This window comes from Scomber japonicus, chromosome 5, assembly GCF_027409825.1.
Source record: "Scomber japonicus isolate fScoJap1 chromosome 5, fScoJap1.pri, whole genome shotgun sequence".
In the NCBI taxonomy this organism is placed as follows: domain Eukaryota; kingdom Metazoa; phylum Chordata; class Actinopteri; order Scombriformes; family Scombridae; genus Scomber; species Scomber japonicus.
The window spans coordinates 16,039,446-16,111,141 of NC_070582.1; the positions used below are offsets into that span (position 1 = coordinate 16,039,446).

The following is a 71,696-nucleotide window of genomic DNA, read 5'->3' on the forward strand; positions in this document are numbered from 1 at the left end:
TATATTCCTAATTCTTAGTGTTTTTTCTAAGTGGTCAGTGACGAGCTCTGTAGCTACTAAGCTGTTCTGATCCAATCGTCCTTTTGTGAAAGTGTTGCTCTTCCTACCTAATCTCCTCCACCCAGGAACCCTGCAGAGCTGCTGTAGGGTCCGTTTACAGTCATGACGACTGATCAGCTGCATCAGGATGTCAACTGCTTGAGGTGTGTTTGTGAGTAATCTCACACTTTACTAACAGTTTAGTAAAACATTTTCTCATCGTTCCCTCATCCTGCTCATTTCCTGCAGCTATGACCCTTTAAAATGCTTCAGCATATCCTCATCCCGAAGCAGCCAGCAGAGTTTGATACTCCATACAAGTCCAAAAACAAACACTGACCTGCACATTCACACATGCCGTGCCCTTTTGGCATTGCTTGCCCCATCAGTAATAGGCGATCACTTCATGATTTGCTCGTTCAGTGAGTGACGGACAGATCCCCCCTTGGCACCACAAAAGAAAACACCTGTTAGAATCTGCTTAATCCTAACCAGCAGCCCTGCTCTCTGGGCTCTTGGAGGCCCCCTCTAATCCGCACAAGGGCACCGGGCCAAGGCCAGGGCAGATTAGACCCCCACCACCCATCTAGCCATCCCTGCACACACACCTCCGTGTCGGCCCCCTATAACGACTGTTTGAATCGGCCTCTTAATCCTTGGACTTGGCGGAGCTCTGCACCCAGCACACAACCACCTTCCCCCTCAGCCCACACCTAATCTCCATGCATCCCCTTCATAACCACTCACAGACCTGGCCTAGCCCAACCGAGTGCACACTTGTCCCCTCTCCTCCACCTCCTTTCCCCTCCCCTGGAGAGGCTGAAAGCCCATTGATTTGTTGATTTCTCTTCTTTTGTCTGCGGTCAGCCGAGTGTTAACGGGACATCCAGGGTTCGAGGCCCAGTGCCAGGACTTTTGGCATGGGAGATTAAGGTCCTGATCTGGGCATCTGTCACTGCCCAGTCACTCTTCTCCCTCACAGATTTAGTAGAGGCCTTTTCCTGTGTGTGCTGTGCTGTGTCCTCTTGCTGCCTTACATGCAAGAAGAGCAGACCAGCTGTTTATAAATATGTAATTTTAAAAATAAGTAATGTTTGTATCTTCACATTACACATAATGACACATACACAGAAACTGATCCATGCATGAAATGTATAAACAAATGTGCAAACAAGTTAATATCAGTATTTCAAATAAAGACACACAAATGCGAATATCAAAAACTATATTAGATATTGGGATCCAATCTGTATGCAAGATCAATCTGTCTAAATGCAGATGCAGTGTCCCAAGACCATGTACTTTTTGATTGGGACAGGAGTATCATTATATATTAGTTTTTCTTCTTACTGGCAGGGAGAGAACTGGTTAGTTACAATATTACAGGATTAATCCAAACACTGATGAATTAGAAAAGTATGCATGCTTTACTTATATTTCCCCATTACTGAGAATGTACAAATGTCACTGTTCACTTTAATTATGTTTCTTTTTTCATGTGTCAATCATATCCATATTCCTCCCTCAGGGTCATTGTGGAATAAATAAAACCTAAAGCCTTAATAATCATGTGGTGTTAACATCTGCTCACATATCAGCTTTACATCCAATATTTCACCTTTTACCAAGGTGACAATATAACTTAGTAGTCATTTTGAAATTAATTAATATGAGGTAAACTTAACTTTGCCTTCATGAATTTACATCAGAGAGCAAAAAGGATGTTTATAAACATAAATAAAAATACATCACTGTTTGGAGTACGTGCCTCAAACTCAGGAGTTTACTCATACTATGTCTCCATCTAGTGGTGAAAAATCATACATGCAAGCTTTAATATCTGGATTTTCCACTACTTCTATACTACATACTTCCATTCTACACACTACACACTAAACGACCAGATAGTAAGCAGACCGTTTACACTGTAGTAAACTACACGATAACCCACAATGCATTTCATTCCTACCGGAGCTGAAATTTGCAGGCTGAAGCTGATTTCATTTTAGCTCTGACTCTGTAAATATACCACTTTATCCACATTTCTAACCTTTTTAGGCGAGAAAGTAGCCCTTCAGATCACAATGTGACGCTAATTTGTCCAAACAACACCTGTTTAAAGTTTTGTTCCTGCGAATTTGGAGCCACTCAAGATAGCCGTAGCGAGTAACTGACTTCCGGTCATTTTCATAAAACACCCGTTGCCTTTTATTATTACGAAAAACATAACGATAGCTTTCATTTTGAAAACAGGAAGCGAACATACCCTCGCTGTCGCTAACTTGAAACCACCAAGGTGGTGATCTGTGATGTTTGTATTTTGGGGTTTTTACAGAAGTTAAGTTGCATCTTGAGTAATTTGAGTGTGAGTAGTCAGCTCTTGACGCATACTCCCCATTTCTGGCGAATCTATTATATTATCCGGGAACTTCTCACATACTTTAAATCGCATACTATGCAGTTGAAACATACTACATACTTCAAATGATGTCAGAGTTAGTACGAGTAGTAGGAAAGTATGCCGTTTCAAACAGACCGATGGAGTATGAGTGTTGATTCAATAAATTATAATTTCAAGATTATTAGACACTATTAATATGCAGCAATTTATTGGTTAAAATATATTACTACATATAGTATACGTTTTCTGTTTTCCAGAAACCACTTTATTAATTGAATTATTTCTTGAACAGCAGTATTCATATTAGACCTGTCACAAGAGGAGCGACATTACAACAGCTTACATCGCCCCCTGGTGGGTGAAAACAGCATGCATTTAAATAATGAAAAAAGAAAATACTCAAAAATGTGTTATTCTAAATTTGAAAAAGAGAAACAAAGTTTCTGTTAAATGACTTTATTCTGAATAAGGCACTTAAGACTTTGGTTAATGCAATGACCTTTGACCTAACTTTATAAAACTAGTAAAGCATTCTTATGATCAATTTGAAATAATTTCAAGCATTTAAACAAATTATATATCATACAGAAGCGATTAAAATGGCTAACTAACAGGCAAATGACCATCTGTCAGGTGAATTGTAACACACCACAATGCATTTACAGTCCCATGCAGCCACAAGGCTATAGTTAACAACTTCAGACAATTTATGCGTATTTGCTGTCAGACAGCATATCAAGAATCTTCAATGAGTCCCTTAAAAGGAAAAATATTTGATATTTTCCATTTTGGTCACAGATTTTAAGGTTATCAAAATATTTTAATCAAAACTATACATATGTTAAAATACCTGGTTTAAGTCATTAAAAAATAACTGTCAGCTTATATGATGTGCATTCACTAGTTGGTCAATGTGAACTTCAAGCTGAGGAGAAATGTTAGATTTCCAAAGATTTTTATTGGGCAGACTAATTGGGGATGAGTTTGTCACATGGCAGAAGACTGCTGACTCCAATGCTCTTAGCACATTCGTTCTGAAAAAAAGAAAATGCAAATTAGTTCAATGTTAGAGTTTCTTAAAACACATTTTACATCTACATCTATTCACACATATTCTTATTAATAATAGGCATAATATTCTATTACTGTACAGTAGCACATCAGTCAGTTAAAATTCTGTGGACTCACTGACAATATTGTATGGTCTGAGCACTCCTGTCTTTTATTTCCAGCTCTTACCATGTAATTGACGACTTTGAGGTGGTAGGAGATCCCACCTATCTTCTTACATTCATCCATGTGCATCCTTTCTGGATCTCCAGCAGTCAAAACAGGACAGCCAGGGTCAGCCTACAGCAGAAAAGAACATTCATTAAAGCACTAAACTAGCACTCAACTTTGTTTTTTGCTTTGTTTTCATTTCAAATCATAAAAATTAGTGGCCAAGACTGAAATATTACAACAAAGTTTGGATGGATTGCAGTGAAATACTGACATTCATAGTCACCATAGAATGAATCCTACTGACTGTAGTGATTCCCTAACTTTTCCTCTGTCCCACCATAAGGTTGACATTTATGGCTTTGAAGGAAATGTAATGTGTTAACATGCACTCATGTCTCCATTTGGCAAATTGTCAATTTGCCCAATACTTTGCTTTTTGGCCAAATAGTTCCACAACTAATGAAATTCCCATCAGTTTTAGCTGTACTTTGCATTTGGTGCTAATTAGCAATAGTTAGCATACTTGTACACTGCACTACAGTAAGCACAACAGCACAACATTGCTCGGTACGATATGATTTGTTACACTTAAAGTTTTTGTAATTTCAAATCATAATATGTCTTCACTATATCCATCCGACTTATGTAGTTCTGTTCAGCCACAGAGGAGATTCCCAGTGTCAACATTGGAATCTACTCACAGGGTCCAATCCTCTTTGGATGGAGAGCAGGTCTGACATCCTGTCGCTGAACCCAGGAGCAAAGTTTTCTGGGTTGATTGCTACAAAACACTGACCCTGTGAACACAAAACAGCCAGGTCATGACGAGACTGTGAACTGACCCAATATAAACAGTGAAGATCGTCATGAGGTGATGAAACAGTACGTAGCCTATTTGTGACTCACAGATAACAGATAACAGTAGCTATCAAAGATTTTTTTAACACGTGAAACTTTGCTCTTCATGTTTGTATCACCATTGTTATGGGATGTTTTATTTATCATCCTGCTGCTTAGTTACGTCATAATCCATCACAACAAATATTGCATTGTTTGAGCAACTGCTCAATGACAAGCTATAACTTGAAGTAAATACTTTGAAAAGATGTGCAAACCGGTTACACCTCCTTCTTATGTGGAAACATATGTACATTATCCTCACGGTGCCAGGAGTTTTATGCTACATGGAAACAAAACACATATGTTTTGTCCAAAACTCTGCTCTACACAACATTTTAAAAGCATATTTGCAATTAATTTTTATTACTTGGAAACTTTTTTGCTTTTAATTTTAACTATAACAGCTGTGGGACCTAGCCACTGATTTTATTTCCCAACAAGAGTACAACGAAGCTCACTTTTAGCATGTTGTAATGTTGTAATGTCGTAATCTTGAGACTACTGGGGGGAAAAAGGCCAACAGGGTTAGGATGTCCTCATACAAGCAAATAAACAAATAAATAAATAAACGTACCAGGTTGGCAACACGATCAGTTACTTTCCACGTGCGGACATGTTTGCTATACTGGGCACCAGCCAGGATGCCGCAGAACACTTCTACCATCATTCCCAGACCATAGCCTTTGTACCCTCCTGAAGAAACCAACAGAGATATATCAATACTCCAGTTCAATTCAGTTATGTAATGTATGTAATGTAGTGAGCGGGCAAATGCAAAAAATGTTATATGACAATTTGTCTCCTACTATTACTTGAAAAGTCATCATTCCACAAAACACTATATTTATCCCCTCCCTGTGTTCCTCCTTTCACTCCTATAGGCTATGTTCCTACTGAGCTTCACTGAGGTCATATCATGGAAGAAAAGAATTTTTGATTTGTAATGGTTTTTGAATAAATGAAAGCAATAATTGAAAGCACAGATTAATAGTTTGCGTCAGAAAAACTAATAAAACTAAATATTGTCTTTTTTTAACTGTAGATGCTGCAAATAATGGATAGTGTGAGCTGAATGTCTAAAAGTGTCTAACAAAAAGCAGGATAACTTCTTTATATTTCTACAATATGCTAACAATACAGACATAATCCCTGAGCCAACTGCTGTCAGCTGTTTTTAGTTGCTACCGACCTGTAGCTTCGCTGCCGCCAATCGGCACCAGCCCTCCTCCCTGCAGGACTCTCTTGGGGTCTGTGCTGAGCTTGCCCTGAGCATCACAACCCCATCCCTCGGGGATGCTGTCTCCACGTCGCTCATGGAGCTCCACCTGTGCACATTAAACAATGAGAAATTTAAGAGGAGAGTGTTTATACTTACACTGCTGCTCACCAAGATGTATGGGTCTGGTTTCCTCTACATCCCACTACTAACCTGTTTTTCATTCAGTGGCTGCAACAGGATATACAACACGCCTACTGAGATATTAGACACTTTTAAAGTATTTCAATAGACAATAATTATGATGCTGTGAGGCCTTTCAACTCACATCAATTCAATGGCCAATAAGACTGTGCTTCTACCACTCTACCGACAGTGGTTTCAGGACACAAAAAAACTTGGATAATGTTAAATGTATCAATATAAAAGTTGTATGATTTTTGTAGTCAAAGCTGTTCCTAATTTAAAATTAAAACACTTTTAAATTGTGATAAAAACACATTTTAAGATATTTGGCAACCGCATAAACAAACTTTCAAGCTTAAAATAAAACCACCAGATAATATCTGTTGGCATTGAGGAAGGTGTTTTCTGTATGTAAGGAATGTCAGATGGCTTATCAAAATAAACCTGTTTTACCTTTCCAAGTGCCACTGCTGATGTGGCCATATCCAGGACAAAGCTGTCTCCGCCATTAGCAGGTGCAGCCACACTGATGGGGTTCGTTCCCAAAGTGCACTGGAAACAGCAGACACACATTATTTAAACAACTGGAACATTCTGGGTAAATAGGTCATACAGTATTTTAATATGAATTGACTAACTACATCTTATAATACTGTGAACTTGATTAAAATATTCATTTTAAATCAGTTTCTCACATCTTTACCACGTGTGGGGACCACCAGAGGGGACGTGTTGGTATATGACATGCCCTGTGATGGATCAGATAACAAATGAATAAGAAAACCATTTTGGGAAACAGTACATTCACTTCTATTAAAATCAAAAAGGACATCTATTACGGTTCGAACAAAATAACACAAACTGGTGGAGGAATAGACAATTTTGTGTTAACTTTTCACTTACAATCATGTTTTCTTTCAGAGCTTGCATTGCATAGTATCCAGCAATACCATAGTGGTTGGAGCCTAAAATAGAAAAGAACAACAAACATGTCATGCTTTTATAGCAATGGCTGTGTTTTCATTGTTTTATTTGTTAATATTTGTCCACCGCTTGCTGTATTTAGCCACTGCAGTAGATTAAAATGTTCCCTTTGATTGACTCGCAAGAGACAAAAATGAATAAATAGGTAAATTAATTGAAATCCAACTCTTGGGCCGTTTCTGTAGTCGTCAGTCTGGCTTAGTGGCTTTTGGTTTGTCTCCCCCCACACTTAATTGCCAGTTATGTGAGCCAAACACTCAACTAATCTCTCAACAGTGAAAATAATGCCCTTTATGAACGTTGAACATTCTGTCCTTTCAAATGCAGACATGTCTCTCACGCCTGAGCATGTTATTGTGAATCATGAGTAATAACACATATGTTATCTTTACCGCAAGATGTCAAAACACATGAAATAAGCAGAGTGGTGTAGCACTTTAACTCTTGCCCGTGACATCCCTGTTAATTAACATTCTTCCCACACTATAGCGAAATGTGAAAGTCAATAATTCCTCTGTCAAATTAAAACCTGTTGTGCCAAAGATGCTGCAGTACAATGTTGCATTTGAAGTGCAGAAGAGGAGATGTTTTAGTTGATCAGGGTCTCAAAGGCCTGTGTAGTTGCATCTAACTTGTCCTTTGGTATTTGGAGAAAATGGGACTCACCGTGTGCCACAACCCAGCCAATGCCGGCCTCTTTGGCTTTCTTTATGGCCAGTTTCATGCAGAAGTTTCCCACCACAGGACCCAGGAGGTTCTTCCCATCCACAAGCGCTGTGCCTGCACTCTCCTTCTCTACCACCGGCTCACCATCTTTGGCACAGATTCCTGATTTGATGTCTTTCACATACATGTCTGTCGAAATGTAAAGAGAAGACGACACAAACAAAACCATATTTAAAGATACAAAAACACCTCAGTCAAGGAGTTCAATGGTAACTGATGACAAGTAAGTGGAAAAGTTGAAAGTGTTTTAATGTTTAGATTTCACACTGCCTCTAATTTTTACTTTAAATTCCTGTTATATGCATATTGACAATATATTTACATTTGGCTTATTAGCTTATAAGTCACAGTTGTTTTTTCTCCTCTACCACCACAACTGTGTTATTTTTTATCTTTAAATTAAATGAGGAAGCGCAATGGTAAACTTAAGCATCCCACTGACCCATCCTGTTCAGTCCATGGCTGTAGTGACCCCTGTGGTCTCCTTCCACCAGCACCTCAGCTAGGCTGCGAGCATGATGCTGCTTGGTACCCACAGCTGTCATACACCTCTCAATGAAGCCTTGCACCTCTGAATGGCTAATCAGACATCTGCAAAGAGGAAATCACATGATTATATCCTGAAATACACATCTTATTTAAAGCAATGAAGTTATAGCAATGCCAGAGTAAATATTAAAATAACAATGTGAATGATAAATAACTTTTCTAATGTTTGATGATTCTTCTTTTTTTTCTTCAAATGAGGCACAATGTTTAAAAATAGTGTTTAGATATTTACATTGATTCAAGTAGGCTATTGTACTTAAGCACAGTTTTGAGGTACTGGGACTTTGCTTGAGTATTTTCATTTTTTGCTACTTTATCAACACTCTACTTCATACTAGTCTTAAAGTAGAAATATTGTACTCTCTACTACACTACATGTATTTGACAGCTTTAGTAACATTTCAGATGGAGATATGACACAATGGAGAAATTCTCAAGTTTTTAAAATACACATTGTTAAAGATGAAACCAGTGGTTTCCAACCTTTTTGGTTTCTTATGTCTTACAAAAAGCAGTGTGTGGTTGCGATCACATTTTTTCACACAGTAATAACACGGTATTACTTGATTGAATGGGCATTAACAATGTTTATCAGCATCATAAATCCACCAGATTGATCCAGATTGATTAATTGATCCACCAGATGTCTATGGGATGTTAACAGCTCCACCAAATAGTGATTTTTCCCTGTAAACTTCTCACTGGTTTAATTTCAAATGATCCAATATTTCACCAAAAATCAAAGATTAGAGAAAAATAGTATCAGAGCTTTGCTTTTTCTTCTTTACTCTGACTGAATCATCTCGCAACCTCTCACATTTACCTGGTGACCCTTTGGAAAAGCCCTACTCCTTTAAAAGGGAACCACTTGACTAAATTAGCTAACTGTATATAAAGCAGTTCAAACTAGCTCCACCTCCAGCACCTACAACAGTAACATGCTGCTTACACACTGATACTTCAGTATTAATCGTTTAATAATTTTCAAATATAATAATATGACAGTCAGGGACAGGAACCAAACCACTACTTTCACTACATTTTGCTGCTAAAGCCTATGTATGTAGGATTATTATGTCAGATTTTTTTATGCAGGACTTTTACTTCTAATGGTGTATTCTCACATTGAAGTATTGGTACTTTTACTTAAGTAAATTATCTAAATATTTCTTCCACTATTTTCCTTAGTTAATGTTGCTTTCAACTGCTATAGCAGATGGTAACTTTAAGTCTCTTGGAACAGTGGACTCTCAGATGAATATTTATGAAGTATTTTAAGTATTTTATCCCAAGTGCAATTCATATTTTAAACATTTCCAAATGATCAATACACAGGAACTGATATGCACTTATACTTTATACTTTACATATTTTTATGTATTTATGGGTTTTTTTGTATTTTAGGAATGATTTTATGGATTTTATGGATTATATGGACCTTATATAATTTCTGTCTGTTGTATGTCTGTTATTGATGAGCCAAAGACAATTTTCCAGTATGGTGGACAATCAAGTTCTATTCTATTCTATTCGTTTTGTTTTGTTTTGTTTTGTTTTGTATTGTTTTGTTTTGTTTTGTAAATAAACACTAGCCTTTTTGTATATTGTATGCCTGCAGTGCTGAAACACATTCAAAAGTTGAGAAAGACTTGAGAAAAATATTTGTTTTGTTTCATCTAATCGAATTTATTTGCAAAGTAAATATGACTTTGCCAACTCAGAGCAAGGTAAAAAAAAAAAAAAAAAAAAAAAAAAGATGACACAATCATCTTTTGGCTGGTTCTCAAATAAACTACAGTTTAAAGATCAGATCAGAGTGTCTGACTTTTGGCCTAAAAAGCAAAGGTAAACCTAACCAACTACAGGGCAGTCTAGTTACGTCCTAGACCAAACACCAGCAGGGGTGAACTCTTCTGTCCCCATTCTGTGACATTTGACAGAGGGGAGAGCCCCATCCTAATTCAAGGTTTGAAGTCCATCTTTGGAATTGCACAACCTGTAACCATATAGATGAAGTAGGACATGACAGTAACGCTCTGCTTGTAGTACATTGTGACCTTGAGTGCTTTGAAAGGCGCCTTTAAATAAAATGCATTATTATTATTATTATTATTACATTCATTTGTTATAGAAAACTGAGCTAATCAGTGATATTCTGATGCTCTGGAGACCAACTGCAACCTTTTTGTTAAAATTACAAAGCAACGTATATCTATGTGAATATAAGAAGGCAGACACACACTCTCTCTATCCCACTATAAATTAAAAAGTGTCCCTGTATGAACCTCTCTGTCACATGCTCCCTCAAATAGAACCAGATGGATATAGTTGGACCTCGACTGTAGAAGAATAATGATTATTGAAGAAAAAACATTAAACATTTAAAACAACAAGAACGACAGTAACTGTGCTAAACTACAACTTTTTAGCACAGTTTTTAGGACAGGTCACAATGTCAAATCAGCTTAGAAAATGTTTAAATGTTTTTAAAAAAAAATTGTTTTCTCTTCTAATTTAATGCCAATTAAGTGATAATAGCATAAAAATATGCAAAATACAGATTAAGAGAAACTGCTTTCAGTTCGTACAAAATGTTCTTCAAAAATATTAATTAAAGTTTAATCTTTTCAGAAGTTGCTCATTAAATGCCTTGATGTGATGAAACTTGTTTTGACCCCTAATGGGAACCAGATTAACTAAATAAATCATGCTGATAGAACTAAAAACAATAATTAAAATAAAGTCTCTGGGTGTTTTATAGCTTGTTGTTGACTCTGTAATGTTCGTCCTCCCTTCTTCCTTCCTTCGTCATTCCTTCCCATGTTTACTCCATTGTTTTTATGGTATGCAGTGGTTACAGTGTGAAAGAGTGTGTGTGTAAAAATTTGGACTGCATCGTAATTGTATACAGATATGGGATGGCTGTGGCTGGTAATTGTCTGCATGATTCTTAGTTCCTCTCCAAAATAACATTTTGTTCTTTACGACCAGCTTTGCTCTGAAAAGCTGATGCAAGTCATTTACGCTCATGCGCCTCAGGCTGTTGTACCTGGGTGTTACACAACCATTCATTTACTGCTAAAATATTTGGTTCTAGTTTCTAGCTATCTGACGGTCCTGAGAGCTATACATTTATGTTCTTGCAATGACAAATTGTCCTGTTGCAGTAGCTTCCTAAAACTAAAATAATGTTTTAAATGATGACCAACCATTTTGAGACTTTTAAATGTTTCAGTCCACCCCAATTGAACTTTGTTGTGAGGACGACATGCTATTCAGCTGTTTTTCATCGAGAAAATCTAACCATATGTTTTGTTTAAATGCAGTGCCTTTTCCAGAAGTCATTAATAGTGTTGCACGCAACTTATGTCAGGAATTTAAAAAGATAGCTGAGACACAGGTTAAACTCTTGTCTCCTTTCTCACCTTTGCACAGCCAGCCAATCACTGTTAAGTGGGCATGCATTGTCCATTTTGGAAAGTTACAGATATGGCCCCACACTAATGTTAAAGATGCAACGTGTCGAATTTGGTGACATCTAGAAGACGAGACTTGGCAGAAATGGAATATAATGTTAAGTATGTCAATAAGTATGTTTTAATTAGTGTATAATCGTCTAAAAATAAGAATGATTGTGTTTGTGTTACCTTAGAAATAACCCTTTATATTTACACATGTTGCACCTCCATATTTCAGAATCCCACAATGGACAAAACAAAGTTGACTGTGTTTCTATTCAGTACACTGTCAAGCTTTGATCTTAAGTCTCACAGAGAAAACATGTTGGGCTATCAACAAAACTTAATAGGTACTGTTTTCATATGACCAACACCCAATAACCCAATTTCCCAATGCAAATGGTCGCTTTCAGGGTCAAATATAAGAAGCTTCTATAAAATCCAGTACGGAGCATACTTAGAGTCTGAGGGTGTGGAGCTGGTCCCCGTGGAAACTAAAGACCCAGAGGTAAAAGAGGTAAAACCCAATGGTACCTTATACAATTTTATATAGGAGACGGCTTCGATAAATGCTTCTCTAAATATGCAATAACAGACAGACAGTGAATTTTAGTTGGATGAACTGCATTTTCTGTTCTAAATCTTGGACATACATGCCAAGTTTCATTCACAGTACACAGTTCAATAATAGAGTTTAAGTCTCTTACGCAAAGGACAAACACATGCATACAGACAGACAGAGACCCTAACCCTTTATATAGAGAAAACTATAAAATCTTCATCCCCATCATGAAGAAGTTACATCACAAATGTCACATCAAAGAAGAACTGACTTTGAAGATCCTCTTAAATATTTGCAGGAGGGGTGTATGTGTGTGCCAACTTAAACTGTATGGGATCTATTAGATGTGTTAGACATGTCTACAGGGAACAAACTACTCCGTGAAAAGGCGCACAAATGTTGATCAACAGACAGAGTTTTACTAGTGTTTTAAATGTTTTACTGCTTGTTTTTGATATATCTACCCAAGATTCCCCAGGCAAAAGTAATTCTATTGAGTGGATTATCCAGATTAAGTAAATCAATCGATCAATCAATCAATCAATCTTTATTTGTATAGCGCCAAATTACAACAGAGTTATCTCAAGGCACTTTACACATAGAGCAGGTAAAGTCAGTTGAATAGAAGTAAAGTGTGGTGGGAAGAAATATGACCTGTCAATAGTGTTAGGTATCGATTGGAATCAAATATCTCATCAGATTTAAGTTTAAAACCTTCACATAAATGCATATCACTCGATGTACCAATGTCTTTAAATAGGTTTCATTGGTCACAGTCTGTACATGTAACAATACAAATGGTACAAGGAAAATGAGGATAGCAGAGCAGAGCAGCATAAAAAACAGACAAGCAGGGTACTTTACATTTTGCCAAGAACATGCTTTGCTTTAGGCACAGACAGGCAAAGGTAATGAGCAGAACATTCTCGTTAACTCTGTGGGGGTTTAAAGTTGAAAGAGGGGGCGGTTAAAGTTACCTTCCAAATTGTTTTACAGACAACAAAATACAACTGCACTAAATTCCTTGGCTTCACTGTTTTATTTTAATTGCTGAAAATCATATTCTTGTATTTACTGAATGAATTAATGATAGAATGATAAAGGAGTGACACATTAAGTTTATTCAAGATGAATTTAGGATAATGTTTCCTTATTGCATTTTAGATACAAAGAGCAGCACACTGACTTTTGTTAAATGTAAATAATGTCAGTTTAAATACATCATAGCAAACGATGTAAAAATAGTGGGTTGCGAAATGCTGTAGTGGTGTGTGTGACAGTTTCATTATGTGACCAGGAGCTATAGACAAGTCTTATCATTTCTATCTTGAAGATAACTTTTTGGTTTCAGTTGCCATGCAGTCCATCTATACATTAATGTTTACTTTTATCATTGATCTCCTTTAATTAAATAGCAGGTTACATTCTTACCTGCTCATGTTGACTCTTCTGTTGTGTGCTCTTTCAGGGCGATGGTTTGTCACTCTTGGCTCTGCTGCTGATGACCTGTCAGCCTCGATGATCACACTGGCTACACCGGCTTGCTCTTCAGACCAAGCAGCGTTTTGGTAACGCCTACTTTTGTCAAGTCAGGTATCCTGTCTGTATCTCTCTGGGCGTGTGGGAGGAGGGGCTATTGTAGAGGGAGTCTGTGCAACTTCTCCCAGACCTGTTCTTGCATGGCAAGGTTGTGGGTCTCCAGGTTATGCAAACTTTAGCTTTGTCTGTTTGACACTATAGGATGTCTACATTTGAAGAACATGTAGTGTGCTGGAGGGTAATGCCCCTTGACACAAAGAAGTATCTCTGTAATATTAACACACTCTATGACCCATTGCGACTGCTAATGGTTTATTTTACTGCCATGCATTTTAACAGTTTTAAGGGAACAAATTTTGCATAAGATTGCTTTAAAGCCTATTTTAGATGGGTTTTTTCTTATTCTTTGTGGGATGTAGTACAACTACATTAGTTAGACATTTCAATTTTATTTAGCTCTACCTAAAAATAACAAGGCTTTATCTAAATTAAAATGGCTTACTTTGTACTTGCCGAAACCAAATGACTGAAAAAAATAAATGGCTAGGTTAACATAAAATACATAATACTTTCTATTTTCTATTTTTTCTTTTCTTCTACTTTTCTATTTAAATTTGAGAACCGAGTAACTTGCTTTTGAAGTTATGGCTTTGGGCTAAGGCGTAGCCACTTGAGCAAGGGACAATGAGGAAGCTGATGTGAAGAGAAAAAAAGTTTCAACTCATAACTCATTGCTCCATCTGGTGGATCTGTATTTGATTAAGTGTTCTAAAGTACTCTGTGTACTGATGGTGAATTCAGGAGATGCCTTTTTTATTCTCTGTGACAAACTGGGGGCAGAGGAAACACAAAATAGAAGGTGGAATGAAGCCTGAAACTAAGCACCTTATGTATATATATGTATATATATATATATATGTATGTATTCTTAATCATATTTAAAATTATTCTGTTTTTAATGGGTTTTTTTTGTTGTTTTGTCAATTGATAATTGTATTTAACTTACCATTATTGAATGGTTATGTAACAAAAATAGGCTCTTTTGCAGAGAAGCCACCGTGGCTACGCTTTTAAAATCCAATGACATTTGCTATTTTCATACTAAACCCCTTAATCTAAAACAAATGAGTTTGGTATGTTGTCAGGGGTAAATGAAGGAGTAATTGTTTTTATAATGGATTCTTGTTTCATAGCGTGAAACTTTACATTTCAGTTGTTGTTCACACTGTGTTGCTTCACTTTGTAAACTGGAATAAGTTGTGACTTGGTTGCATTATATTTTAAGGGATATTACAAACATGTTTCCAAGGTATAAATTCACTTTGACATGTATCTATCATATAATGTTATACTAAATGAAACCATTATATTTTCCCAATTAGCACATGGTGAGTTTTTTAAGTCAGTCCAGTCCAGCAGGCCACAAGGGGTCAGGCCATACATCAGCAGCTTGTGTGAATAAGATGTGAGTGGTTTAGATACACGCCATATGAAACTTATTTTGTCCACATGGCAGCATAAACATAACGAATCTCAGATTTTCGTGCTCACACCAAAGCTACTATACATTAGTGGTGAATGAACTGACTTAATGCTTGTTCTGGTATTTATGAGAGAAATTAGCAAATAAGATATTTTTATTGGTTATTGAACACTTAACTTCCTTTTAGTCAATAAGTAAAGCTTTGAAATCACTCAACTTGACCACAAAGTGAGGAATAGATAGTAGGCTGCAATTGAGCTTATAGTGTGTGGTGTATTTGCAGAGTGATGGGGCTGTTTTTGATTCATGATATGGACTTAACTTGTTGTGAATGAAGACAGACAATAGCATGAAAACGAAGTATATGAAAACCATCTTCTATTGCACTAACCCAAGACCAGAATACATTTAATTCCACAAAAGCTTTTGCTCTCATATTTTACATAGTAGTAGGAACCTTCCTGTTATCCTCAAATTTACTAACAGAGGTTTAAACACATTAAGAATACCTATTATACAACAAGGGAAAATATGCAAATAACCAAACATCAAAACTAGAAAAAACAAAAAAAATGTGGTGCTTAATGGCTTTATTGTCATGGTCATGTCACAGTCCTGTCCTGTTTGCACTGTGTTTCTCTCCTGTGTTCCTTCCCCAACCTGCTTCCACACCTGCACTGCATCAAACCCAACCCCGCTCTCAGTGTTTTCCCCAGCCAATCAGCTTCTACCTGCTCTTTCTCCCCATTCATCTGTCCCCCATCAGCTCCTTGGTACATTTACCAGTCTCAGTCATTCATTCCCTGCCAGTTCGTCTTTGTTACAGTGTTGTTCCTGTAGTCAGTCATTTTGTATTCCTGTCTGTTATCTGCTCCTGCTGTTGCTTATGGTTTGGACCTTTATCATATGCAGTCTATGGTTTGGACCCATGTCTGTTTGGACCTGCCAGCTTTTGGACATCTAAGCCACTTTGATTTCTTAAAGCCTTTTTTGGTTCAATCTGTGCTGCCCAGTGTCTGCATCTGGTATGTATTATTTTAAGCATTAAGAAGTATTTAAGTAGTATTTTTTTAATATATATATATATAGAAAGTATAAGTAGTATTTATTTAGTACAGGTTTTTATTATTTTAACGTTTGGAAATGAAAACAATATCTGTATTTGTGTCAATCAAGGATAACATGTAACATTTATTAAAAAAACTTCATCACTCAATCCTGGATTCTTTTTCCAGGTATATCGTGGAAATTATGTGCTCTTGGTGAAGAATGAAATAGAGACTTCCGTCGGTCGACAAGGTTTTAATTTCTTTGCAAAGAAAAGGTCAATCAACATAACATGCGAGCGGTTTGACATGAAGAAAGACCCAGAGCATGGGGAAACTTAAACATTTATACCTGAGGGAAAGGCCCACCCCTGGGGTGTGTTTTACGTCCTTTGTCTGCTGTGGGGTCGGCCTCTTGTCTTTTGCAGGTATTGACACCGACCCGAGTGTGAAATTAAGAGGTCTAGACAACACAATTTAAAATACACAAGGGTTTGAATGGGTGTCTCAGGTAGTAGAAATGCAAAGGAATTGAATTTACAATTACATTTAAAAGTCTGATATCTTGGTGAGAAGGTGGGAGGTTTGGTATTTTACAAAGGAGTTGAAATTATAATTACAGGTACTACCCAGGAGGTTCACCAGCATACACCTACATATTACAGGCATAGCTGGACTATGCATCATATTCTCCCAATTTATTGATATCATATTTGGCCAGTTTGCTTGGTATGTATTGTGTGAAGGGACAGTGCCCACAAAATGCAATCAGACATCAATTAGCAGTCATGCGAGGGCCTGGATTGTAAAAAAAGGCTAATCACTAAAGTTAATCACTGAAGTAAATACTTAAATCAAGATAGAAAGAGTGGAGTTTGAAACGAAAATAACACTAGTCTATACAAATGAATAAAGGTCCCAAAAACAAAAACATAGTGTGGAAAAAGTCAGAGAGAAAAAAGACATAAATCTCCTGCCTGATGCTGCAAAACATTAACAGTCGCCTGCCAATATAGAGCACACAGAGCACTAACATGTTGTGTGAACTATAAATGTCTACACAGGAACCACATTTCCTCCGCCCCTGTAGTGTGAGAAGTTGGTGGGAATTCTGTTTTCTCCTTCCTTCATGTTGTGTAAACTATCAGTGGTTCATACACTACTATAGGTATGCTTATGTTGGTGCCTTTCTAGTACACAGCTAAAAAAGCCTGGGACCAAATTGACCTCAAAGAACACAACTGCACTAAAAATGTATACAGTACATTGGAAACATGTTCGTTTTGTTTACCAGTTGTCCCTATTAAATTAGGAAAGGTCATTAAATATGAAGCCAAAAATTGTATTTAGAGACATTATATATCAATAAAATTGACCACAAAAAGAGAGTTCAATTATGTAATCATACAATACATTTTTCTGACCCGCCGACGATGCAGAAATACAAATCCAGTAATTGTTGCAGAATGCCTCAACAACCGTATGAGTGATTGTACTGCTGCAATAAATCTTGTTGTACAATTTTGCATCTATCAAAAGGCCAATCAAGATAACGTGGTCTTCTGTGTAACTCTAAAGTAATTCAACCTGTTTTCAATTTGATATGAAGAGAAGAGAAAACAGTGTATGTGACAGAACATCCCTGAGGCAAATATGCTGGAAACCGATATTTGCATGGGACTAGTTTAGACACGAAAAGTTGAACAGTGGGTTTTTATGCTTAAATTAGTTTTTTGTAGCTAAGTTGTTGAGGCAGAAGATAATTAGCTTGCCTTAATGTGGCAGTTAACACATTTAAATAACGGCTGTGAAAGGCAACGTCTACCTGACAATATACTATGTTTAATCCAGTTTTGTACATATCTGTACATCTTTACTGTTCAATCAAGAACTTTTGAATCAAAGTTTACAAATGATCTTTCAGTTATAGGATTAAAAAGTTAAAAACTGCCTAGATGTTAATTAATGTTTTTGTCTATGTATGCTTGTATGATATAATCAATGCCCATCGAGGGAAGGGTGTTTGAAGCTAGCTTTGACTATATGTTTTTTGGGGGTTTTTTTGGCTATATATGTATACAGTACACCGTTTCCTGCAACTGACAGTGTTCTCTGAACATATTTACAATTGTTGCCATAACATTTTGAATAAAAATCTAATGAGTAGATTGTGCATATCAATAATTCCCTGAAGATTAACTCTCTCAGATTGGCCAGTTTGTAAGCTTTGTGCCAAATGTTCTGTTAAGCATTTATGCATTGTGGTGTGCAATAAAAATGTCAACCTCTAGGGGCTGCTAGGCCCTCTATTGGGCTTTAGACAGTAAAATGGATGACAGGTACATGTAAAAGAATAACACATTTAAACTGTGTCCACTGTGTTGAAAATCTGTTGATGTGTTAATATACACCATAAACATGTCAGTTAGTTTAAGTTTAACTAAAAGTGAACTGCCCTTTTTTTCAGAGAACACTTTTCATGACTGAAGTTTGGTTAGATCTGTGAGGAATGCATGTTCAAGTTAAGGTTTAATGGTAAGATATGTTTGATGGCCCTGACCGATACAATATCACAAATTTGTGTACTGTATGTATCCTTTCTACACATGTACTCCAGGCATCAACTGCTGCCAACAGCTCCCAGAAAGAGAAGTTAGCGCCACCTCCCTCTGCAACGCAGTCTCCTAGCCTGTAATTCTCCACGACACAGACATCTGTAACCATTTCTCCCAGACCACAGGAGGAAAATAGAAAGTTGGAAACTAGAGGCAGTGATTTAGGTGCATATAAATAAAGTTGTGAGCACAGGAGAGCCTGCAAGTATAATGGGAGTCTGACCAGTGGGAGGTAAGGAGGAGCAGGACACCCAAGTCATCAAAGATAGGTACAAGAAGCCGAAGGGCAAATGAAACCTCAAAGGGTATTTACATAGCACATTCAGATTTTGTCTCTGACTTGCTCAAGGGCATCTGGGTTATTTTCACATACCATATGTATGCCTGGACTTGATTCTCTCTCTGTTGGCACCTTGATGTGCATGTATTAATCAACTTTCCTTACCACAGCATACTTTATACCTCCATATTTCTCTCCAAAGCCAAATAATAAAATCATAAGATAAGAGAATCCATACCCCTATATAACATGATTTGTACATGACAGTAATGTGTGTCAAAATTGCTGTATATATGTAATCAAGCACTGCATGTTTGCTTCAAAATATTGGAATATAATATACAAATATGTGATTTGGCAGCACAACATATGATGAATGGTGACCCTAAAAGTGGGATCAAGCAGTGTTAGAAAGGTTTAGCAAAAATTTGATAAATATACATTGGCTGCAGATCCTAGGACTTTCTTAGGGACTCCAGCCAGCCAGCAAAGGAAAATCATCCAAGAAATGTGTGCCATTCAGTCTGTGATCATTCCTCTGTCTAAGAGCAGATTGAGTGGAAATGAGACATCTACTCATGCTGCATGCCTCCTCATAGCTACTGACTCCTCTGTAGTGGTCTGCTTGGGCGGCCCTGCCTTACAACTGAGGGGACATTTATACAGTTTCCTAAAATGGGATGTTCTGTATATAGTTGGTACAGCAGCAGGCACACAGCTGGGATGAAAACAACCATGCCTTGCCTGTTTCCTCAGACCCGCCCAAGAATCAAACGTATGAAGCCCAAAATGATTACTTTAAAGTTGGGTGTAGGTGCAGCAGCAGAACCGCAAGAGCCATTAGATCTTCTCTTCATCAGTCTTGTTCATTAGAAAAAAGGACCTGAAAAAGACGTGAAAATTGTTGATGTGTACTATTATGGCTCCCTTTGCAGCACCAAAGGAGAAAAGATTAAAACATCATGTGAAGGAAAAATTTAATGCTCATGTTTTTCAATGCAATACTGAATTAACAGTATTGGGTTTATTTAACTCACTCACAATAAATTGCCACCAAGATTATGTAAAAAAACAAACAAACAAAAACAAAAAACAAAACCTTAAAACAACAAAATACTAAAATTACGTACATGTATAATGACAAAATATATGTATGTTGTAACAGTAAAAAGTTTAAAACATTTGAAAAAAAAAGTGATGGGAGGTGAATGTTGATTGTCCTTTGCCAAGGGGCTTCTCATTATTATTGGCATTCAGAGTTTGGCTCCACAGTCCTCTCCACTCCTCCTTCTCTTTCTATCCTGATTAGAGATACTGTTAATTCAGCTGTCATTTCCATTGAACATAAATACAATAAATAACAACAAAAATGACAGATATTAGCCGCTTTCTCAATCTCTCCTCCTGGATTAATCTTTTTGTCTTAACGCTGCTTGTTTGTTTCTTTTCTTTTCTATTTCACACTTCAGTCAGTTTTCTCTCTACTGACCATTTCTGACAGACTGGCAAGTATAAACTGAACTCACTTAATACTAACTTTACAATTAGGGGTGCACTGATACTAATGTTTCTCTCACAATATCAATTCTGATTGATGCTGTACTAAACCTGTGTATTGCTTTTTCTGTACAACAAACTTTTGTTACATCGTTTTAGGTCACTGGTTCAAAAACTGTATGATTATATCTGTTGTTTTCCACACACATATCCACAATCCTTTTCTAGAATTGTGTTTGTGTATAAAAGTAGCAAAGAAAAAAATTACTTTTATTGGATTTGAGAATCTCAGCACGATGTTTGACTTCCAGGTAGAATAGGAGAACTAAAACCGTTTTCGCCTGGCTAGGTATGTTATTATGTCCATTTTCATGTGCTGAATCAAATGTAATGCTCTCTCTGAACAGTTGGTGTAAATGGGTTGACTTATGTGTTTTATTCTTCTCTCTCTTCGTCTCAATCTACCAGGTGAACAGTTTCATGAAGTTTTGGAAGCCATCCTCTCCTAAGAAGTCGAAGGAGCCCTGGGACGAGCCCAGGTGGACCAGCAGGAGGACGAGGAGGACGACAGCCAGAAGAGGAATCAGCAGGTTCCATCCAGCTGCCAGAATGTTGTACCATTTGGCCTTGTCTGAACATTCCTGGGCCAATTGCAGGTTGCCCTGAGTCTTCTGGTCCCTAGCCTATACACACACACACACACACACACACACACACACATTATTGCATGCATCAACTGAAGTAAATTTAAATGACAACAGAAATCAAGAATCACAGTTTTCTAAAAGTGCACAGCCTAGCCAAATATTTCTAAAGACAAAAGGAACATAAAGAACAAAAAATGCTTAGTTGGCATCTCCACTCATGTATACTGTAAATAGTGAGGGGAGGAGGGCCAAAAAAGTTTTTTCAGTTAATCACAGATTTCATTTTAACAACACAGTTTTTCTAGGTTCCAAATTAAGCAAGGCTGAAGTGATACTGTATGAAATCCTTGAGCTGCTTCTAAGCCTATCTGTATATTTTGGAACAGACCAAGCTGAGTCTTTCCCTAGCACTCTCTAATTTCCCATGAGTACTTGCCCATTAGGAAGATGCCAATTACGCCATTTTTAACTCCCCAGACAAGCAGCCAGTCCCTGTCTTTAATTTGAGCTCTTGGCCAATACTGTGCTTGTAATTCAGAGTTGTACCCTATGCAGGAAGATATATACACACCCTTTTGTGGTATAGAGTTTTTAGAGACCTTTTATTCAGGTAGTCATACATTTTGTCCAATCCTACATTTCAAGGAACTTTTGGCTGTCTCTTGGTGAACAAACATTTTGGTTTACATTCCTGTTATTCCACAGACCCATTCCTGTGGTAAAGAACACACCAACTGTCCACTGTGTGTACCATCTGACCAGTAAAATAAACACTGTAAGAAGTCTCTATAATGTTGGAAATATAGTACTTTTATCCATTTAAAACAGAGGTTTTCTTGACAGAAATGCATGTTGAATGTACCCTACTTTTCATTGTCCTATCAGTTGTATCATCTGGCATCATAAATCTAGATATTCCAAAATTAAGTTTGGCTGAAAAGTAATGGCTGGGTGCTTTTTGTTATTTCAGAAATTACATTGTAATGTCGACATTCGTCTGTGACATTTGCCACTACATGTCCCCTGTCCTTGCCAGCTCAAGCCACCTTTTACATGTTTCTTGCATTTGCATGACAGGAGGCGGTACATATTAATCATTGGTAACTAATTGCCACTCTCAGATCAAATGTCCTATTGCAGAATTGCAACTATTTTCCAAATTGTTCTCCTTTTTCACAAAGAATACATCAATGTTTGAGAGTCTGAGATATGTTCAAAGACACTAATGTCATTTTAATTGTACTCCTTTTGAGTTTAAATTACAGTTGCCTATGTCTGACATTAAAAAAGGCAATATAACAATGTCAAATATTGTGAATAAAAAAAAGAACAATAGTTTGGACTTTGTGTTGTATGGATTATGCTGGAAATCATCACCCTCCAATCATTGTTTGAGTCATCCTTCTGATATCTCATTTAATTTCCTGGATATTACGTGATCCATTAAAATGGTCAAAACTGAAAGTTACATGCTAAAAGTTGCACAAAAGTAACACACAACACCTCACCTTGATGGAGTAGACAAGAGCCATGAATCCCAGGCAGCAGAAGTTGACATACAAGGTGTTGCACAGGGACCATACTAGATAGTCCCGGGGAGGGTTCTTCCCAGTGTTGCCCATGTTCACCACGGTGGATCCAGCTGGCTTACGGGCAGATTTGCAGTTGGTCAGCGGGGTGCAGTCAGAGGGGAAGTTGTACGAATGGTTGTCCATAGCTAGGCTTATTCAGAGGATCCAATTTGCAAACTAGCTAGCCTTCCAAATACTTGTGCACGATCCTTCCTTGGAAAGTGGTGCCCCCCTTGAGTAAGAGGCTTATATGGGCCCATGAAGAGGGAGGTGACTGGGAGAGGACGCATGGGCAGGGTACCTTAATATACAGCAGGTCTGTCATTATGTGGCCAGCCCTTAGGGAGACTGAAATAGAGATACAGAGAGACAGACTGACAGACATGTAGCTCTGTATGACAAAGAAGGCAAAATGTTGCATGACAACTTCCACCAAATTACCCATCACCTCAGCTTTCTTACAGGTCCTAGTAGTGGAGGTCATGTGGTTGAGTTGAGTGGTGGTTGCAGAGGAGAGTTAAGGCAAGTTTATACTGTTCAAAAGCTTGAAAGGTGATGGGGAGGAGTTCATGTAAGTTCATCTGATTTTTGTTTGTGTGTTTTGGGCTGTTGGTTGTACAATATAAGGATGTCTCATGTCGGTCTCTGGGAAATTTCTAACAGACTTTTTTCACTGTTTTCCAACATTTTATACACAAATATAAAAAATGTATTAATCAAGAAAACTATTAGGCACATCTCTGTGGTAAGAAAAAAAATTAAGTACTGTCTTAGAGAGTGATGGGTGTAACACATCAAGGTTACAATCTGCTCTATTTTTTAAACCTTTCTTTTGGCAGCGCAGGGATGCCTGATTATTCTATTACTCCACTTCAAAGTCATACAGGTACTCACATTGGACTTCCAAGTATAAGCATAATCTGCCTTAGGTGACAACCAGCACCACTAATAGTTTAACAGATGTACCCAGTCGGGGTAGTGGAGATTGACTCTGGCAAGATGCCTGCTTCTCTAGCTTTATAGTTTGGGAATGTTTTGCGACCCAGCAAACTCCAGGGCTTAAAAATTAAGCCAAAGTCTTGCAATCCAGCTTTAAGTGTAATGTTTTGGTCATCTAAAACTGTTTTGTTCAGTGTTTGGTTGTATTAAAACTCCCTCCAAGTAGTCAAATGTACATTTTGTTATAATGGGTTTAAACCAGTTTTTTGCTAGCGAAATTGTAATGGGGACAGTTGTAAAACACACTTACTCTGCATATACTCAGTAGGATTCTCTCTCAGGAAAAGGCACAGGATAATTTCAACTCAGCAAAATTGTTTCGCAAAAACATTGTTTCAAAGTTACTTTTTGGATGCACGGTAATTTTCATCTGCTGTTAAAGGTTTAGATGACTGCAAATTTAAATGCATATCAATTTTATCTCCAGATGAGTGGTTACAAATGAATATGAACATTCTATACTAATGTAGGTGTTGCTAGCTAGGAGATTTTATCATAGTTACAAAATTGCAGGGTGTAATGATTGCCTCCAGGCTGCAAGAACCATTGTCAGCATATTGTTTGACTGTTTTAACAGACTTCCCTGTTAGAAAATGATCATATTTCACTTAATTTGAAGGTAAACTTACATTTAAAAAGTGTTCATTTAAATACATTTGTGCTCTAGTATAACAGCACATAAATACACATATTTTTGTGTTTTATATGTGTTCAAAACTATCATGTACTATGTCATTAAATTTTGTTTAAAGACTATTCTTGAGTCATCCCCTGATCAATGTATTTGAGTAAAACATACTTTTAACTCAATTCAAATAATTAAAATCTAGTTACCACTAAAATAGTTGCCTAATTTTCTGTAAAAATAGAAATAGACTTTTGTTTTGAATGCATAAAATGCCTGATAGAATTTGAACCATATAAAAAAGAAACATATTACGTATTTCGAACCACAAAAGGTTCGAAATACTTGGTTAATATCACTTATTTTGTCAATGTTATAATTATCCCCAACCACTGTTACACTGTGACTTATTGCATTAAATTTAATATTATAGTCTTGCCATAAGTAAGTAAAAATACAACAACTGTATTATTAATTAGTGCACATATCTCTCTTATATCAAAGGTTGGCTAGTATATTTCAAGTTCAATAACTCAATGTGTAATTTTTTAGTATCCTAATCACATAACGCTATGTGAATGTATAGAAGAATAAAAAACACATAAAACATTTTTTTAATGCAGTGGACAAATTATGTAATGAAGTTTAAAATTAGTACTGTATTTTATCTTTCTATTATTACTGTAATGTACTGTTTATACTGTGCAATATTTTTAAAACTCTACTTTACTGTTAATATATTATTTATACGTTTTTTGGTCATATAAATATGATTTATGATCACCTGAATTTTATGTCACTTGTACTCTATCACCTTCTATTTCTAGGTAACGTACAACAAAAATAAATAAATAAATAAAATGAAAAAAGTCTGATTATGATTTGAACATGCCCAAATGAAATGTGACACAACATTGCCCTCTGTTGGCTGGTTGGAGCAATCTAAATAATGGCTGACATGTTCAGTAATAGTAGCTAATATGTAGCCCTAATGTTGTGATAAAAGTACAATATATATACAAAGATGTTATTATTTTGAGGAAGCATAAACACATTGCGTGCAGAGTAGACATGATGTAAGTAGGGTTAGGGTTAGCTACATAGCAAAGTGCTGAAACCCTGGACATAAGTGATGTAAAAATTAAATGTTTTTTATTTAAAACCTTGAACAGGGTGCTAATTTTACACAGAGCCAATGTTAATTTGCTATTGCATTGAGGAGTTGATAGAATCGCAGATTTGTCCTTGACAGTTTTTATTTGTGTGTGTGCATCATTATAGAGCCCTGATAGTAAAATAAACCGTTTTAACAAAATGTAACAAAAATTTAATATTTTTATTGAACAGCTAGTAGTTACTCTAAAGTAACGTGTGATAGCGGGAACAGAGCAGTGAAAATCATATCAAAAAGAAAACACTTAGCAGAGGATGGTTTCGATCCATCGACCTCTGGGTTATGGGCCCAGCACGCTTCCGCTGCGCCACTCTGCTGACTGAAAACCCTCCCATAACAAACTTTATTTAAAGTGAAGTGGCAGTCGTGACTAAACAATGAATGTTGATATAAATACTTCTTACATTACAGATTACTGCCCTTCTGCTCAGAACATATGGAGTCGTCGTCAAGGAAGCCGTTTAAAATGAGTAGCGAATGGCAATTAATGTTGTTGCAGCCGCGGCGGGGTGTTCCTGTAGAGCAAACACAAACACATGGCTATAGGTCTAATATTTTTGTGCGCATTTGCATTGGCAATAAAATGAATGATTAGTGTAAACTGTTGATGTGGCAAAGGTTTTGAACACTTCTATTAACACTGGCAGTATGTTCATAATCTAGTCTTGGTCCATGACAGATCAGGGGCGTAGCTAGGATTACAGAAGTACAGCATGAGACGCCCCTCGACCAGACGGGTTTTGAATAGATAGACATGTTACTTACATATTTTGTGACCTTGTTTTTTTCCAGATTATACAGGAAAAACAAACTAAGATACTGTCATGCTATAAATAACTATACAATATTTATCTGCAGGTTTTGAGTGGGGCCAAGGAGCTAAATAACATTTTGATGAATGGGGTTTGAAAAACTTAAACATCTAACATGCTACAATGCAATAATATAGGTGGCACAACTTAAATAGGTTTATTAAGTTGCACAGCTTTTTAGAGTTTGTTCATAGACTGTATAAAAGAGGTTTGTTTTGTGTTAAATTTGACATTGCCGTATAGTTGACACAAATTGTGTAACACAATGTGCATCCAGTTCAAAATGCAGACCGTGGAAAGTGAATTCAGACATTTTCTTCGAAACACATTAAATATGTCATGAATGTATTTCTACAAAATGTGTAAAAAGCATTTCAACCATTTAGATTTGAATTGTGGAGCTAGGCTTCACAAACTGTGTTTCAAGATTTCTGTGTTCAGGATTTAGTGGGCTGGTCTGAAAACGCAGCATAAACCCGCCCCTTCTGTTTTAAGTAAATACATTCAGCGCACACTACTACTACTACATCTAAACCAAATATTTTACTCTTTCGACAAAAACTGTACCGTTATGCTGTCACAATCAAGGACATTAGAAATAAGAAACTGCTAAAACATACGATATTATGGAGAACTAACATTACATTACATCCATTTTACATTCATAGAGCTTTATTTTGAAATAGTTTTGTTAATGAAAAAGAGGCCAAGATTTATCTGACGTTTGATGTGCACTCTTTCATACTTTTTTAAAGACACAGGTATCACCCTTTCTAGTTCTGTCCCAGCCCCTCCACTCCCTTCCTCTTCTATTTCTCCAAACCGTTTCCTGTACTGTGAAAAAACACATTATTATTTACCCGACTCAATCAATATGAACTTTTGAGTGCTTTTCTCTAAGGTTATAGTTTATTTTGTATTTTAAATATTGATTTGTCAGTTGCAGCACTGTGATAAGTGGAAGCGTAACTGCACCTTTATTCAAATGAAAATGCATATTAAAAATTGGCAATTCAATCTTCAATTTTGTTATGCAATTTGAAAATGCATTTGGCAATTCACAATTCAATATGCAAAATGATAATGAAATCTTCAATATAGTTTCAATTATCTCAATGAAAATTAGGAATTAAAATTAAATTATGTGAATTACATATCAACATGGTATTCTTGCACCTTTATTCAAATGGCAATTCATTTGCAAATTGAATTGTGAATTGCCAAATAAATTTTAAAATTGGCACAAATTTTACAATTGGTACAAATAAATTTTAAAATTGCATTACAAAATTGAAGATTGAATTGACATTTTGCAAAATACATTGCCATTTGAATAAAGGTGCAGATACGCTTCCATAGAGAAGAGTTATTTCTGTGTTCCTCATGTTTTATGTGTATAATGTTAATCTAACAGCAGCAGTAGTGTTTTGTAGTTACTGCAGGACTCCAGCAGAGGGAGTGTAGAACTGTCAGTCAATACATATATACAGTCTATGGGGTCTATGGTCATTACACACGTGACCCGAAGAAAGTGTGTCTGTGTATTTTTCATAGATTGTATGTTATTTTTCACATTAATACTCATTAATATTTCCTTTAAAGGCTTTTAAAAAATATATAGAGTCTAAGTAAAAAGAAAAAAGTCTCAGTCACATTAGCCGCTAACTCAGATCAGGATATATCAATAAAGTTTATATATTTTTTTAAATAATGAACACTGCGCATGCGCGACACATATTGGCTGTTTGGTCCATAGTTTGGTCGGTGTCACTACCCGATGTGAGTCGCCTACCCGATGTGAGTCTGACATGCGCAGTAGCGTTCTCGATCGTCCACCATCTTGGACGGTTATGTACGGCAACTCTGCTTGGAAAAAACGCCCCCAGACTCAAAACGCGATACGCGAAATAAATCAGTTGTATAAACATATAAATATAAATAAAATAAATCAATCGTATGAATGTATAAATATGAATAAATATAAATAGTTTGGTTGTAAATAGTTGTCAGAGGTTAAGAGTAAGTATACATATCATGGAAATATCTGGAAATCAGACATGTATAAATATAAATAAAATAAATCAATAGTATAAATACATAAATATGAATGAATATAAATAGTTTGGTTATAAATAGTTGTCAGAGGTTAAGAGTAAGTATAGCCTACATATCATTGAACTATCTGGAAATCAGACATGGAAATAAAATAATACGAGGTAATAGTAATAATAATTATATCTATCTATCCACTATCTTATCTATCTATATTTTTATTGATATACCGTATTTATATTATATTATTTTATTATATACATATATAAAATAGATAGATAAGATAGTATATATATACACAATATATATCTATATATAGCTATAAAATAGATAGTTAAGATAGTATATATATCTTTATATAATATATAAATATATATAGATAGATACACACTATCTTATGTATCTATCTGTTTTATTTATATATTTATATCATATTATTTTATTATATATATGTATATGTATATATAGATATATTGTACTATAAACATATTATATATTTTATATTTTTTCAATTGAGAATGGTATAAACTAACAGAAGTTTTTAACATTACATTACATCCATTTCACATTCATAGAGCTTTGATTTTGGAACAGTTTTGTTAACGAAAAAAAGGCCAAGATTTATCTGATGTGTGATGTGCACTCTTTTATACTTTGTTATAGACACAGGTACCACCCTTTCTAGTTCTGTCACAGCTCCTCCACTCACCTGATGGACTTCCTCAGCTGTTGTTTTGATGCAGACAGATATTTAAACTGTGGTATGCATGCCTCTGTTTGACACACTATCACAAGACCATTTCAAATGAATGAATGCTCAAGCCAGTACTGAAAGTTTGTTAACTTTTAGTTTATAACTTTGAAGGACCAAAGAATTCCATTGAACATGAACCAAACATTTTAATCTAAAAATACAAAAATGTGTTTCCATCAAATTAATGTCAGAGATGGAAAAAACAAAAGACAGAGCTTAAACAGTACTGTCAAAGAATTTAAATCTTGAATTTTAACCACATGCTTTAAAAAATGAATATAAACAATGGAGGAAACTAAAGACACATGTATGTACATAGCTATATGAAAAAAAAATTGTGCACATATTCAAGTAAAGACAATTTTATGTAATCACATAAGAAGATATGACTATACTCTTTAATTTAAAGAGACCCAACATTCCCCCATGAGCAACACTTGGCGACTCCGTAATGGGAAGAAACCTCAGGCAGAACCAGGCTCTAGGTGGGCAGCCATCTGCCTTAACCGGTTGGGGTTGATACAGAAAGAGAGAGAAAGACTGAAGCAATCTGAATCTGGAGCATACAGGTATGTAGTTGATTAAGGCAGAAGGATGATTGTCAACAGTGCAGTCTCCCGATCATCTTCATCTTTTCCTGAAATTGCACAAAAATAACGATATTAGTACAACAGATATTATAGTAAACTTGAAGCTATATGGCACTGTCTTTTAAACATGTGTCCACACACTCAGTAGATATTACAGTTAATAAAACAAATTAAGCACCAGTTCTACCTCATACTAGTTAACTTTACCTCAGTGTCTTGTGTTGGGATGCTGTACTCTCCTCTCAAGAGCTTCCTTCCCTGGAACTGCACCTCTTGTCATTGATGCCGTCAGTGTTGAAGAAATTGAAGTTAGGCAGACAAAGTACAAACTACCAAATCAGCTTCTTACTGAGAGTGGAGACTGGAAGCATGTCATTTAAACACAATTGACGTAGATGTCCAGCTCTGATTTGATCACCCTCTCCTACTGTTAATCTGAAGTAAGACAACAAGAAATTGAAAATAAGATAAGTTAGGCATTGCTCCCACAGAGAAAGTACAAACTACCTAATCAGCTTCTTACCGAGAACAGGTGTCATTTAAACACAATTGGCTTCATTGTGTTTGCCATAGATGTCCAGCTCAGACTTGATCACTCTCTCCTAGTCTTTTAGACTGTCAATCTGAATTAAGACAACAAGAAGATGGAAATAAGTTAAGTATTGTGTTGATCCTACAGACAAAGTACAAACTACTGACATCAGGCTCTTACCGAGAGTGGAGACCGAAAGGGTGTCATTTAAATTGACGTAGATGGGGAGGCAGGTACTTCAGGAGGATGATGAGGATGACTTTACTGTATTTGGCGTAGATGTCCAGCTCAGATTTGATCACTCTCTCCTAGACAGTCCTCTAGACTGTCGATCTGAAGTAAGACAAGTTGGGCATTGATCCCATAGACAAAGTACAAACTACCAAATCTGGTTGTTACCAAGAGTGGAGAATGGAACAATGGCCACACAAACAGTTTAGCAGTACACTAAAAACACTTACGTTTCTGTCTGTAGTACGGCCTCAGGCGATCGACATTCACCTTCTGCAAGGACCCAGTGTTCTTTTGGATGGTGGCCACGCCATTTTCTGACATATCAAGGACTTTGTAGGGGCCTTGATGCATATGTTTCAGGCCATGCCCCAGCCGCTGCCTCTTTGGCTCAGAAGACAGGAGAATGTCATCACCTGTGTTAATTTCTACTGTTTTGCAGCGCTTCCTTTTGCGTGCTGCATAACAGCTCTTTTGCTTCTCCTGGGCCTTTTCTATGTTGGCAAGAACCTATTGGCCAAAGCCACAAATAAAGTAAATAACATGAAACACATAAATACAACAACTTCAATATATGAGCTTTGTGCCTCACTACTGGCCATTGGTTTGTGGATGGTAGGCACTTGATACTGCATGTTTTATGTTTAGCAGTGTACCGTACCGTACCGTCCTCTTTCGCTTATCCGGGGTTGGGTCGCGGGGGCAGCAGCCTAAGCAGGGAAGCCCAGACTTCCCTCTCCCCAGCCACTTCATCCAGCTCTTCCCGGTGGATCCCGAGGCGTTCCCAGGCCAGCCGAGAGACATAGTCTCTCCAGCGTGTCCTGGGTCTTCCTAGGGGTCTCCTACCGGTGGGACGTGCCCTGAACACCTCACCAGGGAGGCGTCCGGGAGGCATCCTAATCAGATGCCCGAGCCACCTCATCTGGCTCCTCTCAACGCGGAGGAGCAGCAGGTCTACTCCGAGCTCCCTCCGGATAACTGAGCTTCTCACCCTATCTCTAAGGGAGAACCCAGCCACCCTACGGAGGAAGCTCATTTCGGCCGCTTGTACCCACGATCTAGTTCTTTGGGTCACTCCCCAAAGCTCATGACCATAGGTGAGGGTAGGAACTCTCTGGTAAATCCAGAGCTTTGCCTTTCGGCTCAGCTCTCTCTTCACCACGACGGATCTGTGCAGAGTCTGCATTACTGCAGACGCCGCACCAATCCGCCTGTCGATCTCATGTTCCATCCTTCCCTCACTCGTGAACAAGACCCTGAGGTACTTGAACTCCTCCACTTGGGGCAGGATCTCATCCCCGACTCGAAGAGTGCACTCCACCCTTTTCCGGTTGAGGACCATGGACTCGGATTTGGATGTGCTGATTCTCATCCCGGCCGTTTCACACTCGGCTGCGAACCGATCCAGTGAGAGTTGGAGGTCACGATCTGATGAAGCCAACAGGACCACATCATCATGTTTAGCAGTGTGAAGATCTCTTTGTTGAGCTGTAAATATGTATACAAGAGCAATACAACAAAGTCTGTAAGAATGATCTGCAGCTATGAAGATGATCATGGTTTATCTAATATTGTATTTATCATACCTCATTCACAAACACAAACTTTAACTTGGTGACAGCGCCTGACCTGAAACAGAGGTCAATGCACTTGAATAGATATCTCATGTTAGTTAGTTTTTCTTGAATCGAAGCTTGATAAGCGCAGTTTCAGGAGCGGGAACACACACCAATTACACCCCTTCCGGCTCCTATATAAACAGACCTAACAGCTTCCCCCTCGTTCACTCTCGCTTTCGAGTTTCACGTGCAGGCAGTCTCAGTCAAGCTTTCATGGTCATCACAGAAACAGATCGTACTTCCCGCATTGCATCAACAAAACTTGAACAAATGCTACGATTACTACTCCAAGAGTGAACTCACCACGGATTACGAACTGCAGATCAACCCGTCCGACTTGACTAAAGATTCGTGGGAAACCGGCTCTCCTCTCGTCACACAGCAGCAGACCGCAGCCGAGCGCCCCGTGGGGCACATGCCGGCCTCGCAGGCACATGCCGGCCCCGCAGGCGCACGCCGGCCTCGCAGGCTCTTCAACCCACACTCCCCTGATGCAGTGTTTCCCACACATAGACTAATTCGTGGCGGTGCGCCACAGATTCAACACCGGCCGCCACATATTGCGTTTCGTTATTAATTTTTTTTTAACGCTATTTAAAAAATACGCATCGTATTCGTTAAGCTGCATTTCCTCTCCCTGCTCTCCCTGCGTCTCTCTGTCACTCACGCGTCTCTCTCACATAGCCCACACACCCACCCACACACACCCACACACACACACACACACACACACACACACACACACACACACACACACACACACACACACACAGCCCCTCCCCTCCGTGCACACCGCGTGTCTCCATCAGCGAGATCATCCCTAGAAGCGTGGAAGCTGTGCCTTAGTGCAGAGAAGACGGCTGGTGAAATTCAAGAAAGATTGGTATCACGTGCACCTTTATAAAATCACACATTAAAAAGTCTTATAAAATATTTTATATTTTGAATACAATATTGTCCCGTCCCGACCCGACCCTTACACCTTCTTTATAAAGTTAATTAGTCGCAAGTTTGCGGTAAAATGTTGTTGGGTTGTCGAGGTCAAAACACTAGCAGCTGTGAATTAAATAAAGTTGTTATAAGTACTGTTATGTAGTTTTTTTACCCTTACACTGAATGTTTGCTGCTTAAATCCAGATGAGTATTGAAAAATATTTCCCGCGATTGAAAAAGAGACGTGTTGAGGATGAGGACCAGCCTGAACCGGAGGTATCAGTCTGAAACAGAGCTGAACAGTCCGACCAGTGTAATTAGCTATGTTATTAATTTGTTTACAATATTTTCAGGCTTCAACCAGTGCTGCTCAAGCAGAAAGACAGGGTCAGGGAGAGAAAGAGATAGATTCGTTAGGCATAGGAGAGGAGGACAGCATCCAACATGCTGCTGTGACAGAGCCAGCTGAAACAACAGGTGAGGTGGACAAACAGATGTAGAAACAGGCAGGTAAGAAAGCAGGTCTCAGTTCAAGGGAACTAATTTCTATTGTTCGGTTTCTGTTTAGTTGGGACTTTGGCAACATCCAAAAGTTTTTGATTAATATGATAAAGTTGTGTATGACCAAAGAGCCAGAGGGGCGGCCAATTGAAAAAAATTGCAGGGCCGGTAGTGTCGAAAAAGTCAAAAATAGGAAGGGTGGGGGATTGTCCCAAAACTTGCTACAAGGGGCCAGAGGGGCGGGCTGAAAGAAAAATGTGTAAAATCAAGCACCGTGAATGCATTGTGTGAAAATTGTCAAGGATTTTCCAAAGCGGGCAAAAATTGAAAAAAATGACAGGGCCGGTAGTGTCGAAAAAGTCAAAAATGGGAAGGGTGGGGGATTGTCCCAAAACTTGCTACAAGGGGCCAGAGGGGCGGCCTGAATGAAAAATGTGTAAAATCAAGCACCGTGAAGGCATTGTGTGAAAATTGTCAAGGATTTTCCAAAGCGGGCAAAAATTGAAAAAGATGACAGGGCCGGTAGTGTCGAAAAAGTCAAAAATAGGAAGGGTGGGGGATTGTCCCAAAACTTGCTACAAGGGGCCAGAGGGGCGGCCTGAATGAAAAATGTGTAAAATCAAGCACCGTGAAGGCATTGTGTGAAAATTGTCAAGGATTTTCCAAAGCGGGCAAAAATTGAAAAAAATGACAGGGCCGGTAGTGTCGAAAAAGTCAAAAATGGGAAGGGTGGGGGATTGTCCCAAAACTTGCTACAAGGGGCCAGAGGGGCGGCCTGAATGAAAAATGTGTAAAATCAAGCACCGTGAAGGCATTGTGTGAAAATTGTCAAGGATTTTCCAAAGCGGGCAAAAATTGAAAAAGATGACAGGGCCGGTAGTGTCGAAAAAGTCAAAAATAGGAAGGGTGGGGGATTGTCCCAAAACTTGCTACAAGGGGCCAGAGGGGCGGCCTGAATGAAAAATGTGTAAAATCAAGCACCGTGAAGGCATTGTGTGAAAATTGTCAAGGATTTTCCAAAGCGGGCAAAAATTGAAAAAAATGACAGGGCCGGTAGTGTCGAAAAAGTCAAAAATGGGAAGGGTGGGGGATTGTCCCAAAACTTGCTACAAGGGGCCAGAGGGGCGGCCTGAATGAAAAATGTGTAAAATCAAGCACCGTGAAGGCATTGTGTGAAAATTGTCAAGGATTTTCCAAAGCGGGCAAAAATTGAAAAAAATGACAGGGTCGGTAGTGTCGAAAAAGTCAAAAATGGGAAGGGTGGGGGATTGTCCCAAAACTTGCTACAAGGGGCCAGAGGGGCGGCCTGAATGAAAAGTGTGTAAAATCAAGCACTGTGAAGGCATTGTGTGAAAACTGTGAAGGATTTTCCAAAGCGGCCAAAAATTGAAAAAGATGACTGGGCCGGTAGTGTCGAAAAAGCCAAAAATGGGAAGGGTGGGGGATTGTCCCAAAACTTGCTACAAGGGGCCAGAGGGGCGGCCTGAATGAAAAATGTGTAAAATCAAGCACTGTGAAGGCATTGTGTGAAAATTGTCAAGGATTTTCCAAAGCGGGCAAAAATTTTAAAGAATGACAGGGCCGGTAGTGTCGAAAAAGTCAAAAATAGGGAAGGGTAGGGGATTGTCCCAAAACTTGCTACAAGGGGCCAGAGGGGCGGCCTGAATGAAAAATGTGTAAAATCAAGCACCGTGAGGGCATTGTGTGAAAATTGTCAAGGATTTTCCAAAGCGGCCAAAAATTGAAAAAAATGACAGGGCTGGTAGTGTCGAAAAAGTCAAAAATGGGAAGGGTGGGGGATTGTCCCAAAACTTGCTACAAGGGGCCAGAGGGGCGGCCTGAATGAAAAATGTGTAAAATCAAGCACCGTGAAGGCATTGTGTGAAAATTGTCAAGGATTTTCCAAAGCGGGCAAAAATTGAAAAAAATGACAGGGTCGGTAGTGTCGAAAAAGTCAAAAATGGGAAGGGTGGGGGATTGTCCCAAAACTTGCTACAAGGGGCCAGAGGGGCGGCCTGAATGAAAAATGTGTAAAATCAAGCACCGTGAAGGCATTGTGTGAAAATTGTCAAGGATTTTCCAAAGCGGGCAAAAATTTTAAAAAATTACAGTGCCGGTAGTGTCGAAAAAGTCAAAAATAGGGAAGGGTGGGGGATTGTCCCAAAACTTGCTACAAGGGGCCAGAGGGGCGGCCTGAATGAAAAATGTGTAAAATCAAGCACCGTGAGGGCATTGTGTGAAAATTGTGAAGGATTTTCCAAAGCGGCCAAAAATGGAAAAAAATGACAGGGCCGGTAGTGTCGAAAAAGTCAAAAATGGGAAGGGTGGGGGATTGTCCCAAAACTTGCTACAAGGGGCCAGAGGGGCGGCCTGAATGAAAAATGTGTAAAATCAAGCACCGTGAGGGCATTGTGTGAAAATTGTGAAGGATTTTCCAAAGCGGGCAAAAATTGAAAAAAACGACAGGGCCGATAGTGTCGAAAAAGTCAAAAATAGGGAAGGGTGGGGGATTGTCCCAAAACTTGCTACAAGGGGCCAGAGGGGCGGCCTGAATGAAAAATGTGTAAAATCAAGCACCGTGAAGACATTGTGTGAAAATTGTGAAGGATTTTCCATAGGGGGCAAAAATTGAAAAAAATGACAGGGCCGGTAGTGTCGAAAAAGTCATAAATGGGAAGGGTGGGGGATTGTCCCAAAACTTGCTACATGGGGCCAGAGGGGCGGCCTGAATGAAAAATGTGTAAAATCAAGCACCGTGAAGGCATTGTGTGAAAATTGTCAAGGATTTTCCAAAGCGGGCAAAAATTTTAAAGAATGACAGGGCCGGTAGTGTCGAAAAAGTCAAAAATAGGGAAGGGTAGGGGATTGTCCCAAAACTTGCTACAAGGGGCCAGAGGGGCGGCCTGAATGAAAAATGTGTAAAATCAAGCACCGTGAAGGCATTGTGTGAAAATTGTCAAGGATTTTCCAAAGCGGGCAAAAATTTTAAAGAATGACAGGGCCGGTAGTGTCGAAAAAGTCAAAAATAGGGAAGGGTAGGGGATTGTCCCAAAACTTGCTACAAGGGGCCAGAGGGGCGGCCTGAAAGAAAAATGTGTAAAATCAAGCACCGTGAGGGCATTGTGTGAAAATTGTCAAGGATTTTCCAAAGCGGCCAAAAATTGAAAAAAATGACAGGGCTGGTAGTGTCGAAAAAGTCAAAAATGGGAAGGGTGGGGGATTGTCCCAAAACTTGCTACAAGGGGCCAGAGGGGCAGCCTGAATGAAAAATGTGTAAAATCAAGCACCGTGAAGGCATTGTGTGAAAATTGTCAAGGATTTTCCAAAGCGGGCAAAAATTGAAAAAAATGACAGGGTCGGTAGTGTCGAAAAAGTCAAAAATGGGAAGGGTGGGGGATTGTCCCAAAACTTGTTACAAGGGGCCAGAGGGGCGGCCTGAATGAAAAATGTGTAAAATCAAGCACCGTGAAGGCATTGTGTGAAAATTGTCAAGGATTTTCCAAAGCGGGCAAAAATTTTAAAAAATGACAGTGCCGGTAGTGTCGAAAAAGTCAAAAATAGGGAAGGGTGGGGGATTGTCCCAAAACTTGCTACAAGGGGCCAGAGGGGCGGCCTGAATGAAAAATGTGTAAAATCAAGCACCGTGAGGGCATTGTGTGAAAATTGTGAAGGATTCTCCAAAGCGGCCAAAAATGGAAAAAAATGACAGGGCCGGTAGTGTCGAAAAAGTCAAAAATGGGAAGGGTGGGGGATTGTCCCAAAACTTGCTACAAGGGGCCAGAGGGGCGGCCTGAATGAAAAATGTGTAAAATCAAGCACCGTGAGGGCATTGTGTGAAAATTGTGAAGGATTTTCCAAAGCGGGCAAAAATTGAAAAAAACGACAGGGCCGGTAGTGTCGAAAAAGTCAAAAATGGGAAGGGTGGGGGATTGTCCCAAAACTTGCTACAAGGGGCCAGAGGGGCGGCCTGAATGAAAAATGTGTAAAATCAAGCACCGTGAAGACATTGTGTGAAAATTGTGAAGGATTTTCCATAGGGGGCAAAAATTGAAAAAAATGACAGGGCCGGTAGTGTCGAAAAAGTCAAAAATAGGAAGGGTGGGGGATTGTCCCAAAACTTGCTACAAGGGGCCAGAGGGGCGGCCTGAATGAAAAATGTGTAAAATCAAGCACTGTGAAGGCATTGTGTGAAAATTGTCAAGGATTTTCCAAAGCGGGCAAAAATTGAAAAAAATGACAGGGTCGGTAGTGTCGAAAAAGTCATAAATGGGAAGGGTGGGGGATTGTCCCAAAACTTGCTACATGGGGCCAGAGGGGCGGCCTGAATGAAAAATGTGTAAAATCAAGCACCGTGAAGGCATTGTGTGAAAATTGTCAAGGATTTTCCAAAGCGGGCAAAAATTTTAAAGAATGACAGGGCCGGTAGTGTCGAAAAAGTCAAAAATAGGGAAGGGTAGGGGATTGTCCCAAAACTTGCTACAAGGGGCCAGAGGGGCGGCCTGAATGAAAAATGTGTAAAATCAAGCACCGTGAAGGCATTGTGTGAAAATTGTCAAGGATTTTCCAAAGCGGGCAAAAATTTTAAAGAATGACAGGGCCGGTAGTGTCGAAAAAGTCAAAAATAGGGAAGGGTAGGGGATTGTCCCAAAACTTGCTACAAGGGGCCAGAGGGGCGGCCTGAATGAAAAATGTGTAAAATCAAGCACCGTGAGGGCATTGTGTGAAAATTGTCAAGGATTTTTCAAAGCGGCCAAAAATTGAAAAAAATGACAGGGTCGGTAGTGTCGAAAAAGTCAAAAATGGGAAGGGTGGGGGATTGTCCCAAAACTTGCTACAAGGGGCCAGAGGGGCGGCCTGAATGAAAAATGTGTAAAATCAAGCACCGTGAAGGCATTGTGTGAAAATTGTCAAGGATTTTCCAAAGCGGGCAAAAATTTTAAAAAATGACAGTGCCGGTAGTGTCGAAAAAGTCAAAAATAGGAAGGGTGGGGGATTGTCCCAAAACTTGCTACAAGGGGCCAGAGGGGCGGCCTGAATGAAAAATGTGTAAAATCAAGCACCGTGAGGGCATTGTGTGAAAATTGTGAAGGATTTTCCAAAGCGGCCAAAAATGGAAAAAAATGACAGGGCCGGTAGTGTCGAAAAAGTCAAAAATGGGAAGGGTGGGGGATTGTCCCAAAACTTGCTACAAGGGGCCAGAGGGGCGGCCTGAATGAAAAATGTGTAAAATCAAGCACCGTGAGGGCATTGTGTGAAAATTGTGAAGGATTTTCCAAAGCGGGCAAAAATTGAAAAAAACGACAGGGCCGGTAGTGTCGAAAAAGTCAAAAATGGGAAGGGTGGGGGATTGTCCCAAAACTTGCTACAAGGGGCCAGAGGGGCGGCCTGAATGAAAAATTTGTAAAATCAAGCACCGTGAAGACATTGTGTGAAAATTGTGAAGGATTTTCCATAGGGGGCAAAAATTGAAAAAAATGACAGGGCCGGTAGTGTCGAAAAAGTCATTAATGGGAAGGGTGGGGGATTGTCCCAAAACTTGCTACATGGGGCCAGAGGGGCGGCCTGAATGAAAAATGTGTAAAATCAAGCACCGTGAAGGCATTGTGTGAAAATTGTCAAGGATTTTCCAAAGCGGGCAAAAATTTTAAAGAATGACAGGGCCGGTAGTGTCGAAAAAGTCAAAAATGGGAAGGGTGGGGGATTGTCCCAAAACTTGCTACAAGGGGCCAGAGGGGCGGCCTGAATGAAAAATGTGTAAAATCAAGCACCGTGAGGGCATTGTGTGAAAATTGTGAAGGATTTTCCAAAGCGGCCAAAAATTGAAAAAAACGACAGGGCCGGTAGTGTCGAAAAAGTCAAAAATGGGAAGGGTGGGGGATTGTCCCAAAACTTGCTACAAGGGGCCAGAGGGGCGGCCTGAATGAAAAATTTGTAAAATCAAGCACCGTGAGGGCATTGTGTGAAAATTATGAAGGATTTTCCAAAGCGGGCAAAAATTGAAAAAAACGACAGGGCCGGTAGTGTCGAAAAATTCAAAAATGGGAAGGGTGGGGGATTGTCCCAAAACTTGCTACAAGGGGCCAGAGGGGCGGCCTGAATGAAAAATGTGTAAAATCAAGCACCGTGAGGGCATTGTGTGAAAATTGTGAAGGATTTTCCAAAGCGGCCAAAAATTGAAAAAAACGACAGGGCCGGTAGTGTCGAAAAATTCAAAAATGGGAAGGGTGGGGGATTGTCCCAAAACTTGCTACAAGGGGCCAGAGGGGCGGCCTGAATGAAAAATTTGTAAAATCAAGCACCGTGAGGGCATTGTGTGAAAATTATGAAGGATTTTCCAAAGCGGGCAAAAATTGAAAAAAACGACAGGGCCGGTAGTGTCGAAAAATTCAAAAATGGGAAGGGTGGGGGATTGTCCCAAAACTTGCTACAAGGGGCCAGAGGGGCGGCCTGAATGAAAAATGTGTAAAATCAAGCACCGTGAGGGCATTGTGTGAAAATTGTGAAGGATTTTCCAAAGCGGCCAAAAATTGAAAAAAACGACAGGGCCGGTAGTGTCGAAAAATTCAAAAATGGGAAGGGTGGGGGATTGTCCCAAAACTTGCTACAAGGGGCCAGAGGGGCGGCCTGAATGAAAAATTTGTAAAATCAAGCACCGTGAGGGCATTGTGTGAAAATTATGAAGGATTTTCCAAAGCGGGCAAAAATTGAAAAAAACGACAGGGCCGGTAGTGTCGAAAAATTCAAAAATGGGAAGGGTGGGGGATTGTCCCAAAACTTGCTACAAGGGGCCAGAGGGGCGGCCTGAATGAAAAATGTGTAAAATCAAGCACCGTGAGGGCATTGTGTGAAAATTGTGAAGGATTTTCCAAAGCGGCCAAAAATTGAAAAAAACGACAGGGCCGGTAGTGTCGAAAAATTCAAAAATGGGAAGGGTGGGGGATTGTCCCAAAACTTGCTACAAGGGGCCAGAGGGGCGGCCTGAATGAAAAATTTGTAAAATCAAGCACCGTGAGGGCATTGTGTGAAAATTATGAAGGATTTTCCAAAGCGGGCAAAAATTGAAAAAAACGACAGGGCCGGTAGTGTCGAAAAATTCAAAAATGGGAAGGGTGGGGGATTGTCCCAAAACTTGCTACAAGGGGCCAGAGGGGCGGCCTGAATGAAAAATGTGTAAAATCAAGCACCGTGAGGGCATTGTGTGAAAATTGTGAAGGATTTTCCAAAGCGGCCAAAAATTGAAAAAAACGACAGGGCCGGTAGTGTCGAAAAAGTCAAAAATGGGAAGGGTGGGGGATTGTCCCAAAACTTGCTACAAGGGGCCAGAGGGGCGGCCTGAATGAAAAATTTGTAAAATCAAGCACCGTGAGGGCATTGTGTGAAAATTATGAAGGATTTTCCAAAGCGGCCAAAAATTGAAAAAAACGACAGGGCCGGTAGTGTCGAAAAATTCAAAAATGGTAAGGGTGGGGGATTGTCCCAAAACTTGCTACAAGGGGCCAGAGGGGCGGCCTGAATGAAAAATTTGTAAAATCAAGCACCGTGAGGGCATTGTGTGAAAATTATGAAGGATTTTCCAAAGCGGCCAAAAATTGAAAAAAACGACAGGGCCGGTAGTGTCGAAAAAGTCAAAAATGGGAAGGGTGGGGGATTGTCCCAAAACTTGCTACAAGGGGCCAGAGGGGCGGGCTGATTGAAAAATGTGTAAAATCAAGCACCGTGAGGGCATTGTGTGAAAATTGTGAAGGATTTTCCAAAGCGGCCAAAAATTGAAAAAAACGACAGGGCCGGTAGTGTCGAAAAAGTCAAAAATGGGAAGGGTGGGGGATTGTCCCAAAACTTGCTACAAGGGGCCAGAGGGGCGGGCTGATTGAAAAATGTGTAAAATCAAGCACCGTGAAGGCATTGTGTGGAAATTGTGAAGGATTTTCCATAGGGGTAAAAATTGAAAAAAATGACAGGGTCGGTAGTGTCGAAAAAGTCAAAAATGGGAAGGGTGGGGGATTGTCCCAAAACTTGCTACAAGGGGCCAGAGGGGCGGCCTGAATGAAAAATGTGTAAAATCAAGCACCGTGAGGGCATTGTGTGAAAATTGTGAAGGATTTTCCAAAGCGGCCAAAAATTGAAAAAAACGACAGGGCCGGTAGTGTCGAAAAAGTCAAAAATGGGAAGGGTGGGGGATTGTCCCAAAACTTGCTACAAGGGGCCAGAGGGGCGGCCTTAATGAAAAATGTGTAAAATCAAGCACCGTGAGGGCATTGTGTGAAAATTGTGAAGGATTTTCCAAAGCGGGCAAAAATTGAAAAAAATGACAGGGCCGGTAGTGTCGAAAAAGTCAAAAATGGGAAGGGTGGGGGATTGTCCCAAAACTTGCTACAAGGGGCCAGAGGGGTGGCCTGAATGAAAAATGTGTAAAATCAAGCACCGTGAGGGCATTGTGTGAAAATTGTGAAAGATTTTCCAAAGCGGCCAAAAATTGAAAAAAACGACAGGGCCGGTAGTGTCGAAAAAGTCAAAAATGGGAAGGGTGGGGGATTGTCCCAAAACTTGCTACAAGGGGCCAGAGGGGCGGCCTGAATGAAAAATTTGTAAAATCAAGCACCGTGAGGGCATTGTGTGAAAATTATGAAGGATTTTCCAAAGCGGCCAAAAATTGAAAAAAACGACAGGGCCGGTAGTGTCGAAAAATTCAAAAATGGGAAGGGTGGGGGATTGTCCCAAAACTTGCTACAAGGGGCCAGAGGGGCGGCCTGAATGAAAAATGTGTAAAATCAAGCACCGTGAGGGCATTGTGTGAAAATTGTGAAGGATTTTCCAAAGCGGGCAAAAATTGAAAAAAACGACAGGGCCGGTAGTGTCGAAAAAGTCAAAAATGGGAAGGGTGGGGGATTGTCCCAAAACTTGCTACAAGGGGCCAGAGGGGCGGGCTGATTGAAAAATGTGTAAAATCAAGCACCGTGAAGGCATTGTGTGAAAATTGTGAAGGATTTTCCATAGGGGTAAAAATTGAAAAAAATGACAGGGTCGGTAGTGTCGAAAAAGTCAAAAATGGGAAGGGTGGGGGATTGTCCCAAAACTTGCTACAAGGGGCCAGAGGGGCGGCCTGAATGAAAAATGTGTAAAATCAAGCACCGTGAGGGCATTGTGTGAAAATTGTGAAGGATTTTCCAAAGCGGCCAAAAATTGAAAAAAACGACAGGGCCGGTAGTGTCGAAAAAGTCAAAAATGGGAAGGGTGGGGGATTGTCCCAAAACTTGCTACAAGGGGCCAGAGGGGCGGCCTGAATGAAAAATGTGTAAAATCAAGCACCGTGAGGGCATTGTGTGAAAATTGTGAAGGATTTTCCAAAGCGGCCAAAAATTGAAAAAAACGACAGGGCCGGTAGTGTCGAAAAAGTCAAAAATGGGAAGGGTGGGGGATTGTCCCAAAACTTGCTACAAGGGGCCAGAGGGGCGGGCTGATTGAAAAATGTGTAAAATCAAGCACCGTGAAGGCATTGTGTGAAAACTGTGAAGGATTTTCCATAGGGGTAAAAATTGAAAAAAATGACAGGGTCGGTAGTGTCGAAAAAGTCAAAAATGGGAAGGGTGGGGGATTGTCCCAAAACTTGCTACAAGGGGCCAGAGGGGCGGCCTGAATGAAAAATGTGTAAAATCAAGCACCGTGAGGGCATTGTGTGAAAATTGTGAAGGATTTTCCAAAGCGGCCAAAAATTGAAAAAAACGACAGGGCCGGTAGTGTCGAAAAAGTCAAAAATGGGAAGGGTGGGGGATTGTCCCAAAACTTGCTACAAGGGGCCAGAGGGGCGGCCTGAATGAAAAATGTGTAAAATCAAGCACCGTGAGGGCATTGTGTGAAAATTGTGAAGGATTTTCCAAAGCGGCCAAAAATTGAAAAAAACGACAGGGCCGGTAGTGTCGAAAAAGTCAAAAATGGGAAGGGTGGGGGATTGTCCCAAAACTTGCTACAAGGGGCCAGAGGGGCGGGCTGATTGAAAAATGTGTAAAATCAAGCACCGTGAAGGCATTGTGTGAAAATTGTGAAGGATTTTCCATAGGGGTAAAAATTGAAAAAAATGACAGGGTCGGTAGTGTCGAAAAAGTCAAAAATGGGAAGGGTGGGGGATTGTCCCAAAACTTGCTACAAGGGGCCAGAGGGGCGGCCTGAATGAAAAATGTGTAAAATCAAGCACCGTGAGGGCATTGTGTGAAAATTGTGAAGGATTTTCCAAAGCGGCCAAAAATTGAAAAAAACGACAGGGCCGGTAGTGTCAAAAAGTCAAAAATGGGAAGGGTGGGGGATTGTCCCAAAACTTGCTACAAGGGGACAGAGGGGCGGCCTGAATGAAAAATTTGTAAAATCAAGCACCGTGAGGGCATTGTGTGAAAATTATGAAGGATTTTCCAAAGCGGCCAAAAATTGAAAAAAACGACAGGGCCGGTAGTGTCGAAAAATTCAAAAATGGGAAGGGTGGGGGATTGTCCCAAAACTTGCTACAAGGGGCCAGAGGGGCGGCCTGAATGAAAAATTTGTAAAATCAAGCACCGTGAGGGCATTGTGTGAAAATTATGAAGGATTTTCCAAAGCGGGCAAAAATTGAAAAAAACGACAGGGCCGGTAGTGTCGAAAAAGTCAAAAATGGGAAGGGTGGGGGATTGTCCCAAAACTTGCTACAAGGGGCCAGAGGGGCGGCCTGAATGAAAAATGTGTAAAATCAAGCACCGTGAGGGCATTGTGTGAAAATTGTGAAGGATTTTCCAAAGCGGGCAAAAATTGAAAAAAACGACAGGGCCGGTAGTGTCGAAAAAGTCAAAAATGGGAAGGGTGGGGGATTGTCCCAAAACTTGCTACAAGGGGCCAGAGGGGCGGCCTGAATGAAAAATTTGTAAAATCAAGCACCGTGAGGGCATTGTGTGAAAATTATGAAGGATTTTCCAAAGCGGCCAAAAATTGAAAAAAACGACAGGGCCGGTTGTGTCGAAAAATTCAAAAATGGGAAGGGTGGGGGATTGTCCCAAAAATTGCTACAAGGGGCCAGAGGGGCGGCCTGAATGAAAAATTTGTAAAATCAAGCACCGTGAGGGCATTGTGTGAAAATTATGAAGGATTTTCCAAAGCGGCCAAAAATTGAAAAAAACGACAGGGCCGGTAGTGTCGAAAAAGTCAAAAATGGGAAGGGTGGGGGATTGTCCCAAAACTTGCTACAAGGGGCCAGAGGGGCGGGCTGATTGAAAAATGTGTAAAATCAAGCACCGTGAGGGCATTGTGTGAAAATTGTGAAGGATTTTCCAAAGCGGCCAAAAATTGAAAAAAACGACAGGGCCGGTAGTGTCGAAAAAGTCAAAAATGGGAAGGGTGGGGGATTGTCCCAAAACTTGCTACAAGGGGCCAGAGGGGCGGGCTGATTGAAAAATGTGTAAAATCAAGCACCGTGAAGGCATTGTGTGGAAATTGTGAAGGATTTTCCATAGGGGTAAAAATTGAAAAAAATGACAGGGTCGGTAGTGTCGAAAAAGTCAAAAATGGGAAGGGTGGGGGATTGTCCCAAAACTTGCTACAAGGGGCCAGAGGGGCGGCCTGAATGAAAAATGTGTAAAATCAAGCACCGTGAGGGCATTGTGTGAAAATTGTGAAGGATTTTCCAAAGCGGCCAAAAATTGAAAAAAACGACAGGGCCGGTAGTGTCGAAAAAGTCAAAAATGGGAAGGGTGGGGGATTGTCCCAAAACTTGCTACAAGGGGCCAGAGGGGCGGGCTGATTGAAAAATGTGTAAAATCAAGCACCGTGAAGGCATTGTGTGAAAATTGTGAAGGATTTTCCATAGGGGTAAAAATTGAAAAAAATGACAGGGTCGGTAGTGTCGAAAAAGTCAAAAATGGGAAGGGTGGGGGATTGTCCCAAAACTTGCTACAAGGGGCCAGAGGGGCGGGCTGATTGAAAAATGTGTAAAATCAAGCACCGTGAGGGCATTGTGTGAAAATTGTGAAGGATTTTCCTAAGCGGGCAAAAATTGAAAAAAATGACAGGGTCGGTAGTGTCGAAAAAGTCAAAAATGGGAAGGGTGGGGGATTGTCCCAAAACTTGCTACAAGGGGCCAGAGGGGCGGGCTGATTGAAAAATGTGTAAAATCAAGCACCGTGAAGGCATTGTGTGAAAATTGTGAAGGATTTTCCATAGGGGTAAAAATTGAAAAAAATGACAGGGTCGGTAGTGTCGAAAAAGTCAAAAATGGGAAGGGTGGGGGATTGTCCCAAAACTTGCTACAAGGGGCCAGAGGGGCGGCCTGAATGAAAAATGTGTAAAATCAAGCACCGTGAGGGCATTGTGTGAAAATTGTGAAGGATTTTCCAAAGCTGCCAAAAATTGAAAAAAACGACAGGGCCGGTAGTGTCGAAAAAGTCAAAAATGGGAAGGGTGGGGGATTGTCCCAAAACTTGCTACAAGGGGCCAGAGGGGCGGCCTGAATGAAAAATTTGTAAAATCAAGCACCGTGAGGGCATTGTGTGAAAATTATGAAGGATTTTCCAAAGCGGCCAAAAATTGAAAAAAACGACAGGGCCGGTAGTGTCGAAAAAGTCAAAAATGGGAAGGGTGGGGGATTGTCCCAAAACTTGCTACAAGGGGCCAGAGGGGCGGGCTGATTGAAAAATGTGTAAAATCAAGCACCGTGAAGGCATTGTGTGGAAATTGTGAAGGATTTTCCATAGGGGTAAAAATTGAAAAAAATGACAGGGTCGGTAGTGTCGAAAAAGTCAAAAATGGGAAGGGTGGGGGATTGTCCCAAAACTTGCTACAAGGGGCCAGAGGGGCGGCCTGAATGAAAAATGTGTAAAATCAAGCACCGTGAGGGCATTGTGTGAAAATTGTGAAGGATTTTCCAAAGCGGCCAAAAATTGAAAAAAACGACAGGGCCGGTAGTGTCGAAAAAGTCAAAAATGGGAAGGGTGGGGGATTGTCCCAAAACTTGCTACAAGGGGCCAGAGGGGCGGCCTGAATGAAAAATTTGTAAAATCAAGCACCGTGAGGGCATTGTGTGAAAATTATGAAGGATTTTCCAAAGCGGGCAAAAATTGAAAAAAATGACAGGGCCGGTAGTGTCGAAAAAGTCAAAAATGGGAAGGGTGGGGGATTGTCCCAAAACTTGCTACAAGGGGCCAGAGGGGCGGCCTGAATGAAAAATGTGTAAAATCAAGCACCGTGAGGGCATTGTGTGAAAATTGTGAAGGATTTTCCAAAGCGGCCAAAAATTGAAAAAAACGACAGGGCCGGTAGTGTCGAAAAAGTCAAAAATGGGAAGGGTGGGGGATTGTCCCAAAACTTGCTACAAGGGGCCAGAGGGGCGGCCTGAATGAAAAATTTGTAAAATCAAGCACCGTGAGGGCATTGTGTGAAAATTATGAAGGATTTTCCAAAGCGGCCAAAAATTGAAAAAAACGACAGGGCCGGTAGTGTCGAAAAATTCAAAAATGGGAAGGGTGGGGGATTGTCCCAAAACTTGCTACAAGGGGCCAGAGGGGCGGCCTGAATGAAAAATTTGTAAAATCAAGCACCGTGAGGGCATTGTGTGAAAATTATGAAGGATTTTCCAAAGCGGCCAAAAATTGAAAAAAACGACAGGGCCGGTAGTGTCGAAAAAGTCAAAAATGGGAAGGGTGGGGGATTGTCCCAAAACTTGCTACAAGGGGCCAGAGGGGCGGCCTGAATGAAAAATGTGTAAAATCAAGCACCGTGAGGGCATTGTGTGAAAATTGTGAAGGATTTTCCAAAGCGGGCAAAAATTGAAAAAAATGACAGGGCCGGTAGTGTCGAAAAAGTCAAAAATGGGAAGGGTGGGGGATTGTCCCAAAACTTGCTACAAGGGGCCAGAGGGGCGGCCTGAATGAAAAATGTGTAAAATCAAGCACCGTGAGGGCATTGTGTGAAAATTGTGAAGGATTTTCCAAAGCGGCCAAAAATTGAAAAAAACGACAGGGCCGGTAGTGTCGAAAAAGTCAAAAATGGGAAGGGTGGGGGATTGTCCCAAAACTTGCTACAAGGGGCCAGAGGGGCGGCCTGAATGAAAAATGTGTAAAATCAAGCACCGTGAGGGCATTGTGTGAAAATTGTGAAGGATTTTCCAAAGCGGGCAAAAATTGAAAAAAACGACAGGGCCGGTAGTGTCGAAAAAGTCAAAAATGGGAAGGGTGGGGGATTGTCCCAAAACTTGCTACAAGGGGCCAGAGGGGCGGGCTGATTGAAAAATGTGTAAAATCAAGCACCGTGAAGGCATTGTGTGAAAATTGTGAAGGATTTTCCAAAGCGGGCAAAAATTGAAAAAAACGACAGGGCCGGTAGTGTCGAAAAAGTCAAAAATGGGAAGGGTGGGGGATTGTCCCAAAACTTGCTACAAGGGGCCAGAGGGGCGGGCTGATTGAAAAATGTGTAAAATCAAGCACCGTGAAGGCATTGTGTGAAAATTGTGAAGGATTTTCCATAGGGGTAAAAATTGAAAAAAATGACAGGGTCGGTAGTGTCGAAAAAGTCAAAAATGGGAAGGGTGGGGGATTGTCCCAAAACTTGCTACAAGGGGCCAGAGGGGCGGCCTGAATGAAAAATGTGTAAAATCAAGCACCGTGAGGGCATTGTGTGAAAATTGTGAAGGATTTTCCAAAGCGGCCAAAAATTGAAAAAAACGACAGGGCCGGTAGTGTCGAAAAAGTCAAAAATGGGAAGGGTGGGGGATTGTCCCAAAACTTGCTACAAGGGGCCAGAGGGGCGGCCTGAATGAAAAATGTGTAAAATCAAGCACCGTGAGGGCATTGTGTGAAAATTGTGAAGGATTTTCCAAAGCGGCCAATAATTGAAAAAAACGACAGGGCCGGTAGTGTCGAAAAAGTCAAAAATGGGAAGGGTGGGGGATTGTCCCAAAACTTGCTACAAGGGGCCAGAGGGGCGGCCTGAATGAAAAATTTGTAAAATCAAGCACCGTGAGGGCATTGTGTGAAAATTATGAAGGATTTTCCAAAGCGGGCAAAAATTGAAAAAAACGACAGGGCCGGTAGTGTCGAAAAAGTCAAAAATGGGAAGGGTGGGGGATTGTCCCAAAACTTGCTACAAGGGGCCAGAGGGGCGGGCTGATTGAAAAATGTGTAAAATCAAGCACCGTGAAGGCATTGTGTGGAAATTGTGAAGGATTTTCCATAGGGGTAAAAATTGAAAAAAATGACAGGGTCGGTAGTGTCGAAAAAGTCAAAAATGGGAAGGGTGGGGGATTGTCCCAAAACTTGCTACAAGGGGCCAGAGGGGCGGCCTGAATGAAAAATGTGTAAAATCAAGCACCGTGAGGGCATTGTGTGAAAATTGTGAAGGATTTTCCAAAGCGGCCAAAAATTGAAAAAAACGACAGGGCCGGTAGTGTCGAAAAAGTCAAAAATGGGAAGGGTGGGGGATTGTCCCAAAACTTGCTACAAGGGGCCAGAGGGGCGGCCTGAATGAAAAATTTGTAAAATCAAGCACCGTGAGGGCATTGTGTGAAAATTATGAAGGATTTTCCAAAGCGGCCAAAAATTGAAAAAAACGACAGGGCCGGTAGTGTCGAAAAAGTCAAAAATGGGAAGGGTGGGGGATTGTCCCAAAACTTGCTACAAGGGGCCAGAGGGGCGGCCTGAATGAAAAATTTGTAAAATCAAGCACCGTGAGGGCATTGTGTGAAAATTATGAAGGATTTTCCAAAGCGGCCAAAAATTGAAAAAAACGACAGGGTGTCGAAAACGTCAAAAATGGGAAGGGTGGGGGATTGTCCCAAAACTTGCTACAAGGGGCCAGAGGGGCGGGCTGATTGAAAAATGTGTAAAATCAAGCACCGTGAGGGCATTGTGTGAAAATTGTGAAGGATTTTCCATAGGGGTAAAAATTGAAAAAAATGACAGGGTCGGTAGTGTCGAAAAAGTCAAAAATGGGAAGGGTGGGGGATTGTCCCAAAACTTGCTACAAGGGGCCAGAGGGGCGGCCTGAATGAAAAATGTGTAAAATCAAGCACCGTGAGGGCATTGTGTGAAAATTGTGAAGGATTTTCCAAAGCGGCCAAAAATTGAAAAAAACGACAGGGCCGGTAGTGTCGAAAAAGTCAAAAATGGGAAGGGTGGGGGATTGTCCCAAAACTTGCTACAAGGGGCCAGAGGGGCGGCCTGAATGAAAAATGTGTAAAATCAAGCACCGTGAGGGCATTGTGTGAAAATTATGAAGGATTTTCCAAAGCGGCCAAAAATTGAAAAAAACGACAGGGCCGGTAGTGTCGAAAAATTCAAAAATGGGAAGGGTGGGGGATTGTCCCAAAACTTGCTACAAGGGGCCAGAGGGGCGGCCTGAATGAAAAATGTGTAAAATCAAGCACCGTGAGGGCATTGTGTGAAAATTGTGAAGGATTTTCCATAGGGGTAAAAATTGAAAAAAATGACAGGGTCGGTAGTGTCGAAAAAGTCAAAAATGGGAAGGGTGGGGGATTGTCCCAAAACTTGCTACAAGGGGCCAGAGGGGCGGCCTGAATGAAAAATGTGTAAAATCAAGCACCGTGAGGGCATTGTGTGAAAATTTTGAAGGATTTTCCAAAGCGGGCAAAAATTGAAAAAAACGACAGGGCCGGTAGTGTCGAAAAAGTCAAAAATGGGAAGGGTGGGGGATTGTCCCAAAACTTGCTACAAGGGGCCAGAGGGGCGGGCTGATTGAAAAATGTGTAAAATCAAGCACCGTGAAGGCATTGTGTGAAAATTGTGAAGGATTTTCCATAGGGGTAAAAATTGAAAAAAATGACAGGGTCGGTAGTGTCGAAAAAGTCAAAAATGGGAAGGGTGGGGGATTGTCCCAAAACTTGCTACAAGGGGCCAGAGGGGCGGCCTGAATGAAAAATGTGTAAAATCAAGCACCGTGAGGGCATTGTGTGAAAATTGTGAAGGATTTTCCAAAGCGGCCAAAAATTGAAAAAAACGACAGGGCCGGTAGTGTCGAAAAAGTCAAAAATGGGAAGGGTGGGGGATTGTCCCAAAACTTGCTACAAGGGGCCAGAGGGGCGGCCTGAATGAAAAATGTGTAAAATCAAGCACCGTGAGGGCATTGTGTGAAAATTATGAAGGATTTTCCAAAGCGGCCAAAAATTGAAAAAAACGACAGGGCCGGTAGTGTCGAAAAATTCAAAAATGGGAAGGGTGGGGGATTGTCCCAAAACTTGCTACAAGGGGCCAGAGGGGCGGCCTGAATGAAAAATGTGTAAAATCAAGCACCGTGAGGGCATTGTGTGAAAATTGTGAAGGATTTTCCATAGGGGTAAAAATTGAAAAAAATGACAGGGTCGGTAGTGTCGAAAAAGTCAAAAATGGGAAGGGTGGGGGATTGTCCCAAAACTTGCTACAAGGGGCCAGAGGGGCGGCCTGAATGAAAAATGTGTAAAATCAAGCACCGTGAGGGCATTGTGTGAAAATTTTGAAGGATTTTCCAAAGCGGGCAAAAATTGAAAAAAACGACAGGGCCGGTAGTGTCGAAAAAGTCAAAAATGGGAAGGGTGGGGGATTGTCCCAAAACTTGCTACAAGGGGCCAGAGGGGCGGGCTGATTGAAAAATGTGTAAAATCAAGCACCGTGAAGGCATTGTGTGAAAATTGTGAAGGATTTTCCATAGGGGTAAAAATTGAAAAAAATGACAGGGTCGGTAGTGTCGAAAAAGTCAAAAATGGGAAGGGTGGGGGATTGTCCCAAAACTTGCTACAAGGGGCCAGAGGGGCGGCCTGAATGAAAAATGTGTAAAATCAAGCACCGTGAGGGCATTGTGTGAAAATTTTGAAGGATTTTCCAAAGCGGGCAAAAATTGAAAAAAACGACAGGGCCGGTAGTGTCGAAAAAGTCAAAAATGGGAAGGGTGGGGGATTGTCCCAAAACTTGCTACAAGGGGCCAGAGGGGCGGGCTGATTGAAAAATGTGTAAAATCAAGCACCGTGAAGGCATTGTGTGGAAATTGTGAAGGATTTTCCAAAGCGGGCAAAAATTGAAAAAAACGACAGGGCCGGTAGTGTCGAAAAAGTCAAAAATGGGAAGGGTGGGGGATTGTCCCAAAACTTGCTACAAGGGGCCAGAGGGGCGGGCTGATTGAAAAATGTGTAAAATCAAGCACCGTGAAGGCATTGTGTGGAAATTGTGAAGGATTTTCCATAGGGGTAAAAATTGAAAAAAATGACAGGGTCGGTAGTGTCGAAAAAGTCAAAAATGGGAAGGGTGGGGGATTGTCCCAAAACTTGCTACAAGGGGCCAGAGGGGCGGCCTGAATGAAAAATGTGTAAAATCAAGCACCGTGAGGGCATTGTGTGAAAATTGTGAAGGATTTTCCAAAGCGGCCAAAAATTGAAAAAAACGACAGGGCCGGTAGTGTCGAAAAAGTCAAAAATGGGAAGGGTGGGGATTGTCCCAAAACTTCCTACAAGGGGCCAGAGGGGCGGCCTGAATGAAAAATTTGTAAAATCAAGCACCGTGAGGGCATTGTGTGAAAATTATGAAGGATTTTCCAAAGCGGCCAAAAATTGAAAAAAATGACAGGGTCGGTAGTGTCGAAAAAGTCAAAAATGGGAAGGGTGGGGGATTGTCCCAAAACTTGCTACAAGGGGCCAGAGGGGCGGCCTGAATGAAAAATTTGTAAAATCAAGCACCGTGAGGGCAATGTGTGAAAATTTTGAAGGATTTTCCAAAGCGGGCAAAAATTGAAAAAAACGACAGGGCCGGCTACAAGGGGCCAGAGGGGCGGGCTGATTGAAAAATGTGTAAAATCAAGCACCGTGAAGGCATTGTGTGGAAATTGTGAAGGATTTTCCATAGGGGTAAAAATTGAAAAAAATGACAGGGTCGGTAGTGTCGAAAAAGTCAAAAATGGGAAGGGTGGGGGATTGTCCCAAAACTTGCTACAAGGGGCCAGAGGGGCGGCCTGAATGAAAAATGTGTAAAATCAAGCACCGTGAGGGCATTGTGTGAAAATTGTGAAGGATTTTCCAAAGCAGCCAAAAATTGAAAAAAAGACAGGGCCGGTAGTGTCGAAAAAGTCAAAAATGGGAAGGGTGGGGGATTGTCCCAAAACTTGCTACAAGGGGCCAGAGGGGCGGGCTGATTGAAAAATGTGTAAAATCAAGCACCGTGAAGGCATTGTGTGAAAATTGTGAAGGATTTTCCATAGGGGTAAAAATTGAAAAAAATGACAGGGTCGGTAGTGTCGAAAAAGTCAAAAATGGGAAGGGTGGGGGATTGTCCCAAAACTTGCTACAAGGGGCCAGAGGGGCGGCCTGAATGAAAAATGTGTAAAATCAAGCACCGTGAGGGCATTGTGTGAAAATTATGAAGGATTTTCCAAAGCGGCCAAAAATTGAAAAAAACGACAGGGCCGGTAGTGTCGAAAAAGTCAAAAATGGGAAGGGTGGGGGATTGTCCCAAAACTTGCTACAAGGGGCCAGAGGGGCGGCCTGAATGAAAAATGTGTAAAATCAAGCACCGTGAGGGCATTGTGTGAAAATTGTCAAGGATTTTCCAAAGCGGCCAAAAATTGAAAAAAACGACAGGGCCGGTAGTGTCGAAAAAGTCAAAAATGGGAAGGGTGGGGGATTGTCCCAAAACTTGCTACAAGGGGCCAGAGGGGCGGCCTGAATGAAAAATTTGTAAAATCAAGCACCGTGAGGGCATTGTGTGAAAATTATGAAGGATTTTCCAAAGCGGCCAAAAATTGAAAAAAAACGAATGTGCCGGTAGTGTCGAAAAAGTCAAAAATGGGAAGGGTGGGGGATTGTCCCAAAACTTGCTACAAGGGGCCAGAGGGGCGGCCTGAATGAAAAATTTGTAAAATCAAGCACCGTGAGGGCATTGTGTGAAAATTTTGAAGGATTTTCCAAAGCGGGCAAAAATTGAAAAAAACGACAGGGCCGGTAGTGTCGAAAAAGTCAAAAATGGGAAGGGTGGGGGATTGTCCCAAAACTTGCTACAAGGGGCCAGAGGGGCGGGCTGATTGAAAAATGTGTAAAATCAAGCACCGTGAAGGCATTGTGTGGAAATTGTGAAGGATTTTCCATAGGGGTAAAAATTGAAAAAAATGACAGGGTCGGTAGTGTCGAAAAAGTCAAAAATGGGAAGGGTGGGGGATTGTCCCAAAACTTGCTACAAGGGGCCAGAGGGGCGGCCTGAATGAAAAATGTGTAAAATCAAGCACCGTGAGGGCATTGTGTGAAAATTGTGAAGGATTTTCCAAAGCGGCCAAAAATTGAAAAAAACGACAGGGCCGGTAGTGTCGAAAAAGTCAAAAATGGGAAGGGTGGGGGATTGTCCCAAAACTTCCTACAAGGGGCCAGAGGGGCGGCCTGAATGAAAAATTTGTAAAATCAAGCACCGTGAGGGCATTGTGTGAAAATTATGAAGGATTTTCCAAAGCGGCCAAAAATTGAAAAAAATGACAGGGTCGGTAGTGTCGAAAAAGTCAAAAATGGGAAGGGTGGGGGATTGTCCCAAAACTTGCTACAAGGGGCCAGAGGGGCGGCCTGAATGAAAAATTTGTAAAATCAAGCACCGTGAGGGCAATGTGTGAAAATTTTGAAGGATTTTCCAAAGCGGGCAAAAATTGAAAAAAACGACAGGGCCGGCTACAAGGGGCCAGAGGGGCGGGCTGATTGAAAAATGTGTAAAATCAAGCACCGTGAAGGCATTGTGTGGAAATTGTGAAGGATTTTCCATAGGGGTAAAAATTGAAAAAAATGACAGGGTCGGTAGTGTCGAAAAAGTCAAAAATGGGAAGGGTGGGGGATTGTCCCAAAACTTGCTACAAGGGGCCAGAGGGGCGGCCTGAATGAAAAATGTGTAAAATCAAGCACCGTGAGGGCATTGTGTGAAAATTGTGAAGGATTTTCCAAAGCAGCCAAAAATTGAAAAAAACGACAGGGCCGGTAGTGTCGAAAAAGTCAAAAATGGGAAGGGTGGGGGATTGTCCCAAAACTTGCTACAAGGGGCCAGAGGGGCGGGCTGATTGAAAAATGTGTAAAATCAAGCACCGTGAAGGCATTGTGTGAAAATTGTGAAGGATTTTCCATAGGGGTAAAAATTGAAAAAAATGACAGGGTCGGTAGTGTCGAAAAAGTCAAAAATGGGAAGGGTGGGGGATTGTCCCAAAACTTGCTACAAGGGGCCAGAGGGGCGGCCTGAATGAAAAATGTGTAAAATCAAGCACCGTGAGGGCATTGTGTGAAAATTGTGAAGGATTTTCCAAAGCGGCCAAAAATGGAAAAAAATGACAGGGCCGGTAGTGTCGAAAAAGTCAAAAATGGGAAGGGTGGGGGATTGTCCCAAAACTTGCTACAAGGGGCCAGAGGGGCGGCCTGAATGAAAAATTTGTAAAATCAAGCACCGTGAGGGCATTGTGTGAAAATTATGAAGGATTTTCCAAAGCGGCCAAAAATTGAAAAAAACGACAGGGCCGGTAGTGTCGAAAAAGTCAAAAATGGGAAGGGTGGGGGATTGTCCCAAAACTTGCTACAAGGGGCCAGAGGGGCGGCCTGAATGAAAAATTTGTAAAATCAAGCACCGTGAGGGCATTGTGTGAAAATTGTGAAGGATTTTCCAAAGCGGCCAAAAATTGAAAAAAACGACAGGGCCGGTAGTGTCGAAAAAGTCAAAAATGGGAAGGGTGGGGGATTGTCCCAAAACTTGCTACAAGGGGCCAGAGGGGCGGGCTGATTGAAAAATGTGTAAAATCAAGCACCGTGAGGGCATTGTGTGAAAATTGTGAAGGATTTTCCATAGGGGTAAAAATTGAAAAAAAATGACAGGGTCGGTAGTGTCGAAAAAGTCAAAAATGGGATGGGTGGGGGATTGTCCCAAAACTTGCTACAAGGGGCCAGAGGGGCGGCCTGAATGAAAAATGTGTAAAATCAAGCACCGTGAGGGCATTGTGTGAAAATTGTGAAGGATTTTCCAAAGCGGCCAAAAATGAAAAAAAATGACAGGGCCGGTAGTGTCGAAAAAGTCAAAAATGGGAAGGGTGGGGGATTGTCCCAAAACTTGCTACAAGGGGCCAGAGGGGCGGGCTGATTGAAAAATGTGTAAAATCAAGCACCGTGAGGGCATTGTGTGCAAATTGTGAAGGATTTTCCATAGGGGTAAAAATTGAAAAAAATGACAGGGTCGGTAGTGTCGAAAAAATCAAAAATGGGAAGGGTGGGGGATTGTCCCAAAACTTGCTACAAGGGGCCAGAGGGGCGGCCTGAATGAAAAATGTGTAAAATCAAGCACCGTGAGGGCATTGTGTGAAAATTGTGAAGGATTTTCCAAAGCGGCCAAAAATGGAAAAAAATGACAGGGCCGGTAGTGTCGAAAAAGTAAAAAATGGGAAGGGTGGGGGATTGTCCCAAAACTTGCTACAAGGGGCCAGAGGGGCGGCCTGAATGAAAAATTTGTAAAATCAAGCACCGTGAGGGCATTGTGTGAAAATTATGAAGGATTTTCCAAAGCGGCCAAAAATTGAAAAAAACGACAGGGCCGGTAGTGTCGAAAAATTCAAAAATGGGAAGGGTGGGGGATTGTCCCAAAACTTGCTACAAGGGGCCAGAGGGGCGGCCTGAATGAAAAATGTGTAAAATCAAGCACCGTGAGGGCATTGTGTGAAAATTGTGAAGGATTTTCCAAAGCGGCCAAAAATTGAAAAAAACGACAGGGCCGGTAGTGTCGAAAAAGTCAAAAATGGGAAGGGTGGGGGATTGTCCCAAAACTTGCTACAAGGGGCCAGAGGGGCGGCCTGAATGAAAAATTTGTAAAATCAAGCACCGTGAGGGCATTGTGTGAAAATTATGAAGGATTTTCTAAAGCGGCCAAAAATTGAAAAAAACGACAGGGCCGGTAGTGTCGAAAAATTCAAAAATGGGAAGGGTGGGGGATTGTCCCAAAACTTGCTACAAGGGGCCAGAGGGGCGGCCTGAATGAAAAATGTGTAAAATCAAGCACCGTGAGGGCATTGTGTGAAAATTGTGAAGGATTTTCCAAAGCGGCCAAAAATTGAAAAAAACGACAGGGCCGGTAGTGTCGAAAAAGTCAAAAATGGGAAGGGTGGGGGATTGTCCCAAAACTTGCTACAAGGGGCCAGAGGGGCGGGCTGATTGAAAAATGTGTAAAATCAAGCACCGTGAAGGCATTGTGTGAAAATTGTGAAGGATTTTCCATAGGGGTAAAAATTGAAAAAAATGACAGGGTCGGTAGTGTCGAAAAAGTCAAAAATGGGAAGGGTGGGGGATTGTCCCAAAACTTGCTACAAGGGGCCAGAGGGGCGGCCTGAATGAAAAATGTGTAAAATCAAGCACCGTGAGGGCATTGTGTGAAAATTGTGAAGGATTTTCCAAAGCGGCCAAAAATTGAAAAAAACGACAGGGCCGGTAGTGTCGAAAAAGTCAAAAATGGGAAGGGTGGGGGATTGTCCCAAAACTTGCTACAAGGGGCCAGAGGGGCGGCCTGAATGAAAAATTTGTAAAATCAAGCACCGTGAGGGCATTGTGTGAAAATTATGAAGGATTTTCCAAAGCGGCCAAAAATTGAAAAAAACGACAGGGCCGGTAGTGTCGAAAAATTCAAAAATGGGAAGGGTGGGGGATTGTCCCAAAACTTGCTACAAGGGGCCAGAGGGGCGGCCTGAATGAAAAATTTGTAAAATCAAGCACCGTGAGGGCATTGTGTGAAAATTATGAAGGATTTTCCAAAGCGGCCAAAAATTGAAAAAAATGACAGGGTCGGTAGTGTCGAAAAAGTCAAAAATGGGAAGGGTGGGGGATTGTCCCAAAACTTGCTACAAGGGGCCAGAGGGGCGGCCTGAATGAAAAATGTGTAAAATCAAGCACCGTGAGGGCATTGTGTGAAAATTGTGAAGGATTTTCCAAAGCGGCCAAAAATGGAAAAAAATGACAGGGCCGGTAGTGTCGAAAAAGTAAAAAATGGGAAGGGTGGGGGATTGTCCCAAAACTTGCTACAAGGGGCCAGAGGGGCGGCCTGAATGAAAAATTTGTAAAATCAAGCACCGTGAGGGCATTGTGTGAAAATTATGAAGGATTTTCCAAAGCGGCCAAAAATTGAAAAAAACGACAGGGCCGGTAGTGTCGAAAAATTCAAAAATGGGAAGGGTGGGGGATTGTCCCAAAACTTGCTACAAGGGGCCAGAGGGGCGGCCTGAATGAAAAATGTGTAAAATCAAGCACCGTGAGGGCATTGTGTGAAAATTGTGAAGGATTTTCCAAAGCGGCCAAAAATTGAAAAAAACGACAGGGCCGGTAGTGTCGAAAAAGTCAAAAATGGGAAGGGTGGGGGATTGTCCCAAAACTTGCTACAAGGGGCCAGAGGGGCGGCCTGAATGAAAAATTTGTAAAATCAAGCACCGTGAGGGCATTGTGTGAAAATTATGAAGGATTTTCTAAAGCGGCCAAAAATTGAAAAAAACGACAGGGCCGGTAGTGTCGAAAAATTCAAAAATGGGAAGGGTGGGGGATTGTCCCAAAACTTGCTACAAGGGGCCAGAGGGGCGGCCTGAATGAAAAATGTGTAAAATCAAGCACCGTGAGGGCATTGTGTGAAAATTGTGAAGGATTTTCCAAAGCGGCCAAAAATTGAAAAAAACGACAGGGCCGGTAGTGTCGAAAAAGTCAAAAATGGGAAGGGTGGGGGATTGTCCCAAAACTTGCTACAAGGGGCCAGAGGGGCGGGCTGATTGAAAAATGTGTAAAATCAAGCACCGTGAAGGCATTGTGTGAAAATTGTGAAGGATTTTCCATAGGGGTAAAAATTGAAAAAAATGACAGGGTCGGTAGTGTCGAAAAAGTCAAAAATGGGAAGGGTGGGGGATTGTCCCAAAACTTGCTACAAGGGGCCAGAGGGGCGGCCTGAATGAAAAATGTGTAAAATCAAGCACCGTGAGGGCATTGTGTGAAAATTGTGAAGGATTTTCCAAAGCGGCCAAAAATTGAAAAAAACGACAGGGCCGGTAGTGTCGAAAAAGTCAAAAATGGGAAGGGTGGGGGATTGTCCCAAAACTTGCTACAAGGGGCCAGAGGGGCGGCCTGAATGAAAAATTTGTAAAATCAAGCACCGTGAGGGCATTGTGTGAAAATTATGAAGGATTTTCCAAAGCGGCCAAAAATTGAAAAAAACGACAGGGCCGGTAGTGTCGAAAAATTCAAAAATGGGAAGGGTGGGGGATTGTCCCAAAACTTGCTACAAGGGGCCAGAGGGGCGGCCTGAATGAAAAATTTGTAAAATCAAGCACCGTGAGGGCATTGTGTGAAAATTATGAAGGATTTTCCAAAGCGGCCAAAAATTGAAAAAAACGACAGGGCCGGTAGTGTCGAAAAAGTCAAAAATGGGAAGGGTGGGGGATTGTCCCAAAACTTGCTACAAGGGGCCAGATGGGCGGGCTGATTGAAAAATGTGTAAAATCAAGCACCGTGAGGGCATTGTGTGAAAATTGTGAAGGATTTTCCATAGGGGTAAAAATTGAAAAAAATGACAGGGTCGGTAGTGTCGAAAAAGTCAAAAATGGGAAGGGTGGGGGATTGTCCCAAAACTTGCTACAAGGGGCCAGAGGGGCGGCCTGAATGAAAAATGTGTAAAATCAAGCACCGTGAGGGCATTGTGTGAAAATTTTTAAGGATTTTCTAAAGCGGGCAAAAATTGAAAAAAACGACAGGGCCGGTAGTGTCGAAAAAGTCAAAAATGGGAAGGGTGGGGGATTGTCCCAAAACTTGCTACAAGGGGCCAGAGGGGCGGGCTGATTGAAAAATGTGTAAAATCAAGCACCGTGAAGGCATTGTGTGGAAATTGTGAAGGATTTTCCATAGGGGTAAAAATTGAAAAAAATGACAGGGTCGGTAGTGTCGAAAAAGTCAAAAATGGGAAGGGTGGGGGATTGTCCCAAAACTTGCTACAAGGGGCCAGAGGGGCGGCCTGAATGAAAAATGTGTAAAATCAAGCACCGTGAGGGCATTGTGTGAAAATTGTGAAGGATTTTCCAAAGCGGCCAAAAATTGAAAAAAACGACAGGGCCGGTAGTGTCGAAAAAGTCAAAAATGGGAAGGGTGGGGGATTGTCCCAAAACTTGCTACAAGGGGCCAGAGGGGCGGCCTGAATGAAAAATGTGTAAAATCAAGCACCGTGAGGGCATTGTGTGAAAATTATGAAGGATTTTCCAAAGAGGCCAAAAATTGAAAAAAACGACAGGGCCGGTAGTGTCGAAAAATTCAAAAATGGGAAGGGTGGGGGATTGTCCCAAAACTTGCTACAAGGGGCCAGAGGGGCGGCCTGAATGAAAAATGTGTAAAATCAAGCACCGTGAGGGCATTGTGTGAAAATTTTGAAGGATTTTCCAAAGCGGGCAAAAATTGAAAAAAAAGACAGGGCCGGTAGTGTCGAAAAAGTCAAAAATGGGAAGGGTGGGGGTTTGTCCCAAAACTTGCTACAAGGGGCCAGAGGGGCGGGCTGATTGAAAAATGTGTAAAATCAAGCACCGTGAAGGCATTGTGTGAAAATTGTGAAGGATTTTCCATAGGGGTAAAAATTGAAAAAAATGACAGGGTCGGTAGTGTCGAAAAAGTCAAAAATGGCAAGGGTGGGGGATTGTCCCAAAACTTGCTACAAGGGGCCAGAGGGGCGGCCTGAATGAAAAATGTGTAAAATCAAGCACCGTGAGGGCATTGTGTGAAAATTGTGAAGGATTTTACAAAGCGGCCAAAAATTGAAAAAAACGACAGGGCCGGTAGTGTCGAAAAAGTCAAAAATGGGAAGGGTGGGGGATTGTCCCAAAACTTGCTACAAGGGGCCAGAGGGGCGGCCTGAATGAAAAATTTGTAAAATCAAGCACCGTGAGGGCATTGTGTGAAAATTATGAAGGATTTTCCAAAGCGGCCAAAAATTGAAAAAAACGACAGGGCCGGTAGTGTCGAAAAATTCAAAAATGGGAAGGGTGGGGGATTGTCCCAAAACTTGCTACAAGGGGCCAGAGGGGCGGCCTGATTGAAAAATGTGTAAAATCAAGCACCGTGAGGGCATTGTGTGAAAATTGTGAAGGATTTTCCATAGGGGTAAAAATTGAAAAAAATGACAGGGTCGGTAGTGTCGAAAAAGTCAAAAATGGGAAGGGTGGGGGATTGTCCCAAAACTTGCTACAAGGGGCCAGAGGGGCGGCCTGAATGAAAAATGTGTAAAATCAAGCACCGTGAGGGCATTGTGTGAAAATTGTGAAGGATTTTCCAAAGCGGCCAAAAATGGAAAAAAATGACAGGGCCGGTAGTGTCGAAAAATTCAAAAATGGGAAGGGTGGGGGATTGTCCCAAAACTTGCTACAAGGGGCCAGAGGGGCGGCCTGAATGAAAAATTTGTAAAATCAAGCACCGTGAGGGCATTGTGTGAAAATTATGAAGGATTTTCCAAAGCGGCCAAAAATTGAAAAAAACGACAGGGCCGGTAGTGTCGAAAAATTCAAAAATGGGAAGGGTGGGGGATTGTCCCAAAACTTGCTACAAGGGGCCAGAGGGGCGGCCTGAATGAAAAATGTGTAAAATCAAGCACCGTGAGGGCATTGTGTGAAAATTGTGAAGGATTTTCCAAAGCGGCCAAAAATTGAAAAAAACGACAGGGCCGGTAGTGTCGAAAAAGTCAAAAATGGGAAGGGTGGGGGATTGTCCCAAAACTTGCTACAAGGGGCCAGAGGGGCGGCCTGAATGAAAAATTTGTAAAATCAAGCACCGTGAGGGCATTGTGTGAAAATTATGAAGGATTTTCCAAAGCGGCCAAAAATTGAAAAAACGACAGGGCCGGTAGTGTCGAAAAATTCAAAAATGGGAAGGGTGGGGGATTGTCCCAAAACTTGCTACAAGGGGCCAGAGGGGCGGCCTGAATGAAAAATTTGTAAAATCAAGCACCGTGAGGGCATTGTGTGAAAATTGTGAAGGATTTTCCAAAGCGGCCAAAAATTGAAAAAAACGACAGGGCCGGTAGTGTCGAAAAAGTCAAAAATGGGAAGGGTGGGGGATTGTCCCAAAACTTGCTACAAGGGGCCAGAGGGGCGGCCTGAATGAAAAATTTGTAAAATCAAGCACCGTGAGGGCATTGTGTGAAAATTGTGAAGGATTTTCCATAGGGGTAAAAATTGAAAAAAAATGACAGGGTCGGTAGTGTCGAAAAAGTCAAAAATGGGATGGGTGGGGGATTGTCCCAAAACTTGCTACAAGGGGCCAGAGGGGCGGCCTGAATGAAAAATGTGTAAAATCAAGCACCGTGAGGGCATTGTGTGAAAATTGTGAAGGATTTTCCAAAGCGGCCAAAAATGAAAAAAAATGACAGGGCCGGTAGTGTCGAAAAAGTCAAAAATGGGAAGGGTGGGGGATTGTCCCAAAACTTGCTACAAGGGGCCAGAGGGGCGGGCTGATTGAAAAATGTGTAAAATCAAGCACCGTGAGGGCATTGTGTGCAAATTGTGAAGGATTTTCCATAGGGGTAAAAATTGAAAAAAATGACAGGGTCGGTAGTGTCGAAAAAGTCAAAAATGGGAAGGGTGGGGGATTGTCCCAAAACTTGCTACAAGGGGCCAGAGGGGCGGCCTGAATGAAAAATGTGTAAAATCAAGCACCGTGAGGGCATTGTGTGAAAATTGTGAAGGATTTTCCAAAGCGGCCAAAAATGGAAAAAAATGACAGGGCCGGTAGTGTCGAAAAAGTAAAAAATGGGAAGGGTGGGGGATTGTCCCAAAACTTGCTACAAGGGGCCAGAGGGGCGGCCTGAATGAAAAATTTGTAAAATCAAGCACCGTGAGGGCATTGTGTGAAAATTATGAAGGATTTTCCAAAGCGGCCAAAAATTGAAAAAAACGACAGGGCCGGTAGTGTCGAAAAATTCAAAAATGGGAAGGGTGGGGGATTGTCCCAAAACTTGCTACAAGGGGCCAGAGGGGCGGCCTGAATGAAAAATGTGTAAAATCAAGCACCGTGAGGGCATTGTGTGAAAATTGTGAAGGATTTTCCAAAGCGGCCAAAAATTGAAAAAAACGACAGGGCCGGTAGTGTCGAAAAAGTCAAAAATGGGAAGGGTGGGGGATTGTCCCAAAACTTGCTACAAGGGGCCAGAGGGGCGGCCTGAATGAAAAATTTGTAAAATCAAGCACCGTGAGGGCATTGTGTGAAAATTATGAAGGATTTTCTAAAGCGGCCAAAAATTGAAAAAAACGACAGGGCCGGTAGTGTCGAAAAATTCAAAAATGGGAAGGGTGGGGGATTGTCCCAAAACTTGCTACAAGGGGCCAGAGGGGCGGCCTGAATGAAAAATGTGTAAAATCAAGCACCGTGAGGGCATTGTGTGAAAATTGTGAAGGATTTTCCAAAGCGGCCAAAAATTGAAAAAAACGACAGGGCCGGTAGTGTCGAAAAAGTCAAAAATGGGAAGGGTGGGGGATTGTCCCAAAACTTGCTACAAGGGGCCAGAGGGGCGGGCTGATTGAAAAATGTGTAAAATCAAGCACCGTGAAGGCATTGTGTGAAAATTGTGAAGGATTTTCCATAGGGGTAAAAATTGAAAAAAATGACAGGGTCGGTAGTGTCGAAAAAGTCAAAAATGGGAAGGGTGGGGGATTGTCCCAAAACTTGCTACAAGGGGCCAGAGGGGCGGCCTGAATGAAAAATGTGTAAAATCAAGCACCGTGAGGGCATTGTGTGAAAATTGTGAAGGATTTTCCAAAGCGGCCAAAAATTGAAAAAAACGACAGGGCCGGTAGTGTCGAAAAAGTCAAAAATGGGAAGGGTGGGGGATTGTCCCAAAACTTGCTACAAGGGGCCAGAGGGGCGGCCTGAATGAAAAATTTGTAAAATCAAGCACCGTGAGGGCATTGTGTGAAAATTATGAAGGATTTTCCAAAGCGGCCAAAAATTGAAAAAAACGACAGGGCCGGTAGTGTCGAAAAATTCAAAAATGGGAAGGGTGGGGGATTGTCCCAAAACTTGCTACAAGGGGCCAGAGGGGCGGCCTGATTGAAAAATGTGTAAAATCAAGCACCGTGAGGGCATTGTGTGAAAATTGTGAAGGATTTTCCATAGGGGTAAAAATTGAAAAAAATGACAGGGTCGGTAGTGTCGAAAAAGTCAAAAATGGGAAGGGTGGGGGATTGTCCCAAAACTTGCTACAAGGGGCCAGAGGGGCGGCCTGAATGAAAAATGTGTAAAATCAAGCACCGTGAGGGCATTGTGTGAAAATTGTGAAGGATTTTCCAAAGCGGCCAAAAATGGAAAAAAATGACAGGGCCGGTAGTGTCGAAAAATTCAAAAATGGGAAGGGTGGGGGATTGTCCCAAAACTTGCTACAAGGGGCCAGAGGGGCGGCCTGAATGAAAAATTTGTAAAATCAAGCACCGTGAGGGCATTGTGTGAAAATTATGAAGGATTTTCCAAAGCGGCCAAAAATTGAAAAAAACGACAGGGCCGGTAGTGTCGAAAAATTCAAAAATGGGAAGGGTGGGGGATTGTCCCAAAACTTGCTACAAGGGGCCAGAGGGGCGGCCTGAATGAAAAATGTGTAAAATCAAGCACCGTGAGGGCATTGTGTGAAAATTGTGAAGGATTTTCCAAAGCGGCCAAAAATTGAAAAAAACGACAGGGCCGGTAGTGTCGAAAAAGTCAAAAATGGGAAGGGTGGGGGATTGTCCCAAAACTTGCTACAAGGGGCCAGAGGGGCGGCCTGAATGAAAAATTTGTAAAATCAAGCACCGTGAGGGCATTGTGTGAAAATTATGAAGGATTTTCCAAAGCGGCCAAAAATTGAAAAAACGACAGGGCCGGTAGTGTCGAAAAATTCAAAAATGGGAAGGGTGGGGGATTGTCCCAAAACTTGCTACAAGGGGCCAGAGGGGCGGCCTGAATGAAAAATTTGTAAAATCAAGCACCGTGAGGGCATTGTGTGAAAATTGTGAAGGATTTTCCAAAGCGGCCAAAAATTGAAAAAAACGACAGGGCCGGTAGTGTCGAAAAAGTCAAAAATGGGAAGGGTGGGGGATTGTCCCAAAACTTGCTACAAGGGGCCAGAGGGGCGGCCTGAATGAAAAATGTGTAAAATCAAGCACCGTGAGGGCATTGTGTGAAAATTGTGAAGGATTTTCCATAGGGGTAAAAATTGAAAAAAAATGACAGGGTCGGTAGTGTCGAAAAAGTCAAAAATGGGATGGGTGGGGGATTGTCCCAAAACTTGCTACAAGGGGCCAGAGGGGCGGCCTGAATGAAAAATGTGTAAAATCAAGCACCGTGAGGGCATTGTGTGAAAATTGTGAAGGATTTTCCAAAGCGGCCAAAAATGAAAAAAAATGACAGGGCCGGTAGTGTCGAAAAAGTCAAAAATGGGAAGGGTGGGGGATTGTCCCAAAACTTGCTACAAGGGGCCAGAGGGGCGGGCTGATTGAAAAATGTGTAAAATCAAGCACCGTGAGGGCATTGTGTGCAAATTGTGAAGGATTTTCCATAGGGGTAAAAATTGAAAAAAATGACAGGGTCGGTAGTGTCGAAAAAGTCAAAAATGGGAAGGGTGGGGGATTGTCCCAAAACTTGCTACAAGGGGCCAGAGGGGCGGCCTGAATGAAAAATGTGTAAAATCAAGCACCGTGAGGGCATTGTGTGAAAATTGTGAAGGATTTTCCAAAGCGGCCAAAAATGGAAAAAAATGACAGGGCCGGTAGTGTCGAAAAAGTAAAAAATGGGAAGGGTGGGGGATTGTCCCAAAACTTGCTACAAGGGGCCAGAGGGGCGGCCTGAATGAAAAATTTGTAAAATCAAGCACCGTGAGGGCATTGTGTGAAAATTATGAAGGATTTTCCAAAGCGGCCAAAAATTGAAAAAAACGACAGGGCCGGTAGTGTCGAAAAATTCAAAAATGGGAAGGGTGGGGGATTGTCCCAAAACTTGCTACAAGGGGCCAGAGGGGCGGCCTGAATGAAAAATGTGTAAAATCAAGCACCGTGAGGGCATTGTGTGAAAATTGTGAAGGATTTTCCAAAGCGGCCAAAAATTGAAAAAAACGACAGGGCCGGTAGTGTCGAAAAAGTCAAAAATGGGAAGGGTGGGGGATTGTCCCAAAACTTGCTACAAGGGGCCAGAGGGGCGGCCTGAATGAAAAATTTGTAAAATCAAGCACCGTGAGGGCATTGTGTGAAAATTATGAAGGATTTTCTAAAGCGGCCAAAAATTGAAAAAAACGACAGGGCCGGTAGTGTCGAAAAATTCAAAAATGGGAAGGGTGGGGGATTGTCCCAAAACTTGCTACAAGGGGCCAGAGGGGCGGCCTGAATGAAAAATGTGTAAAATCAAGCACCGTGAGGGCATTGTGTGAAAATTGTGAAGGATTTTCCAAAGCGGCCAAAAATTGAAAAAAACGACAGGGCCGGTAGTGTCGAAAAAGTCAAAAATGGGAAGGGTGGGGGATTGTCCCAAAACTTGCTACAAGGGGCCAGAGGGGCGGGCTGATTGAAAAATGTGTAAAATCAAGCACCGTGAAGGCATTGTGTGAAAATTGTGAAGGATTTTCCATAGGGGTAAAAATTGAAAAAAATGACAGGGTCGGTAGTGTCGAAAAAGTCAAAAATGGGAAGGGTGGGGGATTGTCCCAAAACTTGCTACAAGGGGCCAGAGGGGCGGCCTGAATGAAAAATGTGTAAAATCAAGCACCGTGAGGGCATTGTGTGAAAATTGTGAAGGATTTTCCAAAGCGGCCAAAAATTGAAAAAAACGACAGGGCCGGTAGTGTCGAAAAAGTCAAAAATGGGAAGGGTGGGGGATTGTCCCAAAACTTGCTACAAGGGGCCAGAGGGGCGGCCTGAATGAAAAATTTGTAAAATCAAGCACCGTGAGGGCATTGTGTGAAAATTATGAAGGATTTTCCAAAGCGGCCAAAAATTGAAAAAAACGACAGGGCCGGTAGTGTCGAAAAATTCAAAAATGGGAAGGGTGGGGGATTGTCCCAAAACTTGCTACAAGGGGCCAGAGGGGCGGCCTGAATGAAAAATTTGTAAAATCAAGCACCGTGAGGGCATTGTGTGAAAATTATGAAGGATTTTCCAAAGCGGCCAAAAATTGAAAAAAATGACAGGGTCGGTAGTGTCGAAAAAGTCAAAAATGGGAAGGGTGGGGGATTGTCCCAAAACTTGCTACAAGGGGCCAGAGGGGCGGCCTGAATGAAAAATGTGTAAAATCAAGCACCGTGAGGGCATTGTGTGAAAATTGTGAAGGATTTTCCAAAGCGGCCAAAAATGGAAAAAAATGACAGGGCCGGTAGTGTCGAAAAAGTAAAAAATGGGAAGGGTGGGGGATTGTCCCAAAACTTGCTACAAGGGGCCAGAGGGGCGGCCTGAATGAAAAATTTGTAAAATCAAGCACCGTGAGGGCATTGTGTGAAAATTATGAAGGATTTTCCAAAGCGGCCAAAAATTGAAAAAAACGACAGGGCCGGTAGTGTCGAAAAATTCAAAAATGGGAAGGGTGGGGGATTGTCCCAAAACTTGCTACAAGGGGCCAGAGGGGCGGCCTGAATGAAAAATGTGTAAAATCAAGCACCGTGAGGGCATTGTGTGAAAATTGTGAAGGATTTTCCAAAGCGGCCAAAAATTGAAAAAAACGACAGGGCCGGTAGTGTCGAAAAAGTCAAAAATGGGAAGGGTGGGGGATTGTCCCAAAACTTGCTACAAGGGGCCAGAGGGGCGGCCTGAATGAAAAATTTGTAAAATCAAGCACCGTGAGGGCATTGTGTGAAAATTATGAAGGATTTTCTAAAGCGGCCAAAAATTGAAAAAAACGACAGGGCCGGTAGTGTCGAAAAATTCAAAAATGGGAAGGGTGGGGGATTGTCCCAAAACTTGCTACAAGGGGCCAGAGGGGCGGCCTGAATGAAAAATGTGTAAAATCAAGCACCGTGAGGGCATTGTGTGAAAATTGTGAAGGATTTTCCAAAGCGGCCAAAAATTGAAAAAAACGACAGGGCCGGTAGTGTCGAAAAAGTCAAAAATGGGAAGGGTGGGGGATTGTCCCAAAACTTGCTACAAGGGGCCAGAGGGGCGGGCTGATTGAAAAATGTGTAAAATCAAGCACCGTGAAGGCATTGTGTGAAAATTGTGAAGGATTTTCCATAGGGGTAAAAATTGAAAAAAATGACAGGGTCGGTAGTGTCGAAAAAGTCAAAAATGGGAAGGGTGGGGGATTGTCCCAAAACTTGCTACAAGGGGCCAGAGGGGCGGCCTGAATGAAAAATGTGTAAAATCAAGCACCGTGAGGGCATTGTGTGAAAATTGTGAAGGATTTTCCAAAGCGGCCAAAAATTGAAAAAAACGACAGGGCCGGTAGTGTCGAAAAAGTCAAAAATGGGAAGGGTGGGGGATTGTCCCAAAACTTGCTACAAGGGGCCAGAGGGGCGGCCTGAATGAAAAATTTGTAAAATCAAGCACCGTGAGGGCATTGTGTGAAAATTATGAAGGATTTTCCAAAGCGGCCAAAAATTGAAAAAAACGACAGGGCCGGTAGTGTCGAAAAATTCAAAAATGGGAAGGGTGGGGGATTGTCCCAAAACTTGCTACAAGGGGCCAGAGGGGCGGCCTGAATGAAAAATTTGTAAAATCAAGCACCGTGAGGGCATTGTGTGAAAATTATGAAGGATTTTCCAAAGCGGCCAAAAATTGAAAAAAACGACAGGGCCGGTAGTGTCGAAAAAGTCAAAAATGGGAAGGGTGGGGGATTGTCCCAAAACTTGCTACAAGGGGCCAGATGGGCGGGCTGATTGAAAAATGTGTAAAATCAAGCACCGTGAGGGCATTGTGTGAAAATTGTGAAGGATTTTCCATAGGGGTAAAAATTGAAAAAAATGACAGGGTCGGTAGTGTCGAAAAAGTCAAAAATGGGAAGGGTGGGGGATTGTCCCAAAACTTGCTACAAGGGGCCAGAGGGGCGGCCTGAATGAAAAATGTGTAAAATCAAGCACCGTGAGGGCATTGTGTGAAAATTTTTAAGGATTTTCTAAAGCGGGCAAAAATTGAAAAAAACGACAGGGCCGGTAGTGTCGAAAAAGTCAAAAATGGGAAGGGTGGGGGATTGTCCCAAAACTTGCTACAAGGGGCCAGAGGGGCGGGCTGATTGAAAAATGTGTAAAATCAAGCACCGTGAAGGCATTGTGTGGAAATTGTGAAGGATTTTCCATAGGGGTAAAAATTGAAAAAAATGACAGGGTCGGTAGTGTCGAAAAAGTCAAAAATGGGAAGGGTGGGGGATTGTCCCAAAACTTGCTACAAGGGGCCAGAGGGGCGGCCTGAATGAAAAATGTGTAAAATCAAGCACCGTGAGGGCATTGTGTGAAAATTGTGAAGGATTTTCCAAAGCGGCCAAAAATTGAAAAAAACGACAGGGCCGGTAGTGTCGAAAAAGTCAAAAATGGGAAGGGTGGGGGATTGTCCCAAAACTTGCTACAAGGGGCCAGAGGGGCGGCCTGAATGAAAAATGTGTAAAATCAAGCACCGTGAGGGCATTGTGTGAAAATTATGAAGGATTTTCCAAAGAGGCCAAAAATTGAAAAAAACGACAGGGCCGGTAGTGTCGAAAAATTCAAAAATGGGAAGGGTGGGGGATTGTCCCAAAACTTGCTACAAGGGGCCAGAGGGGCGGCCTGAATGAAAAATGTGTAAAATCAAGCACCGTGAGGGCATTGTGTGAAAATTTTGAAGGATTTTCCAAAGCGGGCAAAAATTGAAAAAAAAGACAGGGCCGGTAGTGTCGAAAAAGTCAAAAATGGGAAGGGTGGGGGATTGTCCCAAAACTTGCTACAAGGGGCCAGAGGGGCGGGCTGATTGAAAAATGTGTAAAATCAAGCACCGTGAAGGCATTGTGTGAAAATTGTGAAGGATTTTCCATAGGGGTAAAAATTGAAAAAAATGACAGGGTCGGTAGTGTCGAAAAAGTCAAAAATGGCAAGGGTGGGGGATTGTCCCAAAACTTGCTACAAGGGGCCAGAGGGGCGGCCTGAATGAAAAATGTGTAAAATCAAGCACCGTGAGGGCATTGTGTGAAAATTGTGAAGGATTTTACAAAGCGGCCAAAAATTGAAAAAAACGACAGGGCCGGTAGTGTCGAAAAAGTCAAAAATGGGAAGGGTGGGGGATTGTCCCAAAACTTGCTACAAGGGGCCAGAGGGGCGGCCTGAATGAAAAATTTGTAAAATCAAGCACCGTGAGGGCATTGTGTGAAAATTATGAAGGATTTTCCAAAGCGGCCAAAAATTGAAAAAAACGACAGGGCCGGTAGTGTCGAAAAATTCAAAAATGGGAAGGGTGGGGGATTGTCCCAAAACTTGCTACAAGGGGCCAGAGGGGCGGCCTGATTGAAAAATGTGTAAAATCAAGCACCGTGAGGGCATTGTGTGAAAATTGTGAAGGATTTTCCATAGGGGTAAAAATTGAAAAAAATGACAGGGTCGGTAGTGTCGAAAAAGTCAAAAATGGGAAGGGTGGGGGATTGTCCCAAAACTTGCTACAAGGGGCCAGAGGGGCGGCCTGAATGAAAAATGTGTAAAATCAAGCACCGTGAGGGCATTGTGTGAAAATTGTGAAGGATTTTCCAAAGCGGCCAAAAATGGAAAAAAATGACAGGGCCGGTAGTGTCGAAAAATTCAAAAATGGGAAGGGTGGGGGATTGTCCCAAAACTTGCTACAAGGGGCCAGAGGGGCGGCCTGAATGAAAAATTTGTAAAATCAAGCACCGTGAGGGCATTGTGTGAAAATTATGAAGGATTTTCCAAAGCGGCCAAAAATTGAAAAAAACGACAGGGCCGGTAGTGTCGAAAAATTCAAAAATGGGAAGGGTGGGGGATTGTCCCAAAACTTGCTACAAGGGGCCAGAGGGGCGGCCTGAATGAAAAATGTGTAAAATCAAGCACCGTGAGGGCATTGTGTGAAAATTGTGAAGGATTTTCCAAAGCGGCCAAAAATTGAAAAAAACGACAGGGCCGGTAGTGTCGAAAAAGTCAAAAATGGGAAGGGTGGGGGATTGTCCCAAAACTTGCTACAAGGGGCCAGAGGGGCGGCCTGAATGAAAAATTTGTAAAATCAAGCACCGTGAGGGCATTGTGTGAAAATTATGAAGGATTTTCCAAAGCGGCCAAAAATTGAAAAAAACGACAGGGCCGGTAGTGTCGAAAAATTCAAAAATGGGAAGGGTGGGGGATTGTCCCAAAACTTGCTACAAGGGGCCAGAGGGGCGGCCTGAATGAAAAATTTGTAAAATCAAGCACCGTGAAGGCATTGTGTGAAAATTGTGAAGGATTTTCCATAGGGGTAAAAATTGAAAAAAATGACAGGGTCGGTAGTGTCGAAAAAGTCAAAAATGGGAAGGGTGGGGGATTGTCCCAAAACTTGCTACAAGGGGCCAGAGGGGCGGCCTGAATGAAAAATGTGTAAAATCAAGCACCGTGAGGGCATTGTGTGAAAATTGTGAAGGATTTTCCAAAGCGGGCAAAAATTGAAAAAAACGACAGGGCCGGTAGTGTCGAAAAAGTCAAAAATGGGAAGGGTGGGGGATTGTCCCAAAACTTGCTACAAGGGGCCAGAGGGGCGGGCTGATTGAAAAATGTGTAAAATCAAGCACCGTGAAGGCATTGTGTGAAAATTGTGAAGGATTTTCCATAGGGGTAAAAATTGAAAAAAATGACAGGGTCGGTAGTGTCGAAAAAGTCAAAAATGGGAAGGGTGGGGGATTGTCCCAAAACTTGCTACAAGGGGCCAGAGGGGCGGCCTGATTGAAAAATGTGTAAAATCAAGCACCGTGAGGGCATTGTGTGAAAATTGTGAAGGATTTTCCATAGGGGTAAAAATTGAAAAAAATGACAGGGTCGGTAGTGTCGAAAAAGTCAAAAATGGGAAGGGTGGGGGATTGTCCCAAAACTTG

The 71,696-nt window shown here is 41.5% G+C and overlaps 2 protein-coding genes and 1 long non-coding RNA gene across 3 annotated transcripts; all 3 read right to left on the reverse strand.

Moving 5' to 3' along the window:
- Positions 1-3,132: 3,132 nt before the first annotated feature.
- LOC128358936 (uncharacterized oxidoreductase YjmC-like) lies at positions 3,133-8,269 on the reverse strand (the record flags this gene model as incomplete). The annotated part of the gene is made up of 10 exons (XM_053319339.1): positions 3,133-3,474; positions 3,680-3,790; positions 4,366-4,461; positions 5,139-5,257; positions 5,754-5,889; positions 6,420-6,518; positions 6,662-6,715; positions 6,870-6,931; positions 7,617-7,805; positions 8,119-8,269. Coding segments are annotated over 10 exons (1,083 nt in total), but the record flags the coding sequence as incomplete, so codon positions are not given.
- A 12,897-nt stretch (positions 8,270-21,166) lies between these two features.
- LOC128359196 (interferon-induced transmembrane protein 5-like) lies at positions 21,167-23,067 on the reverse strand. The gene is made up of 2 exons (XM_053319632.1): positions 22,861-23,067; positions 21,167-21,388 (listed from the first exon to the last, which is right to left on the reverse strand). Exons 1-2 carry the CDS (start codon positions 23,065-23,067, stop codon positions 21,167-21,169), a joined length of 429 nt encoding a protein of 142 aa, XP_053175607.1.
- A 7,252-nt stretch (positions 23,068-30,319) lies between these two features.
- LOC128359546 (uncharacterized) lies at positions 30,320-30,698 on the reverse strand. Its single transcript, XR_008321438.1, has 3 exons — positions 30,642-30,698; positions 30,453-30,552; positions 30,320-30,364 (listed from the first exon to the last, which is right to left on the reverse strand). It is a non-coding gene; the product is annotated as an uncharacterized LOC128359546 (long non-coding RNA).
- Between the last annotated feature and the right edge of the window lie 40,998 nt (positions 30,699-71,696).

Bases quoted from the DNA above. Each gene is read 5' to 3' on its own strand.
- LOC128359196 (XM_053319632.1), bottom strand. From the start codon at position 23,067: ATGGACAACCATTCGTACAACTTCCCCTCTGACTGCACCCCGCTGACC. The intron at 21,389-22,860 runs GTGAGGTGTTGT...GTGTGTGTATAG, and splicing joins CTCTTGTCTACTCCATCAAG to GCTAGGGACCAGAAGACTCA.